The sequence below is a fragment of the Pelophylax lessonae genome, assembly GCF_965119305.1.
Source record: "Pelophylax lessonae genome assembly, chromosome: 7".
Taxonomy (NCBI): Eukaryota; Metazoa; Chordata; class Amphibia; order Anura; family Ranidae; genus Pelophylax; species Pelophylax lessonae.
In genome coordinates, this window is record NC_138774.1 from 72275519 (window position 1) to 72336466 (window position 60948).

General features: G+C 43.9%; 1 protein-coding gene across 1 annotated transcript; it reads left to right on the forward strand.

Annotated features, from left to right (window-relative positions):
* The first annotated feature begins 26383 nt into the window (after positions 1-26383).
* On the forward strand, positions 26384-53930 carry LOC309559630 (olfactomedin-4-like). The gene is made up of 5 exons (XM_082262967.1): positions 26384-26479; positions 36373-36537; positions 41565-41777; positions 44698-44857; positions 53036-53930. Exons 1-5 carry the CDS (start codon positions 26423-26425, stop codon positions 53914-53916), a joined length of 1476 nt encoding a protein of 491 aa, XP_082119093.1. The 5' UTR covers positions 26384-26422; the 3' UTR covers positions 53917-53930.
* The last annotated feature ends 7018 nt before the right edge of the window (positions 53931-60948 follow it).

Sequence of the window (60948 nt, forward strand, 5' to 3'; positions counted from 1 at the left end):
ACTGGAGCCACCACAAAAGACCCCTTCTGGTGAGATGGCTTAACGACAGCTGCAGATCCAAAGATTGCGGACGCCCGTCCCACTTGGCCAGGACCTCCGCCTGAAGCTCCCGTGTGTGAAACTGGGCGAAGGGAATCGCCTCGAAGGCCGAAACCATCAATCCCAGACACCTCATACACGTCCGGAGGGACAAGCACCGATTGTCCCTGAGGGACCTGACTTCGCACTGAAGCATCCGAAGCTTGTCTTCCGGCAGGAAGACCTTCGCCTTAACAGAGTCCATAATCATCCCCAGGTAAAGGAGACGAACCGCAATGGCAAAACAAAGGTACCTCTGGTGACCCTCGAAAATGGGGATGTGTAGGTACGCATCCTTCAAGTCGATGGAGGCCATGAATTCCCCCGGAACCAGGGCAGCCACCACTGATCGCAGGGATTCCATGCGGAACTTGCGAACCCGCACAAAACGGTTCAGAGCTTTCAAGTCCAGAATCGGACGTACTTTGCCCTCCTTTCTGGGCACAGTGAACAGATTGGAATAGAACCCCCGAAATCTGTCCCGATGAGGCACCGGAACCACCACTCCCTGGGCCCGCAGGTCCCGCACTGCCAGGTGCAGATCCTGCAAGCGCTCCGGAGTCAGCTGAAGGTTTGAGGGAAAAAATCTGCCCGCCGGCCGAGAGAGAAACTCGATCTTGTATCCCGATCGAATGATTTCCTGAACCCACCTGTCCCGAATGCGGTCCAGCCAGGGTTGAAGAAAACCGAGCCAACGTCCCCCCACCCCAGAAACGGGTGAGGGCGCCCCTTCAGGCCGCATTGTTATGGGCAGCGGATCCGGACTGGCCGGACTTCTGCTTACCCGCCCACGGCTTCTTCTGGGAGCCTTGGCCTTTGAAGGGCTTGCCCTTATAGTGCGACCGAAAGGCACGAAAGGACCCCTGAGAGGGCCTAAAGGAAGCATTCTTCTTACCGCGAACAAACTTATGCTTGTGAGATTGGGGCAAGAGAGTGCTCTTACCCCCAGAAATACCCTTTATCAGAGTATCCAAAGATTCGCCAAAAAGGCGAGATCCCGCGTAGGGCAAATTTGCCAGAGTCTTGCGAGAAGATTGGTCAACCAACCAACATTTCAACCATATCAGGCGACGGTTCAATACCGCCACACTAGAAAGGCGCGCAGCCAAAGGGACTAAATCCAAGTCTGCATCACACAAATACATGACACCCTGATGAATCTGATCCACCATAGCCAAAATTGTCGGCGGGGCAGAGTCAGCCACCAGGGTGCGCCTGAGCACCTGCGTCCAATCCGCAATAGCCTGGGCTGCCATAATGGAAGCAAAAATAGGCTTCACCATAGAGCCAGCAACCGTATAGGCATGACGGGCCAGAGATTCCACCTGAGGCGGTACACACCAACGCTCATCAGTAGCCAGTGTAAAGGGATAACGCAGCTTGAACCTACTCGGCACAGCAAAAGGCCTTTTCAAATTGCGCCATTGCTCATCAACCGCGCGCTGAAATTCCGTAGAGCAAGGAAAAACCTGTGACGTTTTGCGTTTTCTTAGCGTCCCATAAGAGGACATCAAAGCAGGAGGACATGGTTCATCCTGCAAATGCAGCGTTTGCTTGATAGAAGCAACCAACTCATCCATGAGTGCAAGTTCTTCAGACGAGCCAGGGGGAGAATTATCAACCCCTTCCACCTCAGCCTCCCCGTCAGACCCCACAAGGTCCAGGGATGAGTGAGACCCTGAGAAGGGCACTCCAGCCATAGCAGCCCCATCGCCCTCTGAATCAGAGGAAATAGACACCCTGGGCCGTTTTGCGGATCGATCAGCCACCAGCATCTGCACCTGAGCAGCTAAGTTAGCCACAATAGTGGCCAGATCAGCCCCCTCGGGGGAAGCAGCAGCCCCTTGGCCCCCCACCAGGGTGGGAGGAAACTTGCAATCCTGAGAATCCATGCCCCAGCAAATGATTAATAAAGGGTACTGCCCCTTTAAGATCGCGGCGAGCGCTGCCCACCGCACCCACTGAACACACTGACCCCCACAGGGATAAGAAACTGGGCAAGGAATACAGGAAAAAAGGAGATATAAAACCTGGAGATCTCACACAGGCTGCTGCACCGATCGCTGTCCCAGAGGAAAAGGAAGTGATGCAAGACTGACCGCCCCTATGAAGCCTATGCAAGGCTACACAAACATGGCCGCTGGCTGAGGACAAAACCCTGGGCAAAGAGAACATGGCGCTGACATGTGGGATCGATCGCCTCACAAAATGGCGGCGTTTGGCGCCAAAAGCGCTGTGCAGCCCTCACAGGACCTGCCACCATCAATTTTGCCCCAAAAAAATGGCGGATCGCCGCAGTGATCGCCGCATAACATGCTGAGAAAACCTGACAGCTGCATATGACACCCAGCAGAGCGGGAGAGCCCCCCTCCTCACAGCCCACACACAACCAGCAAGTGCACACAGGAGCTGACAGGGAACACAGCAGCCACACAGACATGCAGGGTCACACAGTCCCAGACTGACACCCAAATAGACAGGTCCCCACATAGAGTTACACTTACCAGTCCGGATGGCGTGGGGAGCCTGCTCCAGCGACCAAACCGCAGTACTGAGGACAGGGAGTGTCGCAAGCATGACGCAGTGGAGTTGCGGTGCGAAACCGCAATGGCATCCAGTGAGGTAGCCACCTCACCGATAGCATCCCTGCAGCGAACAGGGATGGGTCGTTCAATGTGCCAGGGCAAAACCTAAGCTGAACGCTCGATGGCAGGCTGGGAAGCCCCTGGCCCTGAGCCCTGGGATCCAGGGTGGCCAGACTGAGACCCAGCGCCGCACGATCATCTTCATCAGAAGAACCAACTAACGCTGAAAACAAACAGCTAAGTAGAAGAAAGAGAAAAAACTTCAAATAAAATCAAAAAAGAGAAAAGTGGCTGAGACTAGAGCCCCAGCACAGAAACAGCCTGCGTACTCCTGAGCTAGGCATATGAAACTGAGTTGGTATGCAGGAAGTAGGGAGGTATTGACTGAGGGGACCACCCCCTGGGGGTGGGATATGCTAAAAGCTTTGATATTAATATATTCTGTTGCCTAGCTACTCCTACGGAGCAAAGGTCAATAACCCCCATTAGTGACGAATATGAAGAGGTGGCGACTGTCGTAGGACGTAAGAGAAATATAAATTGGCTTCCCTTTCTCCTCCACAGGCAATATCAGGAGCTCACATCTCATAATGGGACCCTGAATAATCACTTTACAAATTCCGGATGCCTTAAATTAGGTTTAAGGACCTTCGAATGTAGTCATAGACGCTAGTTATTTAACACATCTATGTCTAATCTTATGCACATACAAACTTAAAAGGATTAATATACTTGTTCTCTTGACACTTATTCTTGTCAAGTATATCCAAGTATATACAAATTTCACCTCACCCTCAAGGGTAAGTCTCCTTGCCAGGGCAGCCATCAGAAATGTTGGGGCCCCTTACACAGCTTTAGGTCTGGGCCCCCCGGGGCTGACCACAAACATTCCTCAAGGCCCACCCACTGGCCATCCCACCATGTCCTTCAGTCCACCCACTTTTATTTTAATACTTTTACAACCTAATATATCCTCCATCCCATGTCCTCCTCCTTCCCCATTCCATGTGCTTCTCTTCCTCTTCCAGTCCCATCTCCCCCATCCCATGTCCTCCTCCTCCATCCCATGTCTTCCTGCTCCTACAGTCCCATCTTCCACATCCTCCTCCTTCTGCAGTTCCATCTTCACCATCCCATGTCTTCTTTCCCCAGTCCCATCTCCTCCATCCCACATCCTCCTCCTCTTCCATCCCATGTCCTTCTCCATCCCATGTCCTCCTCTTCCATCCCATGTCCTCCTCCATCCCATGTCCTCTTCCATCCCATGTCCTCCTCCATCCCATGTCCTCTTCCATTCCATGTCCTCCTCTTCCATCCCATGTCCTTCTCCATCCCATGTCCTCCTCTTCCATCCCATGTCCTCCTCCATCCCATGTCCTCTTCCATCCCATGTCCTCCTCCATCCCATGTCCTCTTCCATTCCATGTCCTCCTCTTCCATCCCATGTCCTTCTCCATCCCATGTCCTCCTCTTCCATCCCATGTCCTCCTCCATCCCATGTCCTCTTCCATCCCATGTCCTCCTCTTCCATCCCATGTCCTTCTCCATCCCATGTCCTCCTCTTCCATCCCATGTCCTCCTCCATCCCATGTCCTCCTCTTCCATCCCATGTCCTCCTCCATCCCATGTCCTCTTCCATCCCACGTCCTCCTCCATCCCATGTCCTCCTCCATCCCATGTCCTCCTCTTCCATCCCATGTCCTCCTCTTCCATCCCATGTCCTCCTCCATCCCATGTCCTCCTCTTCCATCCCATGTCCTCCTCCATCCCATGTCCTCCTCTTCCACCCCATGTCCTCCTCCATCCCATGTCGTCCTTCTCCAGTCTCATCTCCCTTCTATGGTAGTCCTCTCGCATTGTCCTCCCACTGTAGTCGTTCGTTCTATCCCTTCTGCGCTCTCAGTACAGCCCAGATCCAGTCCAGTGTAATCCCTCCAGTATGTAGAGAAGAGTGTGGAGGGTATGAAAGTGGCAGAATGGGGAAGAGTTTATTTTAATGGCAGTCTGTGGGGTGACTAGGGAGTGATGTTGGGCAGATAAGGGTCCAAGTGTCTTTCAGCTGGATGTATGAAGTGGTATGTGGGTGATGCAAGCTGGGGGGAGTAGGGGGCTGAGATGTGGTGTTTAGAATAAAAAAATAAACTATTGTGCTCACTCACTAATAATATACAACAATACATAATACAAAATTGGTACCCAAAGAAAAAATCCTCCTTTTATAAGCTGTAAATATATATCTATATAATCCACCTCCAGCACTCTGTTCATGTCCAGATGATATGAAATTAATTTATGACAATTAATTTAACCCTGTGTTATCCAAGTTCAATGAGTCTGTACAATCAGAAGTGTAAACTAACCACATAAACAAAGGGTTAAATGAACGATCATACATTACCTTCACATTATCTGGACTGAGTGGTTGGGGGATGTCTTTATGTAGATAGGGCTGTGTGCCAGCTTGGGAGAGATCTGTCACACTCCCTGTCTCTTCTTGATTCTTCTCCTCTCCTTATCCCTGCAATATCTACAAGACAAATCCTAACAGAAACTTTGGCAGCTTTTCATCCAAGGAGCCTTTGCTCAGAAAAATTTCAGGTCAGTGGTCACCTTCTCCCTGTAGTTTGAGCAGCCATCCCAGCCAGCAGTAGCTACAGTGAACACCGCCCCTTCTTCAGCATACCGCACTGTTGATTGGAGGAGGGGGATGGGGAGGGGTTTGAGTCAAAGATCAGTGCGGGAGACAAGGGAGTGGAGAAGAGAAAGGAGCTGTGGGGATTCTAAATACATACAGCGCCGGTGCAGACAGTGTATGTATTTAGAAGCAATAACACTGCTGCTGTCCCCACAGTGGCAAATATATCCCCCTCCCCCTCCACTTACCCTGGACCCTCAGTTCGCCCCTGGTCAGAATGGAGGAAGAGCCCAGACTCCGTCGGCTAGTTGTGCTGTTGTGATAAGCAGGCGGGACCTGTCACAGAGGGGTTCATAGCAGCCCCGGTCCTCAGAGAATATGCGGGGAATGTGCCCAGAGAAGCGATCCCTGCCCGGGCCCCTAGAGACAGCAATAGCACATATCAGCTCGACCCCCCCCCCCCCCCCCGCTCGTGTGTACGAGTGGGGGGGGGGATGTCGGCTTGCGGCGGTGAAGATCAGGAGCCATTGTTTTTAAAGTGTGTAAGGGGGAAGCGGTCCCTGGGCCCCTGTAGAGGCTCGGGCCCCTTACACCAGTACTGCCTGTACCCCCCTGATGGCGGCCCTGCTCCTTGCTATTAATATTCCTCCTATACTTTCATATTTTAAAACTCTAAATTAGTGGATACACTCCCTTACTCACTACTACTATGAGCACTTTCTTAACACACTATATGGGGAAAATAATTAAAGCTCTTTCAAGCACGGGTTTGTTTGACCTCTAAATACTTTTATATATTTTATCTACTATACACTTGTGAGACCCCTACACTTACTAATAGGCATATGTTGGTACTTTTTTCTATTTATGTCCTAGGTACAATCGATTGTCTGTTCCCCCCCTGTCCCCTTTTTAATGATATCCATCTACATCAAATACGTATATGTGCACACTCTCAGAGAATCTAATAAAGATCCAAAGTAAATAGGTAAGTTACTTTATATATACGTATTATTTATTTCTCTCTAAACTATGAATAAACTAGAAAATACTATTAATGAAATAACGAAAACCCTATTTTATTTTAAAAAGTTGTGACCCCAGGCCTCCGCCTCTCCCCCTTCATTTGACCGGCAGATGCACCCACTCCCAGACCTAGGTCCCGTTGTGGCTACATGTCCGGTCAACACGCCCCCCCTTAAGATTTTCTGATTGACTACTCCTCATACTAGTGTTTCCCTTCCCCCCTCCGCCTCCCCAAGTCTGCTCCCTTTTTCATTTGGGATCTGGGTTTTCCCTCTCCCTCCTCTTGTAATAATTCAATCATTGACACTTATCGGTCAAGAAAAAGAAAAGTGACAAATTGAGAATTTTCCGTAATATAATATGATAGATTTGATGTCGGTATTGAAGCTTAAAACATACTGCATTGATAGTGGATAACAACATATTAGCTCCTGTGAATAAATGTTTTGATGAATATGTATATTTAAATAATAGACCCTATATTGGGAAGATTGTTCCCTAGATTTTAATGGCTTTTTTCAAGTGGATTTACTGTAAAAAGATGAATATTTGGATACTAATATATATGCTACTTACCTTATAGAACCTCTAATTCTTTAAAACTGCTGTAGCCTGAGGAAGCAACTCCTGCGAAACGCGTAGTTCCAGCTACCTTATATACACATAGTCCCTTGAAGGGCTCAATGTACTACAATGTTTTGCACAATTGCTGTATATGAATATGTAATGTATTTGTATATTCATCCTTTTCTCAACATTTGAATAAATAAAAGTTTTGCATTTACCTTTTAATATTGACTGAAGTGTGGAAATATTTAATGTATAAGTGGCACATTTAAATCCCCTGGTTTATCGTCTCTGTACCTTTTGGACAGAATTGATACCCCCCCCCCCCCCCTACACACATTGGGCAGAGATTACTCCACCTGGCAGGGGAGTGAAAGGCGGGGCTGGTCTTAGGCGTGTGCCGATACAGGATCGCACTCGGCACATGTTGCAGCTATTACCTATAGCGTGTCTGGTGTGTACAGTCAGTGTACTTGTCCAGCCACAATTAAGCAGCACATTGACAGCACTTCTTCTGCGCCCCCTTCCTCAAGTAGTTGGTGCCACCCAGGGCATCTGCCCCTTCCGCCCCCACTTGTACCGGCTCTGGCCACACCAGATTCTGAATACTAAAATTTTATTAAACTTCCTCTGCCCCCAGGGTGTTTGTCTATTTTTCTATTTAGCTATCTGTTATTTATTTGCATTAAATAAGTGTTTGTATTTGGACAGTAGTTGAACAAGGGGCCACAAAAAATGATCTTACACAGGGGCCCTTTGGTTATATGTCCCATTGCCTGCATTGTCGAATGAGCTCAAATTAATATTTTGTTGAAATATGTTTCAGCATTCCGCACACTTAAAGGGATTGTAAAGGCAAAAGGTTTTTTTTTTTTTATCTTAATGCATTCTATGCGTTAAGATAAAAAAAATTCTGTGTAAAGCAGCCCCCTTCAGCCCCCCCAAAACTTACCTGAGCCCATCTTTATCCAGCGATGTTAGAGGAGTGTCTAAGCTGCCTGGGACTCCCCTCCTCATTGGCTGAGACAGCAGGGTGGCGCGATTGGCTCCCACTGCTGTCAATCAAAATCATTCAACCAATCATGAGAGAGATCGGGCGGGGTTGGGTCACAGCTCCGTGTTTGAATGGACACAGTAAGCTTGTGACTCGGCTCAAGTGCCCCCATAGCAAGCTGCTTGCTGTGGTGGCACTCAACAGGAGGGGGGGCCGGGAGCACAGACAGGGGGACTTGAGAAGAGGAGGATCAGGGCTGCCCTGTACAAAATCAACTGCATAAGGCCTCTTGCACACGGTACTCCTGTTTGAGCATCTCCTTTTGGCCTCTTGCACACAATACTCCTGTTTTAGCATCTACTTTTTTCCAGACCTTTTTTCTTGTATGTATTTGCGAGTATTTGAGAGTATTCCCGTGTATTCGCGTGTATTCGCGAGTATTGAGGCTTAAATTACTGACCAAAAATGCAGATTTTTCTTTTTTGTTCTTACTGAAGAATACACAGCGCTTGTTTACGCGCCTGTGTGCATAGGCACATTACAATTAATGGGCTGTATTTTAGCTCAAAAAGCTGTACTGAGCATTTTTAAGCCGCAAGATGCCCAAACAGGAGTATCGTGTGCAAGAGGCCTAAGGCAAGTAGTTATGATGTTTGTTATTTTAAAAAAAAAACAAAAACAAACAAACAAGACTTTACAATCACTTTAAAGGAGTTGTAAAGGCAGAAAGTTTTTATCTTAATGCATTTTATGAATTAAGATAAAAAGCCTTCTGTGTGCAGCAGCCCCCCCCCCCCCTTCAGCCCTCCTAACACTTACCTGAGGTCCCTCTCTGTCCAGCGATGTCCATGAGTGTCTCAACTGTCCAAGATTCTCCCTCCTGATTGGCTGAGACACAGCAGCGGTGCCATTGGCTGCTGATACTGTCTGAATGTCTGAATGGACAGAGGTAGCTGTGATTTGGCTCGGGTGGCCCCATAACAAGCTGCCTGCTGTGGGGGCACTAAACAGGAGGGAGGGGCAAGGATCAGAGAAGAGGGGCCCAAGAAGAGGAGGATCCAGGCTGATCTGTGCAAAACCACTGCAACAGAGCAGGCAAGAATAACATGTTTATTATTTTTATGGGGGAAAAAACAAGACTTTACAACCACTTTAAGGTGTATCAGATGCATGGTCCCCTGCTATGGGGTGTGGTTCCTTCTCCTGGCCCAGGTTTCCTGTAGTAACTTACTGGCTGGCAGAGGAAACCACATAGCACAGCAGGAGACAGCAACATTCCACACTGCCAACAGTGTCAAATACAGAAAATCATAGAGCAAGCTTCAACCGAGCCAAGGTCGTGGTATAGGCAGCAGGGCAAGTAAGTAATACTACATTGCTTAGAATGGAGACCTTTATTTCATAAAGAATTTCATGGATATTCTGTGAAGCAGACAGTGAAAAAGCCAGTAGGCTGGAGGTGAGAGACACAATGTCACCAAACAGCCACTGGGTATCACGTACGCATCACACGAATTCCAGGAAATTAAAGGAGGGGGGGCATATGGGATTTTAATGGTGCCATGAACATCAAAATTACAAAAACCCATAAAATAAAATATAAATTTATTTATTCAATTTTAACAATCATAGCATAAAAACTCTAAAAGAGTATCAATTGTTGTACAATAACTCATATAGTGTATACATTAAAGCATTAAATACTGCAGTTATAAAGATGGATCATGGATAGGTATGCGGTGTTCCAAAACCAGGATGTCCTGTGGATAGGTAACGAAAAGGTCCATGTCCATCCAGAAACTTTACATGTTATATATATGTGTAATATATATGTGTATGTGTATGTGAGGGATTAGCTCGGTGGTAGGCGTGGATGACCCCTTTGGGGGTGCGTTTTCACAGAGAGATAGCCGAGCAGTGGTTGCAAACAACAATGTTTTATTCATGCAATTTACTTCACACAATTGCAAGCCTCAAAACAGCCAAAATAAAATAAAACAAAATAAATCCTTGCCACGGTGGGCGGCTACCTTCACATACTGGAACCTACCTAAGAGTCTGTCTCCAACCTACTGTTGGAGCAAACTTTGCTGATCCCACAGCAGACACTCAATAGTCCATTTTTATCTCTTCATATAACATAGTTCATTTAACAGGTCCCTTTACTCTTCACACTCTTCACATTGAACACAGTTCATTTAACAGGTCCCTTTTCCTCTTAATATGGAACATGTCCCTTTGTTTTCTTTCCACATAGCAAAACAGTCCATGTCCTCACCTTTGAGACGTCTTCACACTTGGTTACCCTCCTTAGCTGTACATTACTTCAGGGGGTCTTCTCCCATGCTCACCAGCTTGTCGGGAGGCACTCATCTGTCTGTCCTCCTCTCCCAGCCCACACGGCGACAGGAGGCAGCAGTCCTTCTCCCATGCCCACACAGCGTCGGGAGGCACACGTATGTCTGTCCTCCTCTTCCCAGCTCACACAGCGACAGGAGGCAGCAATCCATAGACTTCCTTTGGACAAATTATAGAGGCCTTAATTTCCTCATTCTGAACAGCTGAAGGCCTTTCAACTTCTTGCTGTCTAGCTCTGTAGCCAACACCCTATAGTAATTAGTGAACTTTCCAAAGCAGGTGGGAATGTGTCTCCTCTTTGTGACTACATTCCCAGATTTACCTGACTTCCTGTCACATACCCCCCCCCCCTCTTGTTTCAACCCTAGGGTTGGGACACAGATTTCCAGACACGCATGTGTCAGGCACTTCTCTTTACTCTCACTGATAAGCCTTCTATTATCCTCATGCTTCCGGATGAAACTGTTTCTTTCATCTTCATTGACAGATTTCTCATAAATGTCACACAGTTTGTCTCTCATCTCATATACACATTCCTCAACTGCATTTTTAGTATCATTTCGCTTCTTCTCAAGTTTCTCTTGCATACAAGTTTGTCCTATCCGCCATGGAGGACCGTGATCCATAGGCAACTCAATTTTGCTAGTCTTAAAGTCTTCAACATTCTTAAGACGCCTCTCCCTGCAATCCATAAATGTTTTCCACAAAACTTTGAGAACCTCTGCTTCACTTGGCTTTGTTCCAAGTAGGGACTCTTGACATCCCCCTGTGACTTGAGTTGCCTCTCCATACAGCCGTACACAATCATTGACTCTTTGTTTCTTGAGCTTAGCTTGCTCTAAGATGCTGTGCAGAGGGCCTTTCGTTTGCGACAACAGGCGGTCACACATTTCTTCAAAGTGACCCCTGTTCATTTTTCCAGTGACATCAACTTTCCTTCCACCAACACATGGGTCAAAGGCAACAACACAGTTGAACCCAGCGATCTGGGTGGTATCCATTATAGACCTCCTCTCTGCATCAGTGAAGAAGCATGGAACTGCAACACATTCTTTTACAGGTTTCTTCAATGCACTTTCTGCTGAACTATTTGACCGCTCAAGGTCACCTAGTTCCTTTTCTCTATCTGAATTCCACAGGGAATGCATCTCAAGATCACGATCAAACTTCTGCCACCCGTCTTTCACCAGTTCCATTTTGGAAACACTCCCTGAAAGGCACTTATTCATTTGCTTCACGTTTTCACCAACAGACTTAGTTTTCTCCACTAGGTGGCGTTTGCTTTTTTCTCCCAGATTTATATCACTTGCTTTAGTTTTCTCCGCTTTAGTTTTTTCCACTAGGTTTTCAGCCTGAACTGAGAAATCATCACATTTCTTACACAGCTCCTTTGTTTGCTGAAGCTCTAATGATACATTTTCCAATGCTTGAAGTTTTTGAAGGAACGGTTTATTCCAAAGGGGTTATTCCAGCCACATGTCATCACATTTCTGAGGCTCACTCAGGACAGACCCCAAAACTCTGATCCTTTTAAAAACTGCATCAGGCACACTATCCCCTCTTTGGGACAGATCCTCTGTTGCCTGTAATTCCTCTTCCAGTTCCTGCAACGGAATCTTCATCTCTTCCACTTGCTGTTCTAAGACTCGCTTAGACTCTTCTAGCTCCTGAACGCTTTTCACAACAGCATCCTTGGAGCTGACCAATTCTTCCATTTCTGTACGCAGCTGTTTGTTAACACTTTCTAGTTCAGCCTTACACTCTAGAGCTTCCTCCAAGGAGCGAGCCAAGAACAGGGCTTTGCTCTCGTTATTACGCGCCTCCGTTTTTGCACGGTCGCGTTCTTCTGCATATTTTGCAGACACAGTCTTCTCCTCACCAAGCATCTGATCAAACTTCTTTTTCACATTTTCAACACACTCTAATGAACCAACGCTTTCTTCCATGCGTTTTTTCATATCCGCTATCTGAGCTTGCAATGTTGCGACTTGCTCTGATAGGTTTTTCTTTGCTTCCTCCTCCTCTTTTAATTGTTCCAGGAAGCCATTTTTCACATCTTCCATTTGTTTGAGTTTTGTGCTCAAACTCAGCCTTTGACACCTCTCTTCCTGTAAGAGTTCCTGTGTGTCTTGCAGCTGTGATTCCAAGATAGAAAAATCTTCCGCAATTTCTCTAGATTTGCTGTCTGCTTGAGAAAGCTGATTTGTGACATTGTCCAACTCAACCTGCAATCGGTTTGCCTTCTCTGACAGCTTAGCACACACTCGGTCACCTTCTGACACCTTGACTTGCGATTCCTGCAGCTGTGTCTCTATTTTTTTTCTCTTGTGTTCCGAATCTCCTTTTCCCTGCATAAGAGTTTTCACCTCATTGGCTAGCTTCTGGGAATGAGACTGTAATTCTGCCACACAGGCTTCTTTCTCCTTTAACTGCTGCTGGAATCATTGGGCTTCACCTTTCCAACTTTCACAGTCTGCACGTAATTTATCTACCACATTGCTCAAAGTGGTGAGCTCACACACAGTACTTAGTAATTTAGCCTCTCTTTCACTTTTCTCGTTGTCGCTGAGAGACAATGTCGTTTTCAGAGCGACATTCTGTTCCTGCGACTCCTGCAGGTCTATTTTTGTAGCTTCCAAACACTGAAGACTTTTTTTCCAGCTGATTACGCAACTCCAACATTTCACACATACTTTGCTTCTGCAAAGTCTGAATTTCAAGTTCCTTCTCCATGAGGATGGTATCTTTCTTCATTATAGTCTCTCTGCGTTTGTGCAACTCGGAAAAAAGAAGAGCAGTGGATTCTTCCCACTGGAACACCTGAGCCTGCACGTTTCTATGCTCCATCCTAAGCAACTTCAGGGCTCATTCCTTTTCTTCCATTTTCCATTGCAAGGCATCCAACTCAGCCCTGCACACATACTCAGTTTCCTCCAAACCAATAGCCTCCATTTGGCTGCTGGCGTCTCTGTTTCCAGCCTGCCATGCTCTCTTGGCGAGCCTTTTGTTGAGCTGCAAAGCTCCGCTGTTTCAGCATCTCCCCCATTTTGAGTTTACTTTTCACCTGAGCACGCTGCGTCTCCATAGCAGTTTCATCAGTGTTGCTAGGGACAACAACCTTCCTCTTTAGTAGACTCTCTTTAGGCATGGATGGGGCTCGTTCAGACGGTAACATCCCCTCCATCCATAGAATCCGGTCTCTCATTTCATCTATCTTTGCATTTTTCAGGCGTTTGGATCGCCCCATCTTCAATAACTCCACAAACAAATTTTTCACAGTCCAGCAAAAAATTTTCAGACCACAGTCTCTTTAACACATGTAGTTTTTCTCTCTCTTGCAAGATCTCTTTTCCTGCGCACACAGTTTGTGCAGTCCCTTGCACCAGACACAACAAAGTTCATCAAAAATTTTGAGACCACTGTCTCTTTAAAACACGTTTTTTTTTTTTTTATCTTTCAGGATCTTCTCTCCTGCACACATAGATTGTGCAATCTCGTGCACCAGACAAAGTTCATCAAACATATGCACTTCTTTGCAAGGATCTCTGCTTCTGCCCACTGCATACCTCCAGGGCAGCCATCAGAAATGTTGGGGCCCCTTACACAGCTTTAGGTCTGGGCCCCCCGGGGCTGACCACAAACATTCCTCAAGGCCCACCCACTGGCTCTCCCACCAAATCCACCCACTGGCCATCCCACCATGTCCTTCAGTGCACCCACTTTTATTTTAATACTTTTACAACCTAATATATCCTCCATCCCATGTCATCCTCCTTCCCCATTCCATGTGCTTCTCTTCCTCTTCCAGTCCCATCTCCCCCATCCCATGTCCTCCTCCTCCATCCCATGTCTTCCTGCTCCTACAGTCCCATCTTCCACATCCTCCTCCTTCTGCAGTCCCATCTTCACCATCCCATGTCTTCTTTCCCCAGTCCCATCTCCTCCATCCCACATCCTCCTCCTCTTCCATCCCATGTCCTTCTCCATCCCATGTCCTCCTCTTCCATCCCATGTCCTCCTCCATCCCATGTCCTCTTCCATCCCATGTCCTCCTCCATCCCATGTCCTCCTCCATCCCATGTCCTCCTCTTCCATCCCATGTCCTTCTCCATCCCATGTCCTCCTCTTCCATCCCATGTCCTCTTCCATTCCATGTCCTCCTCTTCCATCCCATGTCCTTCTCCATCCCATGTCCTCCTCTTCCATCCCATGTCCTCCTCCATCCCATGTCCTCTTCCATCCCATGTCCTCCTCTTCCATCCCATGTCCTTCTCCATCCCATGTCCTCCTCTTCCATCCCATGTCCTCCTCCATCCCATGTCCTCCTCTTCCATCCCATGTCCTCCTCCATCCCATGTCCTCTTCCATCCCATGTCCTCCTCCATCCCATGTCCTCCTCCATCCCATGTCCTCCTCTTCCATCCCATGTCCTCCTCTTCCATCCCATGTCCTCCTCCATCCCATGTCCTCCTCTTCCATCCCATGTCCTCCTCCATCCCATGTCCTCCTCTTCCACCCCATGTCCTCCTCCATCCCATGTCGTCCTTCTCCAGTCTCATCTCCCTTCTATGGTAGTCCTCTCGCATTGTCCTCCCACTGTAGTCGTTCGTTCTATCCCTTCTGCGCTCTCAGTACAGCCCAGATCCAGTCCAGTGTAATCCCTCCAGTATGTAGAGAAGAGTGTGGAGGGTATGAAAGTGGCAGAATGGGGAAGAGTTTATTTTAATGGCAGTCTGTGGGGTGACTAGGGAGTGATGTTGGGCAGATAAGGGTCCAAGTGTCTTTCAGCTGGATGTATGAAGTGGTATGTGGGTGATGCAAGCTGGGGGGAGTAGGGGGCTGAGATGTGGTGTTTAGAATAAAAAAATAAACTATTGTGCTCACTCACTAATAATATACAACAATACATAATACAAAATTGGTACCCAAAGAAAAAATCCTCCTTTTATAAGCTGTAAATATATATCTATATAATCCACCTCCAGCACTCTGTTCATGTCCAGATGATATGAAATTAATTTATGACAATTAATTTAACCCTGTGTTATCCAAGTTCAATGAGTCTGTACAATCAGAAGTGTAAACTAACCACATAAACAAAGGGTTAAATGAACGATCATACATTACCTTCACATTATCTGGACTGAGTGGTTGGGGGATGTCTTTATGTAGATAGGGCTGTGTGCCAGCTTGGGAGAGATCTGTCACACTCCCTGTCTCTTCTTGATTCTTCTCCTCTCCTTATCCCTGCAATATCAACAAGACAAATCCTAACAGAAACTTTGGCAGCTTTTCATCCAAGGAGCCTTTGCTCAGAAAAATTTCAGGTCAGTGGTCACCTTCTTCCTGTAGTTTGAGCAGCCATCCCAGCCAGCAGTAGCTACAGTGAACACCGCCCCTTCTTCAGCATACCGCACTGTTGATTGGAGGAGGGGGATGGGGAGGGGTTTGAGTCAAAGATCAGTGCGGGAGACAAGGGAGTGGAGAAGAGAAAGGAGCTGTGGGGATTCTAAATACATACAGCGCCGGTGCAGACAGTGTATGTATTTAGAAGCAATAACACTGCTGCTGTCCCCACAGTGGCAAATATATCCCCCTCCCCCTCCACTTACCCTGGACCCTCAGTTCGCCCCTGGTCAGAATGGAGGAAGAGCCCAGACTCCGTCGGCTAGTTGTGCTGTTGTGATAAGCAGGCGGGACCTGTCACAGAGGGGTTCATAGCAGCCCCGGTCCTCAGAGAATATGCGGGGAATGTGCCCAGAGAAGCGATCCCTGCCCGGGCCCCTAGAGACAGCAATAGCACATATCAGCTCGACCCCCCCCCCCCGCTCGTGTGTACGAGCGGTGGGGTGGATGTCGGCTTGCGGCGGTGAAGATCAGGAGCCATTGTTTTTAAAGTGTGTAAGAGGGAAGCGGTCCCCGGGCCCCTGTAGAGGCTCGGGCCCCTTACACCAGTACTGCCTGTACCCCCCTGATGGCGGCCCTGCATACCTCCACCATATGTGAGGGATTAGCTCGGTGGTAGGCGTGGATGATCCCTTTGGGGGTGCGTTTTCACAGAGAGATAGCCGAGCAGTGGTTGCAAACAACACTGTTTTATTCATGCAATTTACTTCACACAATTGCAAGCCTCAAAACAGCCAAAATAAAATAAAACAAAATAAATCCTTGCCACGGTGGGCGGCTACCTTCACACACTGGAACCTACCTAAGAGTCTGTCTCCAACCTACTGTTGGAGCAAACTTTGCTGATCCCACAGCAGACACTCAATAGTCCATTTTTATCTCTTCATATAGCATAGTTCATTTAACAGGTCCCTTTACTCTTCACACTCTTCACATTGAACACAGTTCATTTAACAGGTCCCTTTTCCTCTTAATATGGAACATGTCCCTTTGTTTTCTTTCCACATAGCAAAACAGTTCATGTCCTCACCTTTGAGACGTCTTCACACTTGGTTACCCTCCTTAGCTGTACATTACTTCAGGGGGTCTTCTCCCATGCTCACCAGCTTGTCGGGAGGCACACATCTGTCTGTCCTCCTCTCCCAGCCCACACGGCGACAGGAGGCAGCAGTCCTTCTCCCATGCCCACACGGCATCGGGAGGCACACGTATGTCTGTCCTCCTCTTCCCAGCTCACACAGCGACAGGAGGCAGCAATCCATAGACTTCCTTTGGACAAATTATAGAGGCCTTAATTTCCTCATTCTGAACAGCTGGAAGCCTTTCAACTTCTTGCTGGCTAGCTCTGTAGCCAACACCCTATAGTAATTAGTGAACTTTCCAAAGCAGGTGGGAATGTGTCTCCTCTTTGTGACTACATTCCCAGATTTACCTGACTTCCTGTCACAGTGTAATATACTCATACCATAGGAAAGATACAATAAGTATCTGGGGAATAGATGGAAACGCCCTTAATAGGCGGCCAGAGGCAGTCTGCAGGGTCAGCAGGCTAGGGTATAGTCCAGCCAAACAACTCTTGAAGTGAAGTTTGTACTGAGAATGTTTGTATACCGAATATCCTAATAGAAGGAAACTAAAACTTCCTTACTGCAGCTGTAACCCCGAACAAAAGACTGTAAGCGTAAGAAGAAAGACTAGGGTAAGTGGATATAAACCTAGCGATGTTTACAATATAAGGGTATGAAAGCATTTCTGCAGGATACAGGATAAGAAAGCCAAACATATATTTTTTTGCCTGAGACCGAGACGCCATGACATCCTGGCCGCTTGCGTCTGCCAAAGTGCTGGAGTGGTGTCTCTATAAGTGGCACAATCCAGACAACAGCCAATCCCATGTCTTGAAAATGGCGCGCCGGACCCACTGTCAAAGAGTGACACGCACTGCACGTCAACGGCTTATGCAGAGCTTGAGCTCCACAGCCGGGCGGACCAGGGGAGGCGGCGGAGGGGGGCTGATAATCTGCCCCTAAACCCGTCGCCACCCCTTCAGACAGTGCACACTCGCCCAGTGGACTAAGGCAGCCGAAGCCACCCTCTAGTGGTGGAAGGGGAAACTGGATGGGTGCATGTTAGCAGCAAGAAAGGGAATCAATAGACATACAGTGGGTACGGAAAGTATTCAGACCCCCTTAAATTTTTCACTCTTTGTTATATTGCAGCCATTTGCTAAAATCATTTAGGTTCATTCTTCTTCCTCATGAATGTACACATAGCACCCCATACTGACAGAAAAACACAGAATTGTTGACATTGTTGCAGATTTATTAAAAAAGAAAAACTGAAATATCACATGGTCCTAAGTATTCAGACCCTTTGCTCAGTATTTAGTAGAAGCCCCCTTTTGATCTAATACAGCCAGGAGTCTTTTTGGGAAAGATGCAACAAGTCTTTCACACCTGGATTTGGGGATCCTCTGCCATTCCTCCTTGCAGATCCTCTCCAGTTCTGTCAGGTTGGATGGTAAACGTTGGTGGACAGCCATTTTTAGGTCTCTCCAGAGATGCTCAATTGGGTTTAAGTCAGGGCTCTGGCTGGGCCATTCAAGAACAGTCACGGAGTTGTTGTGAAGCCACTCCTTTGTTATTTTAGCTGTGTGCTTAGGGTCATTGTCTTGTTGGAAGGTAAACCTTTGGCCCAGTCTGAGGTCCAGAGCACTCTGGAGAAGGTTTTTGTCCAGGATATCCCTGTACTCAGCCGCATTCATCTTTCCCTCGATTGCAACCAGTCGTCCTGTCCCTGCAGCTGAAAAACACCCCCACAGCATGATGCTGCCACCACCATGCTTCAATGTTGGGACTGTATTGGACAGGTGATGAGCAGTGCCTGGTTTTCTCCACACATACCGCTTAGAATTAAGGCCAAAAAGTTCTATTTTGGTCTCATCAGACCAGAGAATCCTATTTCTCACCATCTTGGAGTCCTTCAGGTGTTTTTTTAGCAAACTCCATGCGGGCTTTCATGTATCTTACACTGAGGAGAGGCTTCTGTCGGGCCACTCTGCCATAAAGCCCCGACTGGTGGAGGGCTGCAGTGATGCACTTTCTCCCATCTCCTGACTGCATCTCTGGAGCTCAGCCACAGTGATCTTTGGGTTCTTCTTTACCTCTCTCACCAAGGCTCTTCTCCCCCGATAGCTCAGTTTGGCCGGACGGCCAGCTCTAGGAAGGGTTCTGGTCGTCTCAAACGTCTTCCATTTGAGGATTATGGAGGCCACTGTGCTCTTAGGAACCTTAAGTGCAGCAGAAATCTTTTTGTAACCTTGGCCAGATCTGTGCCTTGCCACAATTCTGTCTCTGAGCTCTTCAGGCAGTTCCTTTGACCTCATGATTCTCATTTGCTCTGACATGCATTGTGATCTGGAAGGTCTTATATAGACAGGTGTGTGGCTTTCCTAATCAAGTCCAATCAGTATAATCAAACACAGCTGGACTCAAATGAAGGTGTAGAACCATCTCAAGGATGATCAGAAGAAATGGAAAGCACCTGAGTTAAATATATGAGTGTCACAGCAAATGGTCTGAATACTTAGGACCATGTGATATTTCAGTTTTTCTTTTTTAATAAATCTGCAACAATGTCAACAATTCTGTGTTTTTCTGTCAGTATGGGGTGCTATGTGTACATTCATGAGGAAGAAGAATGAACCTAAATGATTTTAGCAAATGGCTGCAATATAACAAAGAGTGAAAAATTTAAGGGGGTCTGAATACTTTCCGTACCCACTGTAGATCATTATTCAAAAATGTGGAAAACAATACATTGACAATTAATTTATAACATTGTAAAAAAAGAAAGAAAAAAGGAATTAGAAAAAAAGAATTAAAAATTAAAAAAAAAAAGAGGAAAACAAAAAAGGAGGAGATAATAAAAAATTAATCATGAAACAAAGGAGAGGAGAATCATATTGCAGATTCATATTTCCACATACCTCCAATAAGTGTAGCTCAAGTCGTGCCACAGACGCCGTCCCAACCCAGGGCCTGACAATCCCATGGAATGAAATGTAAAGGTAGGGAGAGGGAAATAAGGAGGTAAAAAGGGGAAAAAAGAAGGGGGGCGGAAGGAACAGCCCCATATTGCAGATTACCTAGAGGTAGAGGATAACTGAGATCCTCATAAAAAATGCTTATAAGTGAGTATCTCATTAATGCCAGGGGGGGAGGTAGCATTGAGGCGTTCAATCCACAATGTCTCCCTCTGTAGGATACGTTTGTCCCAGTCACCTCCACGTGGGTCCTGGGGAATTACCTCTAATACAAAAAAAAAAAAAAACAGCATTGTTATTGTATCTGTGGTGTAATCCAATATGTCTAGTGACACTTGTATTTTCCCCCCTCCCGCACAATATAGATGGTCACCAAATCTTTGGCCAAACTGTCTAATAGTCTTTCCTACATAAAAGGCGCCACAGCAACAGGTCATCAAGTAGATGACTCCTTGTGTTGCACAATTGGCAAAACACTTGGAATCATACCATTCACCATCAGGTAAACGTATAACTCTAGCCTGTCTGACCCAAGGACAGCGTGCACGATTGACATTTGAATGTGCCTTTTGGTAATTTTTTGGTCAAAGGTTCAGAAATATAATGGCTGGTTGTAAGGTGGTCCCGTAAAGATGTAGCGTTTCTAAAAGTTATTTGAGGAGTATCTCAAAATATTTCTCTAATATATTTTTGTATAAAAAACCAAATCCTAAAACTTTAGAAACGGTTAGAATCATTACCCATTATTCTAAAAATGAAGATGCTCTGCGTAATCTCTTACAAAAACATTGGCATTTGATCATACACTTAGGAAATATATTAGAGATACTCCTCCAATAACTTTTAGAAGAGCTACATCTTTACGGGACCACCTTACAACCAGCCATTATATTTCGGAAATACAAAAAATTGTGACAGGCGCATTGATCACACATATAGGCCAAAGTCCATGGGGGTCAATAAAGTCATAAATGGCATAGGGAGAAAAAGTCCACCAAATAGGGCAGCCGTCCAGAAACCAAAGCCAGGGGTTCCACAGGGCTAAAAACAAAGAAGAACAGAGGCGCCTCTAAGTGTAGACTTTATATGTACATTTAATAGGTAAAAAATATGCACTCACATCTGCAAGCATGTACTAGTGTAGAGAAACCCATTTGGATAGTTCCGATGTGGATGGGTGGTGACAACTGTCCTCCAATCCTATGCAGCCATCCCGCTGGAGCCGAAGTCCCCTCGCCGCGGCCGGCAAGTACGGCGGAGCTGGAAACAGGAAACAGGCTCAATGTGGTCACTGAAAGCAAGGCATGGTTTGCAGTCAGATAAGGATGACGTCATGTATCTGCAACGCGTTTCCGAGCGTGGGTACTGCCGGGGGGAGAGCAACCATGCTCCTTCTTCATGGCAAAAAAAGGTATACCCTATATGGAGGTCGCGGGAATAGATGGGCAAGTACATCCTACCAGACAGTTTATTAATTGTTCCACAGAGTTTGTGGTTTATGGCCTCATCTGTCCCTGCGGACTCCTCTACGTAGGCCGCACTTCACGCACTTTCAGAACACGGTTTAGAGAACATAAAAGAAACATCTACAAAGGTTTCGATAAACATTCTCTCTCCTGCCATTTTCAGGATGTGCATGACAAAAAATCCATGGGTCTGAAAGCCTTTGGATTAGAGTCCATTACAGGGTATACAGACGCTGGCCTTAGGTTTCAAAAGTTGTACAGTAGAGAAATGCACTGGATTCACCTACTTGGCTCATTGGCTCCTAGGGGATTGAATGAGTGTTTGGACATTACAGCTGTTATACGTTGATTGCAGGTATGGCCTGTCCCACGGCCTTTGTCAGGAGGCATTTTAGAGTGAAGACAACATTAAGGGAGGGGGGGAGACAAGTTAGAGGTGTGGGGAGGTGATATAAGGAGGGTGGGTTTTGGGGTACAACCATAGTTTAGGAGGTTCCACCTAGCAGAACAGGCTTTAGGGTATGAGGATTTTGGGTCTGAAGACTTTGGGTGGACATAGTCCACTATATTATATAACATATATTTTATAATTATTGAATACGCATTTGATGGTAGTCCCAGTGAAATAAGCCTTCAGCAGATTCATTATTTTAATGGTTTTAGATGTCTTTGTATATATTGTAGCTGTATATGAATAGGCCACTTGAATTACACAATATTATCCTGTATCATAATCTATTTATTATCAATATGTACATTTGTACATGTCATAATTAATGACATTAGTATTGTATGCTATTTAAGTTGCAATATCACATGATACACTAGAGTTGGTGGACTCTAGTGGGATTTGTGTTTAAAGAAAGGGAGTAAGGGCGCGACTGCCCAGTGCGCAATAACACTCAATAGGAGGTATTTACATTCATTATTCCTATTTTCTATACATTTTTACACATTTTTATATACTTTTTTATATACATTTTTATATACTTTTATACACACATAATTATACATATATTTTTTGATTTATTCGTCTTCCTGCCTGCCCCCCCCCCCCCCCCGCCAGCTTTACACTAGCATTTTTGATTGATTTATTCATGAAACACCATGGTTTTGGGGGGACATACTACAGAGTCCCAAACAAATAATATATCAAAGAAGTCTTAGTGAACTATTAATTTCAGTCACCCTTTCCCAATATCTTGTGCCACTCTGGAGCTCAAGGTATGGGCGTCATGGTTCACACATAAGAACTAAGGAGATACAGTCGATACAAGCAACTTTATACATTGAAAGTTTTATGTCTCATGTGAGGTGCAGCTCTTCCCTCCAGCCGATAGGTGGCAGTCAGACAAGCCAGGGACTGAACGGAGGTTGTTTATATGTTCCCATGGCTACGGACAGAGGCAGGCTTTACACTGAGCCTCTGCCCCATCCCACCGGAAGTGACACAAGACGACTCCCGGAGCGCAGAGCGGATAGCTTGCGCTCCAGAACCCGGAAGTTACTATCTTCTGAGGGAAATGCACTCTGCACAGCAAGAGTGATCGCCGAGCTAGTTTTATTCCGGCATGCGAGGGGCCCTGGAGGTGTGGGGACTGGTGGTCAGCGGCACAGAGAGGGCTGAGGCTCTGGCATCATGTCACCATGGGTTGACAGAGAGAGCCACAAGAGAGATCTTGGATGGGTAAGTTAACAAAACAAACCCATCAATCTGCCAATTAGAAGGAGTCCACCCATAGTGTGCACATACAACAACTTCATCATACTAAACATTATGTGGACGGCTTAAGGAAGTTGAAAGGCCTTCAGCTGTTCGGAATGAGGAAGTTAAGGCCTCTATAATTTGTCCAAAGGAAGTCTATTGGTGGCTGCCTCCTGACACCGTGTGGGGAGAGGAGGGCAGTCAGATGTGTGCCTCCCCACGCTGTGTGGGCATGGGAGAAGGGATACCCCCTGAAGCTGTGTGAGCATGGGGAAGACCTCCTGAAGCGATATGCGCTGAGGAGGGTAACAAGTGTGAAGACTACTCAAGGTGAGGTCTTGGATCATTTCTATGTGAAAAGAAACCAATGGACATTTCCTGTGTAAAGGGGAAATTAATTAAGATTGGGGCCATCCATACCCGCCACCGAGCTAATATCCCACAATATATATATATTTTCTGGTTATTATTATTATTATTAAGGATTTCTATAGCACCAGCAGTTTATGCAGCGCTTTACAATATTAGAGGGAGACAGTACATATGCAATACAATAAAATACAGGAGGATTAAGAGGGCCCTGCTCAGAAGAGCTTACAATCGAATGGATTCCATTATTCTGTGGGTCCTTTGTTGATTTTTGATTTTTCTATTTGGTTTAAAGTCAGTGGCCACAGATATTTTGAGGGTTAATGTTTAACAAAGGCGGAACAGGCCTTTTGGAGCACTGGACGGTCCCGCCCACTCCCTCTGGGGGGGGAGAATTTGGTTCATTTGAAGCTACTATATATAGTTTGATCTGCTACTGTTATGACCAGCTCTGAGGAAGGGAGCTTGACTCCCGAAACGCGTTAGCTGTCCTATCTTCAAGAACATGTTCCAGTTCATGTGTGACGGATTCTTGTAACACGATTTTAAATATCTTCATGTCTGTGAGTATGCATTTGGCATTTTATTAAAATTTTATAAACAGTGACCACGGGTAATGCACTAGGTGTTTGCGCCTCCTTTTTCTTTTCTTTTATGTACCCATGTTGGAGTTCCCTGCCTGAGGAGAGCAGCACGCCAGTCTTCCCCTTTGGAGTGAGCGCTTGGCTGAATTGTTTGTTTGGACTATACCCTTGCCTGCTGACCCTGGAGACTGCCTATTTTTTCCTATATTGCTACCTATATTGTTTCCATCTATTCCCTAGATACTTATTGTGTCTTTACTATGGTATGATTATATTACACATATACATCGTTCATTACTAAAATATTCTAAATCCCCTCTGGAATTATTCTTACTTGTATCTAACAAAACAATTACTCTATCTTAGGAATTGCTACTGACAATTCAATTACCATAGCACTGGCTGTTTTTATGGACCTACTATATATAAAGGATTTTCTTATTTCCTTTAAGTATAATACAGGTATCTATTTACACCCTCTTTTTCCTTTCTTAATTCTTCCATTAATTGCCCATGTGATATGGATATGGTCTACCTTGAGGCGTCACCACACTCGCCTGGGGGACTTTTGATGTGGCTCAATGCCCTCTCTTTTTAACATCTGCGGTGGTGGTGACACTGTGTGGGGTTTAGCACTGTCGGCAGCACATTTGGAATCAATGGTATATCTTTCTAATAAAATGTTTTTTATATTGACGCTGTATTTGTTTATCTATCATAGTTTACCCTTTGTATAATAAACTTCTGAAGAAGCGGTTTCAAAGCCGCAAAACATGTAAAGTTTCTGGATGGACATGGACCTTTTCGTTACCTATCCACAGGACATCCTGGTTTCGGAACACCGCATACCTATCCATGATCCATCTTTATAACTGCAGTATTTGATGCTTTAATGTATACACTATATGAGTTCTTCTACAATAATTGATACTCTTTTAGAATTTTTATGTTATGATTGTTAAAATTGAATAAATACATTTATAATTTATTTTATGTTTTTTTTGTAATTTTGATGTTTATGGCACCATTAAAATCCCACGCCCCCCTCCTTTAATTTCCTGGAATTTGTGTGATGCGTACGTGATACCCAGTGGCTGTTTGGTGACATTGCGTCTCTCACCTTCAGCCTACTGGCTTTTTCACTGTCTGCTCCACAGAATATCCATGAAATTCTTTATCAATTTAATTGGATGAAGGTGCCCTACTATCAGGGCTGGTGCTTCCACTAGGCAAACTAGGCAGCCACATTGCCACCTAGGGGCGCAGCCAGGAGTCGGCAATCTCTCTCCATCATGAATGATTATTGTGAGCTGAAGGGGAGAGGTGGCAGTAGGGGAGGAAGAAGGGACAGAGAAAGATGCCAGGTGTCTTGGGCAGTGGCGGAACTATCAGGCCCTGGCTTTCCACTACTGTTGGAGGGGCCCCAAGAGGCAGGAATGGAGCCCACCAGAGTGCTGCCAGCATGATGATCCTCTTCAGCTGGAGCTGAACAGCCTTAACCCCAGGCAGGAAGTGACTCTCTGAACTGAGCTGGTCCCTGGGTGTTACATGGAGCATCCCTGGTATGAAAGGGAATCGCGGTCACCAGGTGTGACATGGAGGATAGGGGTCACCGGGTGTGCCATGAGGAATTGGGGTCCCTGGGTGTGCCATGGGGGATTGGGGTCCCCAAGTGTGACACGGAGGAACATCGGGGTCCCCAGGTGTGACATGGAGGAACATCAGGGTCTGACATAGAGGAACATTGGGGTCACTGAGTATGACAGCATGACATGGAGGAACACGGGGGTCCCTGGGTGTGACATGGAGGAACATCAGGGTCAGTGGGTATGACAGCATGACATGGAGGAATATTGGGGTCCAAGGGTGTGACATGGAAAAACATCAAAGTCCCCGGGTATGACATGGAGGAACATGGGGGGTCACTGGGTATGAAAGCATAACATGAAGGAACCATCAGATCAGGGTCACTGGGTATGACATAGAGGAGTATTTATCCCCTTCCCCCTTTTTTTTTTTTTTTGAGGGGTGGGGGGGCACCAGTAGCTGGTCTTGCCTGGGGCGTAAAATAGTCTAGCACCGGCCCTGCCTACTATTTATCTAGTTATTAGCCGTATGCATCTCTTTTCTTTAATGACCTTTATTTCATGTTTTAAGATAGCCAAAGAGTCACTAAAATTGCCTGTAGGTATTAGGTGGTCATTGGGATGCCCTCAGACCTGTAACTTAATATGCTTCGGGGGAATAGACTGTCGGAGCTGGATTCAGTAATTGCTATTCCACCCAAATAAGGATAGTGCAAGAAGATTCTGCTGGAGGTAAATTTGCAAATCTAAAAAAGAGACATTTATGTTCCTTTATCTCTGAAAGTTTAACAGTCTTTTACACAGTTATCAGAATATCAAAACTAGATAACAAGAATCATGCTATTTGTCCAATTTCTCATTGAAATCGATACATTTTATAACCTTGTTGCCATTTACAGTTTTTCACATCCTTTTTTCATTAATGAATAACAGTGGGAAAACGGGGGTGGACATGATCCTATAGGTATAAATAGTGGGACAGCAAAAGCTCATCAGTACTGAAGACCAGAGAGGCACCATGTACACCTTCTTCATTCTTCTGCTCACCGTCTGGCAGGCTCAAGCTGTCACTTTGGTAAGTCTTAACAGAGATTAAACATTATTATTAACCATTGCTAAAATTTTAGGGAAAGATTTCCTGCAAAAGCATTGTATTATTTTCTTTATTTTTTTTTAGGAAGCACAAACCGCAGTTCATATGCAGATGGAACAATTTGCTGCCAATGTCACTGATTTTCATCTAACGTTTTTTCTCAGTACATATATTTAAAGCCGGCCTATAGCCTTGCATTAAAACTATGTGCTGCAAAACTTAAAGCTGAATTCCCAGCAAACAGCTAAATGGGAAAATTTGAATAATTATAAGGAAACAGTTTTACCTGTCAAATGATTTGTATTTCTTTCCACTCAGTCTTAAGATTTTTACAGCTCTGAAACACAGCACTGCTCTACCTGGCAGGGCAAAAGACCTGCTTTTTCTCTCCTAAAATTTAGTAGCACTTACAAGTCTTGACCGCCCCCAGCCTAGGAATGGAGACCAGTAGACTGATGAGCTCATCTTTCTGTCACTTTGCTCCATTCTCCTATCAGCATGCCCCCCTTTATTAGCACATGGGCACTTCAGCAACTGACTGCCTCCTTGTGGTGCTTCCTCCTTTACACATCTAAGCTCTGCTGTACAGGGACTGAAAGAAGCTGATACTAGCTGATGATAAAATGCATTGTTACATACAGAGCTCAACTGATTTGTCTGCCCGGACTCCATCTTTTTTTTACTTCATATCTTTATTATTTTCCTTCAATAGGAAAAAAATTCACATACAAAAATAGAATCAAACACGCAATAATCTCTTTTCAACCGGGGCAGGATGCATCCGGTCTTTCCCCAAACAAAAACAGTTTTTTGGGAGCATACAATGCTCTATGAAGTATATAAAACTGTGTGAGCTTCTGGGTCGCTGAGAGGGATAATGTATCTATTGAAGGTACTATACTATCACATTGAACATCTGTCAATTTCCCCAAATCCTCCACCCATTATATTCTACTAGGTATTTGAGAGTCTTTATCCATTACCTTTACTTGTATATTTCTATATAGTTCTGAAATCAACCCTTTTAAAGATGTGGCCTCTATCAAATTTTTCAACAGGGGGATTCTACTCCATTCTATTCCTCCTTCCTTAAATTGTGTTGCCAGCACATGCCGCAGTTTCAGATACATAAAAAAATCTCTATTCAAGAGCCTGAACTCTTCTTTTACTTACTGGAAAGTCTTCAATATCCATGCTTTGTATATTTGTGATAATTTTATCACTCTCTTCTGTTTCCAGGTACTAAAATCTTCTAGTCTCTTAAGTTTGGTTAAATTTTCGTTATTCCAAACAGGTGTATATTCTGTAAATCCTGAGTATACGAATCAGGGACGTAGAAAAGGGGTGAGGGGGGGCTAGGGAGGTTGAACTCCTCCTTATATTTAATGCTTGCAATGCATACCTCAGTCTCCACATTAGAATGTAAAATAGGTGTAAGGTTGATGACCTCTTACAAAAGCCAATCTTGCCATTCTGAATATAAGCACAGTGGGCAGGATGGATTTTTTATTTTTTTTGCTCTTGTGTTATCTATTTTATGACAAAGATTTGCTCTAAAAAAAAGGAAGGAGACCTACAAACAAACAGGCTCTCTCTCCCCATGTGTGTGCTATCTGCGCATTCACATAACAGTGGGAACATTCTGAGATTTACCCTTAGCTGTATGGAGTGCTGTGCTGTGCAATATAGAGTGCTGTGCTGTGCAATATTTGAATGCTGCCCTGAAGGTTATTAATCCCTATTTAAATGTATGCTGCTAGCCTGCTATATTGTAGTCCTGCTGAGGAAGTTGTGGACCCTTTCCAAGCGATGCTAGGCCTACTGATCTTTGCTTAAAGTGGGTAGTAAACCATAAAAAAATCTTCTCCCTGAAGGTTAATGGCAAAATGTGCTAGCATGCATCTCATACATTATTATTAATATTATTATTGTTATCACATTATTTTTATTATCACTTTATTTTTGCGCGGCTCTTTTGTTACATATTTGAATGTATTCTGTGCTAATTATCTCACAGCCTAGCAGATTCACTGCTTATATCACCAATTAGTTGTGGTTTTAATAATGATGTTTTCCAAGCGGAGTTTGAAATTAAATTTTGGATTATATATATATATGTGTGTGTCACTTTCCCTTGTGTGCTCCTCAGGCTGAAACTGCAGTGCAGAATTTCTTCCTGTCATTGAGTCATACTATAACCAGGTATCTGTGATTGTGAGAACTGCTGGCAAAGTTTGTTTATTGAGGTGCTTGGTGCTGAGTCTTCTATAATTGATATTGTTTTAGCCTGTTAGGCCCTGACTGTTCACATGTAGCAATTTGGGATTGTGGGCAGAATATCCCTGTGATTCCGCCCGCCACCACACCCAGATTCCAATCCAAATCGCACAGCAATGCTGGCAAAATGGAGCATGTGTGTTTGTGTTCTATTCATTTTTAGTGACACCAAAATGTGGTTTGGTTTTGCTGAGATTGTTGAGCGATTTATCACACAAGGATCCAAAACCACACCATGTTTTGGTGACACTAAAAATGAATGGAACACAAACACACATGCTGCATTTTGCCAGCATTGCAGTATGATTTGGAATTGCCGGCAGAATCACGGGGATACTGCCAGCCCGTGATCCCAAATCAATACATGTGAACAGGACCTTAATGACATTGACTAAGGCTGGGCTGAGTCTTCCATTGCTGTTGTGATACTGTTGTGTTTCCTGGGTGCACCGCATTGTAAGCATCTTCTCTTTTCTGTATGTTTGGACTCTGCAGTGTCTGCAAAGTACCACTTCTCTTATCCTGTATGCCTGTTTAACAAAAAAACAGTGTGTGCTTTGCTGCTTCCTTCCACAAGATGGTGCCCTTTGCATCTGCCCAGTAAAGATCCCAAATTGCTACATGTGAAAAGTCCGGGCCTAACAGGCTAACACAACAGCAATTATGGAGGCCCCAGCCTCAATGTATTTTATAGGTACAAGGAAGCCCAGGTTTTGTTTAAACATGTCTCTTAGACCCTCCCACTCTAATGTTTTGCAACACCCACTTATTTGCTAGTGCGCCGCAAGTCACTTCCTCCCTGTCATGTCCCTCATTCTCGGAAGTTCGGAAGTTGTGAGGCATGTTCTGTATGTATGAACAATGCACAGTGCCACTTCTCTTGCCTGGTATGCCAGGTTAACAAAAAAAATTGTGAGTGCTTCCTTCCACAAGATGGTGCCCTTTGCACCTGCCCAGTAAGATTGGCTATTACAGTGCACCATCCTGTGGGCAGTTCAATGACTGAGGGCACTGTCCACTGTGTTCTGGTGAGGGGGGGGGACACAATAGCACAGCTGGGGAGATCGCTGTACTAACACAGCGAGTTTTAGTACAGTGATCTGTCAGTTTTTTCCTTCAGCCAGTACAAGGCTTTAGGCTTCTCAACTGTTCCCTTTAATAGCTCAATTTCTTGTTTCATGGACTTTATTGCACCTTTCACTTCGCTGACTCTACTTTCCAACTCCGTGGTGCATTTCCACACCTTTTGTAAATCATGCCTGAAGAATGACATTTCCTCCTTTATACTTTTAATTGGTCCATCATTTCTGATAGGGCAGATTTACTTCCCTTTACTGCCGTTAATACTTCTCTCAAAGACAGCTCCTCCGCCACTGAGATTTCTGAAACAGAGAGATCAGGTGATCTCCCTGCAGCTGTGGTGGAGGGTTCTGAAGCTATTTTAGAGGGCTTACCACTTGCTTAACCCCTTAAGAGTTGCAGAAGGTGACAAGGATATCTTAGGTTTCGACTCTTTCACATTATTTTGAGATGGATTATGTGTGAACCCTTCCAATTTCGCTGCGGCTTCCTTATATTTTTCCTTTGCTGTCTGATGGGGCTGTGAGCTAGAGGGCTCCTGCAGCCCTGGTGTATCTCAATTTTTCCTTGTCATTGCCTGTAGCCGGCTTACTGCAAGTACTATAATCCAAGTATAATGCTAACAAGCCACCTTATTGCTAAGTCTATGCTCCCCACTCTGAGCTGCTTTAAACCGTGGTATAGACAATGAAATTTAGGCAATAAAAAAAAAAAAAAAGAAGAGAGCCAACAAAAAAAGGAAGAAGTCAGTTTTTCACTTTTCTGTTTGATATGTCAGTCTAAGGATCCAGATGGTCCAAAGCTTTCCACCATAAGTTAGGTTAATAGAGGGTCAATAGTGGTTCAAGTGCATTCCTTGGAGGGAGGAAGTCAGGGAGAGCCAAGACAAGCCGTCTAAATCTTAACACGAAACAGAGGCTGACAAGGAGTGAAGAGGACAAATTGCTCCAGAGGCCGCACTCGCTCTCCTCCATACACTACAAGGCTTAAAGCCGCTCTTCAGTCGTTTTTTATCTTTCCATTTATTAAATCTTCTGCCCTTGTTATTTTACCTTTGGCTAGTAAAACATTTTTTTTCTGCCAGTAAATACCTTATACAGCCCACTTTCTCTTTCTTGTCTGGTAATAAGCCTAGGCTAATGACGTCATGCACAGCTCTCTCTCTCTCACCCTTGTGAGAGTTTTCCAGTAAGGGAGGGAGGGGGAGGGGGGCAGGAGAAGGGAGGAGGGATAAGTAATAGGAGATAACAGGAGACTGCAGAGATCCATGTGTATTTGTCCAGAGAGCAGAAATGTGCAGGCAAGCATTGGTGTGTGTGTCTGTCTGTATATATATATGTTTGTATGTCTGTATACAGTGAGGGAAAAAAGTATTTGATCCTCTGCTGATTTTGTATGTTTGCCCACTGATAAAGAAAGTATCTGTCTATAATTTTAATGGTAGGTTTATTTTAACAGTGAGAAACAGAATAACAACAAAAATATCCAGAAAAACACATTACAAAAAAAGTTATAAATTGATTTGTATTTTAATGAGTGAAATAAGTATTTGACCCCTTCCCAAAACATGACTTATTACTTGGTGGCAAAACCCTTTTTGGCAATTACAGAGGTCAGACGTTTCTTGTAGTTGGCAACTGGGTTTGCACACATCTCAAGAGGAATTTCGTCCCACTCCTCTTTGCAGATCCTCTCCAAGTCATTAAGGTTTTGAGGCTGATGTTTGGTAACTCAAACCTTCAGCTCCCTCCACATATTTTCTATGGGAATAAGGTCTGAAGACTGGCTAGGCCCTCCAGGACCATAATGTGCTTTTTCTTGAGTCACTCCTTTGTTGCCTTGGCCGTGTGTTTTGGGTCATTGTTATGCTCGAATACCCATCCACGACCCATTTTCAACACCCTGGCTGAGGGAAAGAGGTTCTCATCCAAGATTTGGCCCTGTCCATTGTCCCTTTGATGCGGTGAAGTTGTCCTGTCCCCTTAGCAGAAAAAACCCCACAAAGCATAATTTTTCCACCTCCATGTTTGACGGTGAGGATGGTGTTCTTGGGGTCATAGGCAGCATTCCTCCTCTTCCAAACACGGCGAGTTAAGTTGATGCCAAAGAGCTTGATTTTGGTCTCATCTGACCACAACCTTTTCACCCAGTCTCCTCTGAATCATCCAGATGTTTATTAGCAAACGTCAAACGGGCCTGTACATGTGCTTTCTTGAGCACGGGGACCTTTCGGGTGCTGCAACATTTCAGTCCCTCAAGGCGTAGTGTGTTACCAAATTTCAGCACTCTCTGTTTTAATACATTGTGTGCTTACATGCCAAGCTCTAGCACTCTTAGTTTTGTTACATTGTGTGCTTACTGTTGACCTTCTAGCTTTTTAATTGTTTCACCCCTGAGATAAACTGTGCTCCAGCATAATGGCAGTCTTTGTCCATATATTGATATATTCTTCTATTTAGCAAATAGAGTAAAAACTTGCCATTTATCTTGGGGGTGCATCATATATTATCTATTGATGGACGCTCGGTGGAGCTGGATGTTCCCTTTATTATTAGTTAGCTGACACACTGACAATCAGTGGCTTAACTATTTCAGTACTCTCCTAATAATCTCCCCTCGAGTGCAGACACCTGTGTCTGCACGGCTGATCGTTAATGGATGATTACTTAAGTGCACATCCAGCCCCCCAGTAACTAGCTCTGATGAAACCGATGTAAGGTCGGTGAAACTAGTCAGCAGCAGCGTCAGATGGATTTCCTCAACTGAACCTACCTCCCTGGTATACTATAGACCCCCAAACACCGGCTCAACCTCGGCTTTCTTTGCATACAGCTCGCCATACCAGATTTGACGTGGGGCCGGCATACACGGACCCACACGTCGCTATTCTGAAGGAGGCTTGAGACACTCAGTGAATGAAAGTGCCGACGGAGGACTGTATGAGCCGGCAGGGTCATGTTACCCAGCATTGAGGTATGAACTTTGTTTTCACCAAGCCCGTACTTACCACGGTGCACGCCGCCCCTCCTGCCCAGCACGGATGAGTATATCCTGTTATATTTTGATACATCTCTGCATACTTCGGCGGCTTGGTATCTCATGACTCTGTGGACAGGCTGCACTACATTCAATTTCAACAGTGGTTTTCCCTGATTGGGAGTGCACTTTCCACGGGCTGTTTGCACCTTCCAGCAACACCATCATTAACTGTACTTCCACTATTATTTCTGGAAATTTCCTTTCATCAAGTTATAATCATACAAGCCATTTATCGGAGAACCAGACATTCTTCATTCATATTTTGGATTTTTTCCAAGTGGAGTTCATATCACCTTCCAGACCTGTTGATCCTGCCATTTGCATTCCAGTTTTATGCTTTTTTACTCACAGGATCATTATTTGCTGTGCTATTGACCACCTCAGGACCTGAGAAGTGTTCCATTGCTCATTCTACATGATAGGTTTGCTTCATGTGGTGCACCGCATGATTTCTCATATGTTCACGGTTCAGTTGATGTACATGTCTCATGTGTTTTTAATTGATTTTATTATGTTTTGTTTTCACTAATGTGATGTGTTCCTTCACCAGGCACAAGTGCCTAATAAACAAATTCTATTTTTTCACTAATTCTTAGGATCTCTGCCATTATTATTGTATATCTGTGGTACTTATATTTGATCACCCTTTTTTGTGAACTGGTCAAGGATCCACTTCTTCGGGTCCATCCAATTCACAACCCCTGATTTTTTCAGATATTGTATTTTGGGATCAATGAGTACCTACTCAGATACTATGCACAGAGATTCTTCTATATGAATAGAGGCCAGTGTATGAACCTACCCCTTTTATTTTGTCTGTAGTGTGTTACCAATTGTTTTCTTGATGACTATGGTCTCAGCTGCCTTGAGATCATTGACAAGATTCTCCTGTGTAGTTCTGGGCTGATTCCTCACTGTTCTCATGATCATTGAATCTCCATCTTGCATAGAGCTCCAGAACGAGGGAGATTGACAGCTATTTTGTGTTTCTTCCATTTGCGAATAATCGCACCAACTGTTGTCATCCTAAAATCAAGCTGCTTGGTGATGGTCTTGTAGCCCATTCCAGGCTTGTGTAGGTCAACAATCTTGTCCCTGACATCCTTGGACAGCTCTGTGGTCTTGGCCATGGTGGAGAGATTGGAATCTGATTGATTAATTTCTTCTGCAGACAGGTGTCTTTTATACAGGTAACAAACTGAGATTAGGAGCACTCCCTTTAAGTGCTCCTAATCTCAGCTTGTTACCTATATAGAAGACCCTGGGATCCAGACATCTTGCTGATTGATAGGGATCAAATACTTATTTCACTCATTAAAATGCTAATCAATTTATAACTTTTTTAAAATGCTTTTTTCAGGATTATTTTTGTTGTTATTCTGTCTCTCACTGTTAAAATAAACCTACCATAAAAATTATAGACTGATCATTTCTTTGTCAGTGGGCAAACGTACAAAATCAGCAGGGGATTAAATACTTTTTCCCCTCACTGTATATGTGTATGTGTGTCTGTATATATGTGTGTGTTTTCCTCTGTGTCTGCATCTGTGTAAGTCCAGAAAGTGAATAGGCAGCAGCTTTAACTGCCCATAGTTAAAATGGCTGCAGCCGGACTTAGTGAAGGGAGATTTCTGCAGCATATTTGGCAACTACAGAATAACAGTATATATAAAATGATTTGCAAAGTAGTTGGAGGAAATGTAAAAAATATGATTGTGTCATATAGCCAAAATGAGATAATATTCCTATAGTGCCTTCATCTAGTAGATGAATGCCAACATAGCGAAACCAATCATATAAAAAATTCCCCACATAGATGCAGGATAAAGAAGCTATAGACTTGGCAAAGGATAGGCAGAGGGTATAGTACCGAGACAAAAATAGATTTAATGATAAATGATAAGTACAATGACTTGGTGGGGGTGCAGCAGCTCGCTCCTCTAAAATTATGGATATCCTAAAACATACATAAGACGGGACAAACAAACAATACAAAAAATGACAAATAAAAACAAAAGGCCGATACCAGGTACTGCTTGCACAGAGACGGGCATCCGTGGCTTGCGCCGTATAAGACCTACCAATGGGTGTTGTATGAGGTCCCTCTCTGTGTGAGCCCCTGGAAGCTCGGGGAAAAGGGGGGGAAAGGGGGGGATCCCTATGGAATGGGGCTTAATGAAGCAAAGTCAATATCAAAAATTGGGCTGTGCCAACTATAAGTTGACTGACAAGTAAAGGTAGAAGAGTCCTTATAGATGTGATGATAGTCACTCTGATTGGAGGATAATAAGAATGATCCACTGGAAGGGGATAAAAGATATCCTATCCAAGAAGCCAATCAATGGTGTGATATCTTCTGTTGGTTTTACATTTACATCCACACAAGTGGATGTGAACATGAGAACTGATGGCTGAGGGGAAGATAGGGAGGGTGGGGGCTTCACTGAGCTGTTGATGGATGGAATGCTGTGTTGTATTACCTATGCCGTGGATGTAGGGCAGTGCCGGTGTGAGCGGGTCGGATCTAAATAGATCTGTAATACATGTCCCTTCTGGCACTAATGTAAAAAGTTCACTTGCGTCCCACCAGCTTCTCCTCCAACAATATTTACTTACTTCTCCTCAAAAGGTAAAAAATCCTCTCCTGTTGTGTGGATCGTAAATCCTGTGGCAAATGCCCCGATATGGTTCCAGATAGGCAGACTCCTCATTCCAATTGTCCGCGGCTCGCCTCCCTCCGGGGATAATAGAAGCGGCTGGTCGGCCGGTAGTGACATCAAAGTAGTTGGAGGGAAGCTTCAGAATGGCAAAGATGTTTTTATTACAAATTATTTAAGCATGCTGTAGCTCCTCTTTAAGTGCTCTTTTTTTTTGCTGGGATAACAGTGAAAAGCATTTTTACTTAGCTTATTGATCTCTCAGCAGTCGCCACTCACCTCCTTGCTATGGCTTGTGGAATAGTGCCCTGATGTCTTCACTTACAATGTCCTGCATTGTATGTGATGATTTCTCAGCTGTGACCACCAGCCAGAGTGCTGAAGCGCAGAGGCAGTGGGGGACCAGCTGCATTGAGGAAGAAGCCTTTGGGAGTGTGGGATAAGGTAAGTAAATGTGTTTTTTACTGGTGCTCTAAGCACAAATTATTATTTGACCATAGCTGAATGAGGAAAGGCCCACTGGAAGAGTCATTTTTGTAATTTCCCTGGCCTTCACCTTTACCTTTAGTTGGAACAGGTTCTAGTGCAAGCCATTTATTCTCTCATCTATATGCATTTTGCCTGGACTGGAAATACATAACAAAGCATCTGATGCGAACTTAAAGGCAATACCAGTGTATTTAACATAATGTTGTAGTTATTTTCATAATGAGAACCCATTCCAATGATTCTAATTATATTTTATTACTTTTTGAATGTATCTGATTTGTATCTGTTACAGCAATGTATGGGTTAGTAATGTGTATGTTTGTCTTTTACAAGACGCAGAGTTTGATCTCTGAATCTGGATCTGGATTCCTGGATGAGAATGGAGTTTGTTACTGCACCATCAACCTCCCAGATACCACCTTCCCAGCTGACCGCTTTGAGAAGCTGGAGATAGCAAACCGCAACCTGACAATCACCGTGGAGAAGGAAATCACTAAGGTATTAATATTGTATCTCCTACATATATAAGTAGGGACTACACATTAACATACCTCGCAACTTTCTGAGATGCAAAAGAGGGATACATTTTTAGTATAGGGTATGTAGGCAAAGGACACACCCCTGCGATACACAATGGTATGTGGCCATGAAGAATTAATAGTGTATGTAAAAATAATTGATTAAACTTACAAGTGATTTTTGTTACCACTACTTTTCATTTATACCAGCAATTTAAATGAGCAAATGGAATAAAATATGGTTTTGATATAAGGTTTACTGTACTGCAATATAAACACTTCTTTATAAAGATCTATACATCAGAACTAAAATAGACACAGGTAAGGAGGAAAAAGAGACAAAAAAGTTCCTCCAAATCAGGGACAGTTGGAAACTATGGATTAACAAATCTAGAAAGTCCACAGGAATTCCTAAAGATGGATATTTTCAGCCTAATTCTTATTTTGCACCAAATAAAAACTCTCAAAAGGCACATAATATTGTTTGTCTGAATATAACTTTGTTGAAAATTGAACGTGTTTTTTTTAAGTATATCATATACAGGCTCATAGATTCTCCATGTAGTGGTTTCCTGCTAAATAACTGCTGGATGAAAAGTGAATTGGAGGATAAGCATAGACAAAAAAGAACATTCCTCAAAGACTTTAGTTTCTATTCAAGAAGCTGCATGAGTCATTTTAACAATATTCTCACAATACTTTTCTCAAGAACGAAAAACATTTAATTCACATACCAAAATAATGCATAGCATGTTTTACATTAAATAGATATTTAATTTGTGAGTATCTGTATTTTTTCATGAAGCATTGTTATAGCTCCCTCTAAAATGGCTTTTGTCTATGCCAGTGATGGCAAACCTTAGCATCCCAGATGTTTTGGAACAACATTTCCCATGATGCTCATGCACTCTGCAGTGTAGATGAGCATCATGGGAAATGTAGTTACAAAAGATCTGGGGTGCCAAGGTTCGACATCACTGGTCTATGCTGTTCTCAGTAGTCTCCCTTTTTATACAGCACCACCAATCAGGTTCAAAGTTTTGAAGCAGGATTAAATGTAATTGTTGGTTCTGAAGATTTCTGCATTTAAAAGATGGCAATAAATCTGTGGTGGTTGTGCGGCAGCGATTGAGCAGGGAAAATCCAACAGGGCAGTTTTACAGAAGCTGGTCAATAGATCAACTCTACATCCACAGTTTCCCTACATGGATTGAAATTCGGCTGGTCCCTGCTTAATAGACTAAATTTCAATCCAGGCATGGCTAGCTTTTAATAATGGAGCCTTTTTTGTCCTAATTTTATAGTGGAAATCTAGTTGCCTGGATGTTATACATAATTAGATTCTTCACTGACCCTCATCAATATGTATGTAAGATGTGCTTACAAATTTCTTGCCCCTTTGATTGAGGAAACTTTCCTACAATCCAGATAAGGGTGCCAGTAGCTGGGTGAAAGCAGTGTTCTGAAATACTTATTTCTAAGGTGTGGAGAGACTTTGAGGCCACCTTGTGAGCATGAACCCTTCTTACTTGGGAGAACCTAGCAGTTCCTCAAGAACTCTTGACATCCTAAGAGAGAGATCTTCAAAGATTTTATTACCCTCCCAAGCGGTTTTCCCGAGTGTGGCTCGGGGTTTATATAGAGTACCAAAAGTGGTAACCCCGGGCCACACTCGGGATTACCCCACAATAAAACTACCCTTCCCCTGCGATCCCCCACCATCCTCTCCCTGTCCACCAGGCATCCTCACACTGTCCTGCCGCTGTGTGCTCAGCCAATGCCGGCACTTGTCTTCCGGTTCCCTTCCCTGCGAGCGCTGCAACGTGGGGGGGTTGAACCGGCGGCAATTTCAAAGATGTAAATAAAACAAAATGACATGATACAAAGTTGTGATCCTAATGGATTACACTGTATCAAGCCATTTAACCACAGGATTTCACCTGTGGCTTTTCCAGTGCCCTGCGTATGCTTTTCCAGTTCTTTGTGCCTGGAAATTTGAGAACAACCATGGCGTCCAAAAAGCATTCTTTTTGCGCAAAAGCGCTTTTAGGCAAACTGGAAAACAGCGACAGTGAAACTGAGTTACTTGAAGAACTGAGCGATAGCGATTCGTGGGAAAATTCATCATCGGGTACAGAAAGTGACGACAGTGACGATTCTGCGACTGAGCTTAGCGATGTGCAGACTTGGTGCTCTATTGACCGCGGTAGCGCCCCCAAGATTCCCATTTACAGGAGCACCTGGTATTAACGTTGACGTTGACCATGACAACCTCTTGGCATACCTACAATTATTTTTGACCAATGAGGTTATTGAAAAAATAGTTACCAAGACCAGCCGTTACAAAGAGCAACAATGCGCTATGCATTGGAGGTTTGCAGGATGTAGAAAGTGGGAACCAGTGACCAAAGATGACATTTGGAAATTTCTGGGCCTATTAATTCTGTGTGTGAGGAAACCCCTGCAGAAGTGGTATTGGACAACCAATACATTATTTGCCGCTTCATTCTTTGGCACGGTCATGTCAAAATACAGATTTTCCCTCATAATGAAATATCTCCACTTTGAAAATAATGAAGAATTTGATTAAACTACTCATCCTGCACCAAAACTAAAAAAAAAAATTGGGAAGTATATCAAATAATTCCTCAGAATTTCCAACAGAGCTATGTGCCAGAAACAGACATCAGCATAGATGAAAGTCTAATGGCCCACGAGGGAAGGCTCAGTTGGGTGCAATACATTGCATCAAAGAGGGCACGATTTGGCGTAAAATCATACATGCTATGCAAATCGTCAACTGGCTACATTTGGAATTCAGTGATATATACTGAAAAAGGAACAAAATTTTATGAAAAATACAGTAATTATGGAATGGCAACATCTTCTGTTCTTTCACTAATTGAGCCATTGCTATATCAGGGCTATTGTGTAACAATACCCTCCTGAACTTTATGAGGTTCTACTGCACAACAAAACTGATGCCTATGGAACCGTAAGGGCTAACCGGCGTGACATGTCGCCAATGTTTGGCAAAAAGAAGTTCAAGACAGGAGAAATGGTTGCCTGGCAGAAAGGCAAAATGATGGGACAAGAAAGATGTGTGCCTACTGAGTACAGTGCATAACACCTCCACTGTTAGGGTACGCATGAAAGGTGGGAAAGAAGTCATGAAGCCAGAAGTAGTGAAGACTACAACGACACCATGGTAGGTGTCGACAGAGCCGACCAAGCAATGGCATTCTACCCAGCTATGAGGAAGCAGCAAAAAAATAATATAAGAAGATCTTCAGACATCTTCTTGAGCAATGCTTGTGGCATGCATACATTCTGCCAAAAAAAAAAAGAGTGACAAGCCTTTGAGTCACCAAACACCATCAATGGCTGTGAACAGATCTGGACGTCGTGCTGTTGGTGATGTCAACCGGGAATGCCTGACTGGTCGTCACTTCATGGACTACATCCCACCAACTGAGAAAAAGTCAGCACATATAAGGATGTGTGTGGTTTGTTGCTCGAAGAGAGATGACAGTGGAAGGAAAATAAGAAAAGAAACCAGATTCTATCATCCCGATTGTGACGTCGGACTTTCTGCAGTCCCATGTTTCAAAATATTTCATACCTGAAATGTTTACTAAACCTTTATTACAGTGACTAGTAATATATTACCCCTTATTTGTACACATTTCAGTGTTTTTGGTTTGATTATATTATTGAATAAAATCTATTATTATTATTATTATATTATAATTTATGATTTTGTGTTTCAAACATTATCATACCTGGGATGTCTACTAGACTCTTGTTTGACCAGATTTAAGTGAGTTATTCCTAAGAATTACAGGCCTACAATATAAAACAACATATTTCCATGCAAAACAATGTACCGCTTTTAGCACAAAAATTCTGACATAATCAGACCGCCAGGGGAGGTTAAGAATCAATAGTAGATTGCAAGAGCGACTAGAAACCAGCAAAGCTTGTGCCTGATCCAGTAAGATAGGTTGTCTCTGGTGCTTGAGAAATGAGTCATGAATGAGGAAGAAAAGACAAGAGACCACCAATGTAATGCTGAGGCCAATGGGAAAAGGAAGATGATGGGCAGACACGTGCTTATTGTGAGTCTGAAGCTTCTAGTTTGGTTTCTGAAGTGATCAGACAAAGGTGTGGATAAACTGAAGCTAAAATGTGTGTGATGATTCCCCTCAATGCATCTAAGGCTTTGAGCCTTACCTTGAAAGGTCAGCCTATGCCTGCCAATTCTTACATGATAAAGAGGTCTTTACAATTGACTTTCCTGATCTGTGTGCTTGTTCTGCCTCAGTGACTTAACATATTGAAAAGGCAGCCAGACAACTAGCATTTTCAGAAGAGCAAACACTACATGGTGTTTGGTAAGACATTTACTCATCAATATCCCCTTTTTTCCGATCCTGTCTGTCAAATTCGGAAACCCTATTTTTCATCCGTCTGGCAGGTCAGATCAGATGAGAAACGGACAGGCGGTCCATTCTCATCTGATTCCCCCATAGAGGAGAGCAGGGATCTGACACCTCTGTCTCCGCACACAGAGCGGAGACTGAGCTGTCATCCGCCTGCTCATCGGGGGGATCGGCAGATTGATCCCCGCTGAGAAAAACGGAGTCCGTCGGCGGAACAGACATGTGTGAAAGGGGCCTAACTCGCAGACCACATACTAATTCCAGGGATGATGTGTAAAGTGCATCTGCCAAAACCTTTAATTCTGTTGTGGTTAAAGTGAGAAAGATTTGAATCTGTCAGATATATATTGCTGTTTGTTCTTTTTGGGGAAATTTTCCCTCACTTCCCGAGGAAAGGGGTTATAAAAAACAACCTGACAGGTCCTTCTCCACTCTATCCAAATCTTAAAAAAAATTGGCTTCAAGTATACTTTGGTTGAAAAAAACAACTTTTGTTTTCAGATATATTTTTCAGCAGACTGTAAGATATACTGACAATAATAACAAATGTGAATTCTTTGTACAGATCTACATCTATCAGAGCACACTGACCGTGTACATACAGCAGCTGAAGAATCTGACCAAACGCGTGGAGATCATGGAGAACGGAGGTCTCTCCTACACTGAATTGGACTTTGAGCTCATCAAGTTGGAGATCAAAGAGATGGAGATCCTCATAGTGCAGCTGAAAGAGTCATTTAATGGCTCCAACATCATAATAGAGACTCTCTACCAGGAGGTAAGACAAAACTATGTACTCACAGAAGTGTAAAAGCCTTGCTAGTTTTCTTAAATTTTATATTTCACTAAGAGCATTGCTACCGGAGTTCCAGCCACAGAATCGACATAGTCAATTTTTGGGCCATCCGCTTGCTTTTGGTCACCTGAAAAACAAATGGATAGTTACGATTTTTATTTTTTTTTGTTTACTTACCTTGTTATTGAAGAAAAATATACTCACCTTTCTTCCACTTCCTCCCTCTGCAGCCGCGGCCCGCGCCATCACTTCCTCTTTGCATTGATTCCTGGGAGCTGAACGTCATCGCTCCCAGGAATCAATGCGCCTGCACCGGCCCCGCTCGTCAGTTCCGGTGTGGGTGAGTCATTCCCTGCTAAACAGCTTCTGGGCATGCCCAGAAGCTGTGGAGGGATGAGAGGGGCATGTTATTTAAAAGCTTCTCTTGTGCAGACATCTAAAGCCCAAGACTACTGCTGGCAGTGTTGCCAACCTACCATATAGAAATTTACTGACACGACACCCAAAATTTGCTGTCACAGCCAAGTTTTTACTAGCATTTCCAAAGTTACAAAATTCCAGTTTTTAGGTGCAAATTTTAGTATTTAGGCTACAAACAAGTACCATATCCAAATAGCAATGTGAATTAAGACGTTAAGGCAAAAAAACATTTTTCTTTTTTCATTTTTGATAAAGTAAGTAGCTTAGGGACAGGACTCAGGACGGCAAGATATTGGAATGGGCGGCACGCACACATGAAATTGACTCGCAGTGACACTGACCGCAGTGTGCAGCAGCACAGATGATGATGACATCACACTGACATGACACATCCCCTCCAACAGCCACAATGACAGTCTCTCTCCATGCCAGGTGGACCCTTCAATCCACTCCAGTCCAAACAGCACTGACAGTCCCGCTCCCGGCTTGCCTTGCTCCTGTCCTGCAGACCCAAACACTTGGCTCCACTCAGCTCCCTTGCACTATGACATCACAAGACACGAGGAGGCACTGCCTCTGCCAGACCCACCAGCGCCGCCAAAACTCGGATGGTCTCAGGCAGCTCCGGACCAGAACTGGTCATGCGCAGTTCCGAGCCGAGCGTCACAGCCATATTTTTTACTGGCAAACTTTTCTTGTCACTGGCATTTACTGGCAGGAGAAAAGTGCCTACTTTTTACTGCCTGCCAGTAAAAATACTGATGGTTGGTTACACTGACTGCTGTCCTATTGGATGTGATTTCAGCTCAGTTTACACGGTATAGCAGGCATATGCAAACTGTGGTCCCCCAGCTGTTGCAGAACTACAAGTCCCATGAGGCATAGCAAGATGCTGACAGCCAAAAGCATGACACCCAGAGACAGAGGCATGATGGGACTTGTAGTTTTGCAACAGCTGGAGGGCCACAGTTTGCATATCCCTGCCATAGTATTCCCGATTGCTCTTTCCCATCATGATGAAAGGTTAGGTCGGGAGGTAAGCAGAGAGACAAATAAGCTGGGCCAACACAGAGAATAATCAGACATTCGCAGAGGAGAGAGTGTTATAATATACAAAGAGGGAGGAGACTGTGCTAGGAATTAACTAGAATTTTTTTGCTAGTAACTTCAGAGGCACATAAAAAAAAAAAAAAAATTATGGAAAGGAAAAATGTTGCGTTTAATGTACTTAATACTTTTACATGCAGTTTTTAACCACTTCTGCGATATGGCACTGTCTTATTTTAACTAACAATTGCGTGGTCGTACGACGCTGTACCCAAATAAAACCAATGTCATTTTTTTCCCACAAATAGAGCTTTCTTTTGGTGTGATTTTTATCCTTTGCACTATAAACAAAAAAAGAGCGACAATTCTGAAAAAAAAAAAACAATATTTTTTTACTTTCTGCTATACAACATTCCCAATAAAAAAAAATTAAAAATCTAATTTTTTCATCATTTTAGGCCAAGATGTATTCTGCTACATATTTTTGATTAAAAAAAATCCCATTAAGTGTGTAATAATTGTTTTTTGTGCAAAAGTTATCATGTCTACAAACTAGGGAATAGATTTATGTCAATTTTATTTATTTATTTTTGTACTAGTAATGGCGGCGATCTGCGATTTTTAGTGGGACTGCGACATTGCTCTGGTCAGATTGGACCCCTAACTGACATTTTTTGACACTTTTGGAAGGACCAGTGACATTACTACAGTAATCAGTGCTAAAAATATGCACTTTTACTGTACTAATAACACTGGCAGGGAAGAGGTTAACACCAGGGGGGATCAACGGGTTAAATGTGTCCCTAGGGGATGCTTTCCAACTGTGTGGGGAATGGACTTGCTGAATGAACACAGGGACCGGTGTTCCTAAATAAGAGGAACACAGAATCCCTGTGTTCATTACTGACAGAACAGCGGTCGGCCATGTTTACAACGGCAGACCTTTGACCTGTCTCCACTGCGAGCGATCGCGGATTGCCAGTGGCAATCGCGGCCACCGGACCTGCTGATTGGCTCCTCCTGTGGCCAATTGGCACGTGTGTGCACTCACTAGCGGCCCAGCGTAACCACCTACAGGTACGTTGTTTCGCGGGACAGAGCTGACCTGCCACAGTATAAGTATGGTGGCTGGTCGGCAAGTGGTTAAAGAGGAAATTTCACCAACCTCAATGGGTTAATGCTTATTTCCTAAAAGGTTCACTGGGTAGAGCTATAATAGCATACTGCAATCCAGCACTCTCCAGCTACACCCCTCCAAAGTGATATCATCAGGAGCTGCTTCTGTTTGATTATGACACCAGCCATTTGATGGTTTGACAGTTTGGTTGATGACACAAGCAATTGTGACAGTTAGCAATCCCGGCATTACGGCAGTCGCAAGTAAAATGTTCAGTTTTAGAATTGTTCTACCAGTTTGTTTCTATTTTCTTTGTAGATCCGTAACATTTCCATCATAGTGAACCAGTTGGAAATCTATGATAAGAACAACGTGCTGGTGATCAGAAGGGAGATTGAGGCTCTGAAGAAACGCCTGGAGGATTGTGAGAAGAACAGTACAAAACCAGGATATCCTTCCCTTCCTTCACCAGATATTGGTAGGTTAGAAGAAAGACTGAATTTCAGTGGACAATTGTTATTTTTTTTAAATGTATAACAATATACATTATAATATAAATGATAGTCATAATGTCATTATTTTCACTGATGTTTTTCCCCTATTATAATATTTATTGTATGTAGTGACATTACATAAATTGGCTGCTATTTTTCTTTATGCACATTTATATCCCCCCCACCCCCCACCCCTGAAGTTATTTGTTGGTAAACGCATTGGTTCATTGCTCTCATAATAATATACAGCAGTCATACCATAGGCCCTTGTCTACGTGTTTTCTTTGCATTTTTGGCCCTCTCCCTCTAAAACCTTTATCTTTATTATATTGAACCACTGTCTTGCAACAAGTATAAAGATGAGTTCTGCCTCAAATGCTTAAACATGAATAAAGTTGATGAGCATAATAGCCAGACAACTAGCATTTTAAAAAATAGTTAGCCCATATTTTTTTTTTGTGACAGGTACCTCAGTCCAATCACTTTAACGCATGCATAACTGTTATAAATCCAGGATGCCTTTTGGGATAGATCTGATTAGATCAGGGGGGATTACAAAACTAAACTTTATTGCTTATGGCAGCTCTCAGGGAAAACACAGTTGGGTAAGTCAGAAAACATGCCATGAATGTAGTTTTTCTCTGAAGTCATTTTTCCTGTCTGCAGTGCTGATAGGTTTTTGCACACATTGAGCTTGATGCCAATAGCAAGCAGAAACCAACACCCTTTCTGCTCTGTGGTGGCTCATTCTCCTGGCTTTGTACTGCAGGCTGTGTGGTCATATACATTCCACTTTTCCACAGCCCCCGAAACTCCATGCTGTGGGGTATGAGCTGTGATCTGCATTGTTTCAGTTCTCCAATGTAGACTTCTCTGACTCTGTGCCATAGCTGTAGGGACTTTGGAGAGGTAAACTGCATATTAACAGATTAAGTCCATTTCACAAGAAGGAAATTTAAGCTACTTCACATCATGTATCAGGTTGTTCAGCATGTGCCCTCCTAATTAGGGATCGACCGATTATCAGTCGATAAGCCGATATGCACTTTCCACGATATATCGGAATCGGCCCCGGAGGTTACCGATATTTCTGGAAAGTGCTTGTACCAGAGTGATGCCTGCAGCTAGAGGCATCACCCCGGTACCAGCGACCATAGCCAAAGGTCGGCTGTCTTGTAATGACAACTGATACGGCTGAGAAGCCGCTCGGCTGTCATTAAAAGGAGCGGGAGGGGACGTCCCCCCCCTCCCGCCGCCTTCCGTGGCTCGAGGGGGTCTCCCGTCCCACCAGGAGACCTGGGTATCCTACCTGCACGGCCGCTGAAGAGAAGACCCGATCAAAGCCGCATTCGGCTTTGATCAGGTCTCCATGTAAAAAAACAAGAATTACATCACTTCCAGGCACTGGAAGGTACTGGTGGCAAAAAATGCGAGCATTCAAAACAGCCAAATTTGGCGTTTTGAATGCTTTTAAGTGTAGAGGAGGGGTTTGGGGTCTTTTAGACCACTACATCCCTCCACCAGAAAACCTGTGATAAAAAAATGTAAAAAAAAAATGTATTTTAAATGTCCAAAAATATCGGCCAATATCTGCCGATACCGATATCCGATGACCAAAATATCGGCATCGGCACTAAAAAACAATATTGGTCAATCACTACTCCTAATACAGACAGACAAAAGACAGGAAGTTAAAGGACTCCGCTAGCTGCCTACATAACATGCTTGAAAACAGTTTACAAACATTTAGTACTGGTACTACATGAGAGCCATGAGATGACAGTTGCTTGATTCAGCCATTTTTGGCTCGATTAAGTGACAATCTAATGTTTACAGTGTCCAGAAGATATCCACTGCCTGACAGCTTTAACAGGTAGAAAACCTGTCCCAATTTCTATAGTTTTGCCTGTATGCTGCTGTCACCACTTACCTATTGTGTGTATGGGGCTCTGCATGAACTGTCCTTACTGCTCATCCAAGGGAAGAGTAACCCTTTGTACCTGACCCAAATGTCATCTGTTTCCTCTTTACCATTCATTCAGACCTGAATGTTTATTGGCAATGTGCTGCTTTATCCCATTGCTCTATACCACAGGCCAGTGTATTGTTACATAGTTACATAGTTACATAGTTAGTGAGGTTGAAAAAAGACATAAGTCCATCCAGTTCAACCTATGATGTGTGTGTGTGTTTGCTGTTAACCGTACATTGTATACCCCTGTATGTTGTGGTCTTTAAGGTGCCCATCAAATAGTTTTTTGAAACTATCAATGCTCACTGCTGATACGACTATTTGCGGAAGAGAATTCCACATCCTTACTGCTCTGACAGTGAAAAACCCCCTAAGTACTTTAAGGTTAAACCTCCTTTCCTCTAGTTTTAGTGAGTGGCCACGTGTCTTATTGTATTCCCTTTCTCTGAATATAGTTACATTGCTGTTTTATTGCTGTTTTATCTTTTACATAACCATTTCTCTTCTTTGTGTGATCCTGTTCTTTGCTTCCATCAAAGCCCACTCTACTCTATCTATATTATTTTTCACTTCCATCCATAAGCCACTCTTCTCCCTCTTCATTTTTTTCCATATCCACCCATGTCCGCTTTCCATTTTGGTCAGTCTAATCCACCTCTCTATGCCCCCTCTCCTCTCTGGTCATTCTCCTCCACTTCCATTCCTTGTCCAGTCTCCTCAACCTTTATCTATGGCTACTCTCTTCTCCTGACTTTCTTAGTCTTTTTCCACTACCATCTATATACATTCTGCTTCTTCTTGATTATTATCCTCCACTAACATCTTAGATAGACAAATTAATAAATAAGTGCACAAAACAAACAACTTCTGCCTTGCGGATGGTCAGATAGTGCTTGAACTGTATGTCTGACAATCTATGTGCTTAGTCCATGCATGGCAAAGCAACAGGTTTATGTAAACGTCCCTTCCCAACAGAACTTACTTTCATGTTGCTCTCTCACAGCTTCAATTAGACATTGGGAACTAGGAAAGACAACTTTGTATGTGCTCTAAGCAGATCTCCAGGCAGAGTTTACACAAGGCTGATTGTCTCTCCTTCCCCATGTCACAACACTAGGTCAATCATCAGGCATCATCATTGTAACATGAGAGGAGGAGGAGCAAGTCCCCACATCCCTGTGTACCCAAAAATAAAGGTGTGATGCATAATCTCTGCCTCACCCTGCAAAAAGATTTTACAATTTGTGGGACAACAATCTAAGTACCAGCATATTAGGAGTAACCATCACTGGGACAGGTCAAGTTAAAAATGAGCCCTTTACACATACACACAATGGCTGTCACCACATTTTAATAGAAACATGCACTGTTCACTCTCATCTTTCCAAAATGTATGTATCACTCGCTGCCATGTCCATAGAAAACATAGAAAACATAGAATGTGTCGGCAGATAAGAACCATTTGGCCAATCTAGTCTGCCCAATATATCTGAATCCTATGAATAGTCCCTGGCCCTATCTTATATGGAGGATAGCCTTATGCCTATCCCATGCATGCTTAAACTCCTTCACTGTATTTGCAGCTACCACTTCTGCGGGAAGGTTATTCCATGCATCCACTACTCTCTCAGTAAAGTAATACTTCCTCATATTACTTTTAAACCTTTGCCCCTCTAATTTAAAACTGTGTCCTCTTGTGGTAGTTTTTCTTCTTTTAAATATGCTCTCCTCCTTTACCGAGTTGATTCCCTTTATGTATTTAAAAGTTTCTATCATATCCCCTCTGTCTCTTCTTTCTTCCAAGCTATACATGTTAAGGTCCTTTAACCTTTCCTGGTAAGTTTTTTCCTGCAATCCATGTACTAGTTTAGTAGCTCTTCTCTGAACTCTCTCTAGAGTATCTATATCCTTCTGGAGATATGGCCTCCAGTACTGCGCACAAAACTACAAGTGAGGTCTCACCAGTGTTCTGTACAGCGGCATAAGCACTTCTCTCTTTCTACTGCTTATACCTCTCCCTATACATCCAAGCATTCTGCTGGCATTTCGTGCTGCTCTATTACATTGTCTTCCCACCTTTAAGTCTTCTGAAATAATTACTCCTAAATCCCTTTCCTCAGATACTGAGGTCAGGACTGTGTCAAATATTCTATATTCTGCCCTTGGGTTTTTACACCCCAGGTGCATTATCTTGCACTTATCCACATTAAATTTCAGTTGCCATTCTTCTAGTTTTCCTAAATCCTTTTCCATTTGGCGTTTCCCTCCAGGAACATCAACCCTGTTACATATCTTTGTGTCATCAGCAAAAAGACAAACCTTACCATTGAGGCCTTTTGCAATATCACTTATGAAGATATTAAACAAAATTGGTCCCAGTACAGATCCCTGAGGTACCCCACTGGTAACATGACCTTGTTCTGAATGTTCTCCATTGACTACAACCCTCTGTTGTCTGTCACTCAGCCACTGCCTAATCCACTCAACAATATGGGAGTCCATGCTCAATGACTGCAGTTTATTGATAAGTCTTCTATGTGGGACAGTGTCAAAAGCCTTACTAAAATCAATGTCTACTGCACCTCCACCGTCTATTATTTTTGTCACCCAGTCAAAAAAATCTATAAGATTTGTTTGACATGATCTCCCTGAAGTAAACCCATGTTGTTTTTCATCTTGCAATCCATGGGATTTAAGATGTTCCACAATCCTATCCTTTAATAGGGTTTCCATTAATTTGCCTACTATTGATGTCAGACTCACTGGTCTATAGTTGCTCGATTCCTCCCTACTACCTTTCTTGTGAATGGGCACGACATTTGCCAATTTCCAATCTTCCGGGACGACTCCTGTTACTAATGATTGGTTAAATAGATCTGTTAATGGTTTTGCCAACTCACCACTAAGCTCTTTTAATAATCTTGGATGTATCTCATCTGGACCCTGTGACTTATTTGTCTTCACTTTAGACAGCAATCTTAGAACGTCTTCCTCTGTAAAGACACATGCATCAAACGATTCATTAGTCATCCTTTCAAGTGGAGGTCCTTCTCCTTCTTTTTCTTCTGTAAAAACTGAACAGAAGTATTCATTAAGGCAGTCGGCTAGCCATTTATTCTCTTCTACATACCTTCCGTCCTTTGTTTTTAATTTAGTTATTCCTTGTTTTAATTTCCTTTTTTCATTTATATATCTGAAGAATGTCTTATCCCCCTTTTTCATAGACTGAGCTAGTTTTTCTTCTGCCTGCGCTTTAGAAGTTCTTATAACTTGCTTGGCCTCTTTCTGCCTAATCTTGTAGATTTCCTTATCTTCATTGCTCTGTGTTTTTTTATAATTACAAAATGCTAGCTTTTTCTTTTTAAGGATTTGGGCCACTTCTGCTGAGTACCACAGTGGTCTCTTCCTTTTTTTGCTTTTACTGACAAGTCTAATGCAATTTTCTGTTGCCTTCAATAATGCACCTTTTAAGTAGTCCCATTTCTCCTGGACTCCATGTAATCCGTTCCAGTCTGATAAGGACTCATTTATGACTAATTTCATTTTTGAAAAGTCTGTTTTTCTAAAATCTAAAACTTTTGTTTTTGTGTGGTGTGACTCTTTCACAGTTCTTATATTAAACCACACTGACTGGTGATCACTAGATCCCAAGGTTTCGCCTACAATGACATCATATACCGAATCCCCATTTGTGAATACCAAATCCAAAATGGCCTCCCTCCGGGTTGGCTCCTCAACCACTTTTTGCAGAGACAACCCCAGTAGGGAATTTAGAATATCTGTACTCCTGGTAGAACTTGCTATTTTGGTTTTCCAGTTTATATCTGGAAGATTGAAATCTCCCATAATGATAACTTCTCCTTTCATTGTCATTTTAGCTATTTCTTCAACTAGTAGATCATCTAGTTCTTTAACTTGACCAGGTGGTCTATATATCACACCTACACGAGTTACTGCATGATTAGCAAACTGCAACGTAACCCAAACTGACTCTATGTTGGCCTCACCAACTTGTATTAGGTTAGATTTAATGCTATCTTTCACATACAGGGCCACTCCTCCTCCTTTCTTGCCTTCTCTGTCTCTTCTGTATAAAGAGTACCCTGGTATGCTGGTATGGTTATGTCCCAGTCATTTCTTTCATTAAACCATGTCTCCGTAACAGCTACTAAATCTACATTCTCAGATGCCATTATTGTCCCAAGTTCATTGATTTTTTTACCTAAACTGCGAGCATTTGTAGACAGGACTCTGAGCTTATCATTTCTTAACCTCTGGGCTTCTGACCTGTTCTGGCATTGCTTCGGGGGGCAATTGGACTCTTGTAGTTTCACTCTTTTGCCCCCCCTTCTTAGTTTAAATACTCTTTCGCAAATTCTTGGAGTTGTTCGCTAAGTACATTTGTTCCTTTGAGAGAAAGATGCAAACCATCTTTTTTGTACAGTTCCTTTCTATTCCAAGTAGAGCTATCATGAGAAACAAAGTCAAATCCTTGCTCTTGACACCATTTACTAAGCCATATGTTGAACTCCTTTATGCGCCTCTGCCTATCATTCTGAACATTATGCACAGGCAGAACTTCAGAAAATGAAATGGTGGATGCAAAATCCTGTATGTCATTTCCAAGTGTGATAAAAGATTTTTTCACCTCTGACACTTCATTGCAAGCCAGGTCATTTGTCCCTAGATGGACAAGAACATCCACGTCCCCTTCCTGCTTTGCTTGCTTAACAATATTAATAATACGTCTTCTATCTCGCCTAGCAGTAGCACCAGGGAGACATCTCACAAAACCATTTTCTTTAAGCTCCACACTTCTTATGATTGAATCACCCAGCAACAGCTGCTTCCTTTGAGACTTCAATTTATCTTTTTTGTCCTTGGCTACAGTCTTGCATACATTAGACAAAGGAGTCGATGGTTTCTCACCCTCTGTGCTTGAGTCCATATCCATGTTGTCCTTACATTCTGAGAGTGCTGCAAATGAATTTTGGAGAACCACCGACTGTGGGACTTGTCTTCTATCCACCACTCTAAGTCTTCCAGAACCTACAGTAACCCATCTGCCATTTCTGGGGGTCCTCTGTGGCAGTGGCATTGCAGCAGTCCCAGCTGGAGTTTGTTTAACAGATAATTTAAATATCTCTGATTTCAAAAATGCAATTTCCTGCTGCAGTAAGGAGAATTGTCTACAGATCTGACAGCATCCGAATCTCCAAAGAGTGGAACATGAAATAAACGCACAACAATTCCTGCACTGAACCAAGTCTGCTATTTTAAAGAGGAGAAAAAAAAATAAAAAATTTGTAAATGTCCAGACAGGAATGTAACAGAGCCTACACTACGATAGCTTCTTCAGAGATGCATGTTTCTTAAATTTCTAGTTAAAGCATTCAGACACTCAGCTTACATTTTTTAAAATATAATTAAATAGAAAGAAAGAAAAAATGGTGTAAGAAGTAGGATTTCTATTTTTAAAACATATTGTCTGTGGGGATTAATTGTTGACTGGGACATCAATTGTTTTATTAGCCACAGTTGAGTCCCAGTCATACATAATATATTTTCTTTTATTAATTTTAATTAAAAATATTTTTACTTATGTTTGTGAACAGCCGCAATAAAGATTCTGCTTTTTTTTTTGTGTGTGTGAAACAGATGTACTGTACTGTGTATTTTTGCTATTCCAGTGCAGTCTCCTTTGTGGCCACAAGATGGCGATTTTGGGATGTATTTTATATGTCTGAAATAATATTAGTATTTTGGAATTATTTGGACACAAAACATATTGGTAGGTTTTGCAAGGCTGAGATCTTCCATTTGAGAAGCTTTTTCAAAGCAACTTGAAAAGTCTTTCCTTTTCCCCAAAATAATGTGTAACCATACACAAATGATAGATGACTCATAATAGCATTCATTAACTCTCTCTTTTCACCCTACTGCCGTCACAGTTCATAGCCAACCAAGAAAATCAATAAATAGAATATGTTTGTTTTGTATCAGAATGATTTACCTACAGATATCGTTAGCCATGGAAACCCGACTTTATCGAATGTACCTGGTAATGCCTGATATACCAAAGTGTCCCTGGCTGACCCAGATGTTGTAATTTGCTGCATTAACATTTTACATTTTGTTTGTTTGTTTTTTTGTATTATAAAATGTATATTCATCTATTACTTTCTTGCAGGTACTTGTGAACATGGCCAAATCATTACACTCAGCAAACCATTTGTAGTCCAAATAAACTGGGCAGGAGCCAGCTATTTGTATGGAGGATGGGGGAGAGATTCACTACTTGGAGCTGATCAGAATGTCCAGTGGGTAGCTCCTCTTCAAACTGATGGAAGGATTTCGCAAGCATTACGCTTCTATCCTTCTTATAATGATCTAACAATCTACAATGGTGCCACAGAGAAGGTTTTGTTAAAGTATGACCGCTATGGCTACCCTGATAATACTGATTGTGGTCAAGGTGGTGGAATGATCCTGTACAACAACATTTTATACTATAACTGCTTGAACACCTTGAACATCTGTAAATATGACTGGAAAAACGATGTGGTCACCCGAGCGGCTCTCCCTGGTGCCACATTCACAAACCGGTTCTCCTACTCACACACTGCTTGGCAGGACATCGACTTAGCTGGTGATGAAGAGGGTCTTTGGGTCATTTATTCCACTGAGGAGAATGCTGGAAATATTGTTATCAGCAAACTTAATGATACCAGTCTTGCAGTACTGCAGACCTGGAACACCAACCAGTTCAAACATGGAGTCAGCAATGCTTTCATGGTGTGCGGGGTATTGTATGCTACGCGAGCCATCAGCACAAAGCAAGAGGAGATCTTCTACATGTATGATACCAAAACTAAGGAGGAAGGGAAGTTAAGTGTAATTTTTGATAAGATGAAAGAGAAAGTGCAAAGTCTGTCCTACAATCCAAATGATCACAGGCTTTACATGTATAATGATGCCTACCTGATCCATTATGACATTTCTTTCACTTCACAATCCAAACCCAAATCCAAAATGATACATTCCAAAATCAACCCTATCCAAATAAAATAGATAAATCAATGTAAAATGAATACAAGCTTTTTCATGTTATATGTGTCAAATGATGATACACACTTTCATTAACTATGACCACTCCAGACCAACCATAACAAAAAGGGTATCAATGTGTGAAGATTTCCAGATTCTGACAATCCAGAGAAAACCAAAATCCATGGCAATGTTTGTTAATTAACACTGACAATTGTACAGTGGAATATTTAATTGTTGTAAAATTTGTTCTGAATCAAAGGTATGAAGTGAAATTTGAATTATATGTAAATTATTATTAAATCACAGCAAATAAATAAACATTTGAGCATGGCCTATGGTGTGAGTGAATTATTGTTTTGCTTTCTTTCTGATTAAATATGCAGCCTCAAACTAAGCTGTTCATTAAACGGACCTGAAACTGGGCATCAATGTGGACTCAGTTTAAAGCTTTTTCTTGTACTGTATAAAAAGCAGAGAAGCATTAGAACCTCTATTAGGTTATTATTGCTGTCTCTGTTCTCATTAGGTAGAGTTCTCCTTATTTCCTGTCTCCAGAAATTCCACCTTTACTATTAGATATCCTAACAATTGTACCCATTGAGTTTCTTTCTACTTAGATTCTGGGGACAGTTTTTAGATTTACCTTCACTTCCTGTGCCAGTGACACAGATTACAGGACAGAAAGTGGGACTTAATCTCAATGGGTTAACATATGTCAATAAAATGCAAGGTTATAACCCTTCGATACACACAAACTTCTCCAACCCATAACTGGCCTTAACGCACATGGAAGGGCGACACACGTAAAACAAAAACAATGAAGAATTGCCAGCTCAAGTTACTAGCCAGCCTGCAACAAACCAAATGTCCTGTCTAACAATTCACGTTAACCACTTTACCTCCGCTCACTTTGCTGCTACTGCAGCAATGTGGCTCGTTCCCGTCCAGCGACGTAGGTCTACGTCGCTGGACTCCGCCCCTTGTGGGCAGCACGCGCGCGCCACCGGAAGCTCGCTCCCGCTGTTTTCAGTCACAGCGGGAGTCGGGCCAGGGGATGAGCAGCGGCGATCGCCGCTGCTCTTACCCGATCGTCGGGGATCGAGTCTGGAGATCCGCCCGCTGTGTGTAAACACAGCGGGCAGATCTCTGAAGTGACAGGCAGGGACAGATTGCAGGGTTCAGCATAGTTGAACCCTCGATCTGTCCTTGTGTCACACAGTCACCTCCCCCCCCCACACGTCAGTAAGCACCAGGCATACATTAACCCCTCCCTCTCCAATAAAATTAACCCCTTCCCTGCCAGTGTCATTTTTACAGTAACAGTGCATATATATAGCACTGATTACTGCAGTAATGTCACTGGTACCCCCAAAAGTGTCAAAAATGTCAGTCAAGGGTCCGATCTGTCCGCCGCAATGTCGCAGTCCCGCAAAAAAAAATCGCAGATCGCCGCCATTACGTGTTAAAAAAAAAAAACACCAAAAATGACAGAAATCTTTCCCTTTGTTAGTAAACGCAATAACTTTTGCGCAAACCAATCAAAATACTCTTATTGTGATTTTTTTTTACCAAACATAGGTAGCAGAAAACAAATTGGCCAAAAATTAAAAAAAATTTTGATTTTTACATTTTTTTGGGGGGGAATTTCATATAAAAAAATGTGAAAAATATTGTTATTTTTTCAAAATAAACGCTCTTTTTTTGTTTATAGCGCAAAAAGTAAAAATCGCACAGGTGATCAAATACCACCAAAAGAAAGCTCTGTTTATGGGAAAATAAGGACGTAAATTTCGTTTGGGTACAGTGTCGCACGACCGCGCAATTGTCAGTTAAAGTCGCACATCGCCGAATTGCAAAAAGTGGCCTGGACGGAAGACAGCAAAATCCTCCGGTGGTAAAGTGGTTAAAGACAGGGGTTTCGTTTGCACACAACTGCAAATACATGAGTAAGCTGCAGAGGCTGCGACAAAGCACCCCAGTATTATCTGCAGTCCTAACTGTATACATTTTGCCAGTCTCCATAGTAGAAGCACTGATACAGTAACAGTATATATACTAATGGATGGATTGAGGGCAAGTTGGCCTAAAGGGAGCCCACTCCTCCTTAAAGTGTTACTAAACCCAGGAGCCTGCATTAACTATATCTGGTCTCCCACAGTACACAGAACTTGGAAATGCAATAGTTTTAGTAAATATAAACTGCTAAATACCTTTTCTTATCACCAGTATATAGCAGTCTTGTGACTTCTATTAGTGCCGGGTTAAAGCTTGTAGGAAGAGTTTTCATACTGCACTGAGCTGTCCTATCAGGATCATGGATCCCTGACCCTCTGTCTGGACAGTGCTGATTGGCCCTGTGCTCTCTTAAGAAAAGAAACAACTACCTAGCAGTACACACCAAACTGAGCATGTGCAGACTGACTCCAGTAACTCTGACTTATCCAGACATGTTCTGGAGTCAGTGGAAGAAGGGGAGGATCTGTGCATACAGGATCAAACAGCCTTTATACACAATGCAGAGGATTAAACTCTTAAATTCCACAGTGTGCATAACCAGCATGCTTTACTGCATAGACAGACTGATTTTACTGCTGTGGGTTTAGTAACACTTTAACCACTTACCCACTGGGCACTTAAACCCCCTTCCTAACCAGACCAATTTTCAGCTTTCAGTATCCTACATTTTGAATGACAATTACTCAGTCATGCAACACTGTACCCATATGAAAGTTTTTTTTTCACACAAATAGAGCTTTCTTTTGGTGGTATTTAATCATCACTGTTTTTTTTTTTTTTTTTGCGCTGTAAATGAAAGACCAGAAATTTTGTAAATTGCATTTTTCTTTCTTTTGGTTTTAAAATTTTGCAAATGTAGTAATTTTTCTTCATAAATTTTGGCCAATAGTTATACTGCTACATATCTTTGGTAAAAATAACCCAAATAAGTATATATTATTTGGTCTTTGTGAAGGTAATAGAGTCTACAAGCTATGGTGCCAGTTATTGAAAATTGATCACATCTGATGTACTGACGGCCTAGCTCTAATTTTTGAAACACTAACAAGCCAGAAAGTACAAATGCCCCCCAAATGACACCTTTTGGAAAGTAGACATTCCAAGGTATTAAGTAAGAGGCATGGGGAGTTTTTTTGAAGTTGCAATTGAAGTTTTTTTGAAGTCGGCAAAATCGCCAGTTCCGGGGCCGATACCAATACATCGGGGAAAGTGCATATTGGCCACCTTTATATCGGCCTTGCCAATAATCGGTCTATCCCTACTATGAATACTTTCCGGATGCACTGTATGTTGGAAGATTTGTTTAATGTCTGTGTGTCACCTGAGGCAGGGCCGGCCTTAGGTGTTCAGGCGCCCTGTGCGAGCTAATCCTGTGGCGCCCCCCGCGCATTTTCTTGCACCTTTTTTGCACTTTATTTGACTCTTCTTTTTTATGATCACTAATAACTTAGCCCCTCTTACATCAGAGACCCCCCACACAAAGCCCCCCTTACATCACAGACCCCCCACACAGAGCCCCCCTTACATCACAGACCCCCCACACAGAGCCCCCCTTACATCAGAGACCCCCCCACACAAAGTCCCCTACACACACAAAGCCCCCCTTACATCACAGACCCCCCACACAAAGCCCCCTTACATCAGAGCCCCCCACATCAGAGAGCCCCCTTACATCACAGACCCCCCCACACAAAGCCCCCCTTACATCAGACCCCCCCCCACGGAGCCCCCCACATCAGAGAGCCCCCCCTTACATCAGACTCCCCACACAAAGCCCCCCTCACACAGAGCCCCCCACACAAAGCCCCCCCACACAGAGCCCCCCCCCTTACATTTTTTGAAGGAGAGGGACCTCACTTACCTTACGTTGTCTGCAGCTTTTTTTTTTTCTTTAAACTTCCCGCCCACACATCCCCGGGAGTGTGGGTGGGGCGGGAGGAGGAGAAGGGGCGTGGCAAGGAGGATCTGACGATCTCTCCTCTGGCGTCAGTGCAGGGAGGGAGGAGAGTTCTGTCAGCGTGGAAGGATCGGAGGCTGAGCTGTGTGAGAGATATACTGCTCGCCTCACTGCATCAGTAGGTGACCGAGGCACAGCCGCACGGCAGGAGGTAAGCGGCGGCCTGTGCAGGGTTAACACAGGCCGCGGTCGCCGCTCATCTCCCACTATACGGCCTGAATCGCCTGATCCTCTGCGAGCTGTGATAGCCGCACGGCGCCCTTGTTGCCCATGGCGCCCTGTGCGGCCGCACATCTCGCACACCCCAAAGGCCGGCCCTGAGTCCTGAGGACAGTCACTTCAGTGGGTATTTGTAAGGGTTTACAACCACTTTAATTGTAAGGTTTCAGTGAAGTTAAATGTATTAGGCTCTGATGCCCATCCCATTACCAAATCTTATACTTACATGTCCCTGGGTAGTCTGTTCGGAACCGTACAACCTCTCCTTCAAAATCTTAATTTTTAGGTCCAGTAACTCCTGTAAATGTGCGCAGCAATTTCCCTACAACCTTATGAAGAGTATGTACTTCATTGGACAAGCTAAAGGCAGTGTTACAGCAGTGTGACCACTGGCCACAAAGAATTCAGTCCTTAAAAGGACTTTTGTGGACCTATTACCCAGCAATTTGTGTCACTAAAAGTCTGTCCCTGCTCCTCTCAGCAACCTCTCCCTACACTGACAAAATACAGAGTGTAAAATGGCCGCCAGCTCAGGTCTATTTATAGGGTAAGGGGTATGTCCATGTGCTGAAATGTCTCAATTGGCTGTCCTGTACCACCTGATGGATGTGTCATGGATCAAATTTCTCCACAATGTAAACTAATATGGTGGCCGTGAACAACGCCATACGTTCGGAAGATCGGCGAATGAGCAAAGTTTACCACGAACCGACCGCCGGGTGAACCGCAAAGCCATCTCTAGTGACCAGTGCCCCCATCAATGCAGAGTGACCAGTGCCCCCATCAATGCAAAGTGACCAGTGCCCCCAACAATGCAGAGTGACCTGTGCCCCCAACAATGCAGAGTGACTTGTGCCCCCAACAATGCAGAGTGACCTGTGCCCCCAACAATGCAGAGTGACTTGTGCCCCCAACAATGCAGAGTGACCAGTGCCTCCATCAATGCAGAGTGACCAGTGCACCCATCAATGCAGAATGACCAGTGCACCCAACAATGCAGAGTGACCAGTGCACCCAACAATGCAGAGTGACCAGTGCCCCCAACAATGCAAAGTGACCAGTGCCCCCATCAATGCAGAGTGACCAGTGCCCCCAACAATGCAGAGTGACCAGTGCCCCCAACAATGCAGAGTGACCAGTGCCCCCAACAATGCAGAGTGACCACTGCTCCCATCAATGCAGAGTGACCAGTGCCCCCAACAATGCAGAGTGACCAGTGCCCCCAACAACGCAGAGTGACCAGTGCCCCCATCAATGCAGAGTGACCAGTGCCCCCATCAATGCAGAGTGACCAGTGCCCCCAACAATGCAGAGTGACCAGTGCCCCCAACAATGCAGAGAGACCTGTGCCCCCAACAATGCAGAGTGACCTGTGCCCCCCAACAATGCAGAGTGACCTGTGCCCCCATCAATGCAGAGTGACCAGTGCCCCCAACAATGCAGAGTGACCAGTGCCCCCAACAATGCAGAGAGACCTGTGCCCCCAACAATGCAGAGTGACCTGTGCCCCCCAACAATGCAGAGTGACCTGTGCCCCCATCAATGCAGAGTGACCAGTGCCCCCAACAATGCAGAGTGACCAGTGCCCCCAACAATGCAGAGTGACCAGTGCCCCCAACAATGCAGAGTGACCAGTGCTCCCATCAATGCAGAGTGACCAGTGCCCCCAACAATGCAGAGTAACCAGTGCCCCCAACAACGCAGAATGACCAGTGCCCCCATCAATGCAGAGTGACCAGTGCATGGGGATTAGAGCGCCACCTGATAACACAAAAAGCAGAGTTCTTCTCCTTATCCGGCGCGGGCGCTGTCATACAAAGTCCCGCCTCCTGGAATGGCTTCTATGATAGACGTCACCAGTGTGCTGTCTATCATAGGTAGGAGCCGGTCCAGAAGGCGGGACTTCGTATGACAGCGCCCGCGCCGGATAAGCAGAAGAACTCTGCTTTTTGTGTTATCAGGTGGCGCTCTAATCCCCATCCCCCCCTTCCCTTCCGGAGGCAGAAATATTGGTTATATCAGCCAAGTTTGTGGCCGATACCGGTACTTGGAAAAAAGTGAATATCGGTCGCCGATTATCGGCCAAACTGATAATCGGTCGATCCCTATCTCTTACTATACGAGACAAACTATATGTTCTAGACCAGGCATCACTAAATGGCGGCCCACGGTCCGTTTCCGGCCCCCCTCCTTCCCCCTCCCGGACCGCAGCTGTCTCGCCATTTATCAGCCTGCTCTCCTTTCAGCTGTGATGATTTCTTTGCAGAGCCGACAGCGTGAGGCAGGACAGCTCTGAAGGGAGGGCGGGAACTGCCCGAGGTAAACAGCCAGTGATTGGTTGCCAAGATGAATGGCAGTCTAAGCAACCAATCACCATCTTGCAGCTTCCTTCCTCCAGACCTGCTATGCCTCGAGTTCTCCTGGCTGTGTAAGGTAGGGGAGACATAATGTAGGAAGGGGGAGAGACATTGAGTACAGCAAAGAAGAGTACTCTAATGTGTGTGGGGGCTGAAGACTCTGATATATGTGTGTGGGGCTGAGGACTCTGATATTTGTGTGTGGGGCTGAGGACTCTGATATGTGTGTGGGGGCTGAGGACTCTGATATGTGTGTGGGGGCTCAGGACTCTGATATGTGTGTGGGGCTGAGGACTCTGATATGTGTGTGGGGCTGAGGACTCTGATATATGTGTGTGGGGCTGAGGACTCTGATATGTGTGTGGGGCTGAGGACTCTGATATGTGTGTGGGGCTGAGGACTCTGATATGTGTGTGGGGCTGAGGACTCTGATATGTGTGTGGGGGCTGAAGACTCTGATATTTGTGTGTGGGGGCTGAAGACTCTGATATTTGTGTGTGGGGG

What these genes read in the sequence shown, in the direction of transcription:
- LOC309559630 (XM_082262967.1), top strand. Translation starts at nt 26,423, where the DNA reads ATGTACACCTTCTTCATTCTTCTGCTCACCGTCTGGCAGGCTCAAGCT. An exon ending in AGGCTCAAGCTGTCACTTTG is followed by an intron (nt 26,480 to 36,372) that starts GTAAGTCTTAAC and finishes GTCTTTTACAAG; the next exon opens with ACGCAGAGTTTGATCTCTGA. An exon ending in TGGAGAAGGAAATCACTAAG is followed by an intron (nt 36,538 to 41,564) that starts GTATTAATATTG and finishes TTCTTTGTACAG; the next exon opens with ATCTACATCTATCAGAGCAC.